Raw genomic sequence first — 72089 nt, forward strand, 5'->3', positions numbered from 1 at the left:
AATGAATTTTTCCAGTAGCTAATCATCATCTTCATCAAAAATTACTTCAAGAATCAAGCTATAATCATCTTAGGAAGAACACTTCAAGAACACTTCAAAAATCCTTTCAAGTTTACTAGTTTACATCCAAGCTTTCTAATCCATTCCAAGTAATCATCTAAGATCAAGAAACCTTTGTTATTTACAGTAGGTTATCTTTCTTATTCAAGGTAATATTCATATTCAAACTTTGATTCAATATCTATAACTACAAACTATCTTAATTCGAGTAAAAATCTTACTTGAACTTGTTTTTGTGTAATGATCCTACTTCAAGAACTTTCAAGCCATCCAAGATCCTTTGAAGCTAGATCATTTCTTGTCACTTCCAGTAGGTTTACCTACTAAACTTGAGGTAGTAATGATGTTCATAACATCATTCGATTCATATATATAAAACTATCTTATTCGAAGGTTTAAACTCGTAATCACTAGAACATAGTTTAGTTAATTCTAAACTTGTTCGCAAACAAAAGTTAATCCTTCTAACTTGACTTTTAAAATCAGCTAAACACATGTTCTATATCTATATGATATGCTAACTTAATGATTTAAAACCTGGAAACACGAAAAACACCGTAAAACCGGATAAAAGCCGTCGTAGTAACACCGCAGGCTGTTTTGGGTTTGATAATTAAAAACTATGATAAACTTTGATTTAAAAGTTGTTCTTCTGGAAAAATGATTTTTCTTATGAACATGAAACTATATCCAAAAATCATGGTTAAACTCAAAGTGGAAGTATGTTTTTCAAAATGGTCATCAAGACGTCGTTCTTTCGACTGAAATGACTACCTCTTACAAAAATGACTTGTAACTTATATTTCTGACTATAAACCTATACTTTTTCTATTTAGATTCATAAAATAGAGTTCAATATGAAACCATAGCAATTTGATTCACTCAAAACGGATTTAAAACGAAGAAGTTACGGGTAAAACAAGATTGGATATTTTTGATTGTTGTAGTTACGAGAAATATTGTAACAATTCTATATAAATCATATCCTAGCTAACTTATATTGAATTATTCATGTATTCTAATATATATTTTGTAACCTTGGGATACCATAGACACGTATACAATGTTTTGACATATCATATCGACCCATCTATATAATATATTTTGGAACAACCATAGACACTCTATATGCAGTAATATTGGAGTTAGCTGTATAGGGTTGAGGTTGATTCCAAAATAATATATATAGTTTAAGTTGTGGTCTAGCCTGAGGCTTGTATACACTGGGTCATGGATTGATCCCAGATAATTTATATTTATTTATTTCTGTACATCTAACTGTGGACAACTAGCTGTAGGTTACTAACGAGGACTGCTAACTTAACAAAATCAAATCATTAAAACGTAATAAAAAATGTTGTAAATATATTTTGATCATACTTTGATATATATGTACATATTTGTATAGGTTCGTGAATCGACCAGTGTCCAAGTCTTACTTCCCGACGAAGTAAAAATCTGTGAAAGTGAGTTATAGTCCCACTTTTAAAATCTAATATTTTGGGATGAGAATACATGCAGTTTTATAAATGTTTTATGAAATAGACACAAGTAAATGAAACTACATTATATGGGTGAATGATCGAAGCCGAATATGCCCCTTTTGCTTGCTAACTTAAGAATTAGTAAACCGATCTACTAATTGACGCGAATCCTAAAGATAGATCTATTGGGCCTAACGAACTCCATCCAAAGTACCGGATGCTTTAGTACTTCGATGTTGTTTTTATCATGTCCGAAGGATTTCCCGGAATGATAGGGGATATTCTTATATGCATCTTGTTAATGTCGGTTACCAGGTGTTCACCATATGAATGATTTTTATCTCTATGTATGGGATGTATATTGAAATATGAAATCTTGTGGTCTATTATTATGATTTGATAATATATAGGTTAAACCTATAACTCACCAACATTTTTGTTGACGTTTTAAGCATGTTTATTCTCAGGTGATTATTAAGAGCTTCAGCTGTTGCATACTAAAATAAGGACAAGATTTGGAGTCCATGCTTGTATGATATTATGTAAAAACTGCATTCAAGAAACTTATTTTTGATGTAATATATTCTTATTGTAAACCATTATGTAATGGTCGTGTGTAAACGGTATATTTTAGATTATCATTATTTGATAATCTACGTAATGCTTTTTAAAACTTTATAGATAAAATAAAGGTTATGGTTGTTTTAAAATGAATGCAATCTTTGAAAAACGTCTCATATAGAGGTCAAAACCTCACGACGAAATCAATTAATATGGAACGTTTATAATCAATATGAACGGGACATTTCAGTTGGTATCAGAGCGTTGGTCTTAGAGAACCAGAAAATTGCATTAGTGTGTCTTACCGAGTTTGTTAGGATGCATTAGTGAGTTTGGACTTCGACCGTGTTTTTCTTCAAAAACGATTGCTTAACATTTTTATTTTGTTGGAAACTATATATTATTAACATGTAAATATTATGTGATATATTATCCTCTTAATGTGTTTGATATTGTGTGATAGATGTCTACCTCTAGTACAAATCCCATTGATTCACCTAATAATAATGAAGAGTCGAATATATTTTGGAAAGATTCAAAAATTCCCGAAGAGGAACCAGAAGAGGAGGAACCGGAAGAAGAGGAACCAGAAGAGGATGAATCGGAAGAGGAGGAACCAGAAGAAGAAGAGGTTCCGGAGGATGAAATAGTGATACCTACATCAAATCGTTTAAATAAAAGAAAATCCTCAACCAACGGACCAAAGTTAAAACTGGTCAATGGTGTTTCTGCCGAGGAAGCAAAATATTGGGAAGATTACCAATTTTTCGATGAATCGGATCCCGATGAGGATTCCGATGATGTTATAGAAATCACCTCGACCCAATTTAATATAGCAAAAGAAAATAATAAGGGAAAAGGTATAAAAATAGAGAAACCTGATTCCAACCCCGATGAGCTTTATATGTATCGGCAACATCTGTATTTCTTAAAGTGTAACAATAACCCGGGAACCTCTAAACCACCAGGTTTTTCTAAACCATTGTGAAAAATGACGGCTCGTATTAGAGGAACACCATATATCCCTAGAAAATTAGGAAATCGAACCAAGTCCGAAGAAGAAGAAACCAGTGATTCAGATTAGGGAGTTGTAATCATGTTGTGTATTATATGTATTGTAGTGTGCTTGTACTTTTATGTTCTATGTAAAAATTACTTGTATTGTTTGTTAATTATCTTTTATGAATCTAATCCTTATCTATTTTACAGTATAAAAACAAAATGGACGTTAAGGGTAGACAACCGAATATTTTAGAAGACCTACCAGAGGATATGATTGAGAAAATCTTGTCTAGAGTCGGTCAGAATTCATCAGCACATTTAGTTATGGCGAAATTAACTTGTCAAACATTTGAAAGACTTTCCAGAAATGCCTTAGTTTATAAAAGGCTTTCCTTTGATAGGTGGGGTATATCACATTGGGGAGACCGTAAGTTACGCCGTGTTTTCTTTAAAGCATTAAATGCGGGGAACCCAAATGTAATTTTACGCTACGAGTTAAGAACCTATTTTGACTCAACATATCCTAACATAGGATTTCGCGAGTTAGAAAGAGCTTCTAACATGCAACATAAAGAAGCATGTTATACTTACGGGTTAGTGATGTTCGCTTCTTACCAAAGTGAGAAAAGGAATATCGGATTACAACTTTTAAATAAAACCTTTCCATAAGTGACGGATTCAGTAGTTGAGGTGAGAAACAAGGTTTTTAGATTATTACAGAGCTGTTGGACATTACGAAACCCTCATCCTTTTGACGACATTACAACATGTTGCCTAGCCAATGGTCATAACGGTTATTTTCCACAAGATCAAGGATGGGAAGTCGTCTTAGTAAAACCGGAATGCATGACTTTTTTCTGGACTTATGAATTACGTGTCTTTATTTCCTTTGCTGAACAACTTGCGTATTAACTAGATTTATCTTCAAAACTGTCCTGTATCAAAGTGTACTATATTTCATGTTATATGTAATATAGCGAAGTTGTAAGTTTGAAGAATATTTGTATGTGATATATTATTATAATCAGTTTTTCATATGGAATTATAGTAGTTGAATTGTATATTAGCTACTAAGTATGAACTTAACGGGTAGGTAGTACCCGAATTTAAACTTATAAAACGCTAATATGAAGAAAAATCTTTTATAAATGAGTTCATATTATGCTACGAAATACTATTGATTACTCTTAATATTCTGTATGATTAACTCGATTCTGTTAACTATTTTGAAGGAAATGGCACCGACTACGCGACAAACCATGAATATGAGCGAAGAGGAATTTCGTACTTTTCTTGCTGCAAACATAGTTGCAGTACAGGCTGCGCTACATACCAACAATAACTCTGAATCTAGCAATGCAGCTAACGGCTTAAGAAATCGTGTAGGATGCACCTACAAAGAATTCACTGCCTACAAACCTTTGGAATTTGATGGAACCGAAGGACTAATTGGATTGAAACGGTGGATCGAGAAAGTCGAATCGGTGTTTGCCATAAGTAAGTGTACTGAAGAGGACAAAGTTAAGTACGCTACGCATACCTTCACAGGTACTGCGTTAACGTGGTGGAACACCTATCTTGAACAGGTAGGACAAAATGCTGCTTACGCACTACCGTGGTCGGCGTTCAAGCAATTGATGAACGAGCAGTACCGTCCTAGAAACGAAGTCAATAAACTCAAAGCAGAACTTAGAGAGTTACGAACACAAGGGTTCGACGTTACCACATATGAACGACGATTCACAGAGTTGTGCCTATTGTGTCCGGGAGCATTTCAAAGATGAAGAAGAGAAGATCGACGCGTTTGTAAAAGGGTTACCAATAAGGATTCAAGAAGCTGTAAGTTCACACGAGCCCGCTTCTATACAGAAGGCAAGTCGAATGGCTCATAAACTCATAAATCAGATTGAGGGAAGAATTAAAGAGCAGGCGGCCGAAGAAGCCAACACGAAACAACTCAAGAGGAAGTGGGAGGAAAACGGTGACAAGAGTCACCAGTACAACAACAACAACAATTACAATAACAATCGCAACAACTATCCCAACAACCGCAACAATAATCGCAACAATAACCGCAATCCTAAAAATAACTACAACAAACATCCCAACAATAACAACAACAACTAAACAACCGTTTCAACAACAATAACAATCCCAACAACAACCACAATAACAACAACGGTAACAAAAACCAAAAACAGCCATGTCATAGGTGTGAAGAAAATCATCAGGGGTTTTGCATGACATTTTGCAACAGATGTAAAAGAAATGGTCATAGCGCGACAAAGTGTGAGGTCTACGGACCAAAGTTTAATAGAACTAAAGGAACAAATAATGTCGGAACAAGTAATGCCGAAATGAATAGTGTCGGAGCAAGTAATACCAACGCTGTTTGTTATAAATGTGGAAAACCAGGCCACATTATTAGAAATTGCCCGAATCAGGAGAATACTAATGGGAAGGACCGTGGAAGAGTTTTCAATATTAATGCAGCAGAAGCACAGGAAGACCCGGAGCTTGTTACGGGTACGTTTCTTATTGACGATAAATCTGCTTATGTTTTATTTGATTCGGGTGCGGATAGAAGCTATATGAGTAGAGAATTTTGTGCTAAATTAAGTTGCCCATTGATGAAATGTCCCGTTCTTATTGATTAAAAACGTTCCATATTAATTGATTTCGTTGCGAGGTTTTGACCTCTATATGAGACGTTTTTCAAAGACTGCATTCATTTTTAAACAAACCATAACCTTTATTTCATCAATAAAGGTTTAAAAAGCTTTACGTAGATTATCAAATAATGATAATCTAAAATATCCTGTTTACACACGACCATTACATAATGGTTTACAATACAAATATGTTACAACAAAATAAGTTTCTTGAATGCAGTTTTTACACAATATCATACAAGCATGGACTCCAAATCTTGTCCTTATTTAAGTATGCGATAGCGGAAGCTCTTAATAATCACCTGAGAATAAACATGCTTAAAACGTCAACAAAAATGTTGGTGAGTTATAGGTTTAACCTATATATATCAAATCGTAACAATAGACCACAAGATTTCATATTTCAATACACATCCCATACATAGAGATAAAAATCATTCATATGGTGAACACCTGGTAACCGACAATAACAAGATGCATATATAAGAATATCCCCATCATTCCGGGACACCCTTCGGATATGATATAAATTTCGAATTACTAAAGCATCCGGTACTTTGGATGGGGTTTGTTAGGCCCAATAGATCTATCTTTAGGATTCGCGTCAATTAGGGTGTCTGTTCCCTAATTCTTAGATTACCAGACTTAATAAAAAGGGGCATATTCGATTTCGATAATTCAACCATAGAATGTAGTTTCACGTACTTGTGTCTATTTTGTAAATCATTTATAAAACCTGCATGTATTCTCATCCCAAAAATATTAGATTTTAAAAGTGGGACTATAACTCACTTTCACAGATTTTTTTACTTCGTCGGGAAGTAAGACTTGGCCACTGGTTGATTCACGAACCTATAACAATATATACATATATATCAAAGTATGTTCAAAATATATTTACAACACTTTTAATATATTTTGATGTTTTAAGTTTATTAAGTCAGCTGTCCTCGTTAGTAACCTACAACTAGTTGTCCACAGTTAGATGTACAGAAATAAATCGATAAATATTATCTTGAATCAATCCACGACCCAGTGTATACGTATCTCAGTATTGATCACAACTCAAACTATATATATTTTGGAATCAACCTCAACCCTGTATAGCTAACTCCAACATTCACATATAGAGTGTCTATGGTTGTTCCGAAATATATATAGATGTGTCGACATGATAGGTCGAAACATTGTATACGTGTCTATGGTATCTCAAGATTACATAATATATAATACAAGTTGATTAAGTTATGGTTGGAATAGATTTGTTACCAATTTTCACGTAGCTAAAATGAGAAAAATTATCCAATCTTGTTTTACCCATAACTTCTTCATTTTAAATCCGTTTTGAGTGAATCAAATTGCTATGGTTTCATATTGAACTCTATTTTATGAATCTAAACAAAAAAAGTATAGGTTTCTAGTCGGAAAAATAAGTTACAAGTCGTTTTTGTAAAGGTAGTCATTTCAGTCGAAAGAACGACGTCTAGATGACCATTTTAGAAAACATACTTCCACTTTGAGTTTAACCATAATTTTTGGATATAGTTTCATGTTCATAATAAAAATCATTTTCTCAGAATAACAACTTTTAAATCAAAGTTTATCATAGTTTTTAATTAACTAACCCAAAACAGCCCGCGGTGTTACTACGACGGCGTAAATCCGGTTTTACGGTGTTTTTCGTGTTTCCAGGTTTTAAATCATTAAGTTAGCATATCATATAGATATAGAACATGTGTTTAGTTGATTTTAAAAGTCAAGTTAGAAGGATTAACTTTTGTTTGCGAACAAGTTTAGAATTAACTAAACTATGTTCTAGTGATTACAAGTTTAAACCTTCGAATAAGATAGCTTTATATGTATGAATCGAATGATGTTATGAACATCTTTACTACCTTAAGTTCCTTGGATGAACCTACTGGAAAAGAGAAAAATGGATCTAGCTTCAATGGATCCTTGGATGGCTCAAAGTTCTTGAAGCAAAATCATGACACGAAAACAAGTTCAAGTAAGATCATCACTTGAAATAAGATTGTTATAGTTATAGAAATTGAACCAAAGTTTGAATATGATTATTACCTTGTATTAGAATGATAACCTACTGTAAGAAACAAAGATTTCTTGAGGTTGGATGATCACCTTACAAGATTGGAAGTGAGCTAGCAAACTTGAAAGTATTCTTGATTTTATGAAACTAGAACTTTTGGAATTTATGAAGAACACTTAGAACTTGAAGATAGAACTTGAGAGAGTTCAATTAGATGAAGAAAATTGATGAATGAAAGTGTTTGTAGGTGTTTTTGGTCGTTGGTGTATGGATTAGATATAAAGGATATGTAATTTTGTTTTCATGTAAATAAGTCATGAATGATTACTCATATTTTTGTAATCTTATGAGATATTTCATGCTAGTTGCCAAATGATGGTTCCCACATGTGTTAGGTGACTCACATGGGCTGCTAAGAGCTGATCATTGGAGTGTATATACCAATAGTACATACATCTAAAAGCTGTGTATTGTACGAGTACGAATACGGGTGCATACGAGTAGAATTGTTGATGAAACTGAACGAGAATGTAATTGTAAGCATTTTTGTTAAGTAGAAGTATTTTGATAAGTGTATTGAAGTCTTTCAAAAGTGTATAAATACATATTAAAACACTACATGTATATACATTTTAACTGAGTCGTTAAGTCATCGTTAGTCGTTACATGTAAGTGTTGTTTTGAAACCTTTAGGTTAACGATCTTGTTAAATGTTGTTAACCCAATGTTTATAATATCAAAAGAGATTTTAAATTATTATATTATCATGATATTATGATGTACGAATATCTCTTAATATGATATATATACATTAAATGTCGTTACAACGATAAACGTTACATATATGTCTCGTTTCAAAATCATTAAGTTAGTAGTCTTGTTTTTACATATGTAGTTCATTGTTAATATAATTAATGATATATTTACTTATCATAATATCATGTTAACTATATATATAACCATATATATGTCATCATATAGTTTTTTTTTACAAGTTTTAACGTTCGTGAATCACCGGTCAACTTGGGTGGTCAATTGTCTATATGAAACCTATTTCAATTAATCAAGTCTTAACAAGTTTGATTGCTTAACATGTTGGAAACATTTAATCATGTAAACATCAATCTCAATTAATATATATAAACATGGAAAAGTTCGGGTCACTACAGTACCTACCCGTTAAATAAATTTCGTCCCGAAATTTTAAGCTGTTGAAGGTGTTGACGAATCTTCTGGAAATAGATGCGGGTATTTCTTCTTCATCTGATCTTCACGCTCCCAGGTGAACTCGGGTCCTCTACGAGCATTCCATCGAACCTTAACAATTGGTATCTTGTTTTGCTTAAGTCTTTTAACCTCACGATCCATTATTTCGACGGGTTCTTCGATGAATTGGAGTTTTTCGTTGATTTGGATTTCATCTAACGGAATAGTGAGATCTTCTTTAGCAAAACATTTCTTCAAATTCGAGACGTGGAAAGTGTTATGTACAGCCGCGAGTTGTTGAGGTAACTCAAGTCGGTAAGCTACTGGTCCGACACGATCAATAATCTTGAATGGTCCAATATACCTTGGATTTAATTTCCCTCGTTTACCAAATCGAACAACGCCTTTCCAAGGTGAAACTTTAAGCATGACCATCTCTCCAATTTCAAATTCTATATCTTTTCTTTTAATGTCAGCGTAACTCTTTTGTCGACTTTGGGCGGTTTTCAACCGTTGTTGAATTTGGATGATCTTCTCGGTAGTTTCTTGTATAATCTCCGGACCCGTAATCTGTCTATCCCCCACCTCACTTCAACAAATCGGAGACCTGCACTTTCTACCATAAAGTGCTTCAAACGGCGCCATCTCAATGCTTGAATGGTAGCTGTTGTTGTAGGAAAATTCTGCTAACGGTAGATGTCGATCCCAACTGTTTCCGAAATCAATAACACATGCTCGTAGCATGTCTTCAAGCGTTTGTATCGTCCTTTCGCTCTGCCCATCAGTTTGTGGATGATAGGCAGTACTCATGTCTAGACGAGTTCCTAATGCTTGCTGTAATGTCTGCCAGAATCTTGAAATAAATCTGCCATCCCTATCAGAGATAATAGAGATTGGTATTCCATGTCTGGAGACGACTTCCTTCAAATACAGTCGTGCTAACTTCTCCATCTTGTCATCTTCTCTTATTGGTAGGAAGTGTGCTGATTTGGTGAGACGATCAACTATTACCCAAATAGTATCAAAACCACTTGCAGTCCTTGGCAATTTAGTGATGAAATCCATGGTAATGTTTTCCCATTTCCATTCCGGGATTTCGGGTTGTTGAAGTAGACCTGATGGTTTCTGATGCTCAGCTTTGACCTTAGAACACGTCAAACATTCTCCTACGTATTTAGCAACATCGGCTTTCATACCCGGCCACCAAAAATGTTTCTTGAGATCCTTGTACATCTTCCCCGTTCCAGGATGTATTGAGTACCTGGTTTTATGAGCTTCTCTAAGTACCATTTCTCTCATATCTCCAAATTTTGGTACCCAAATCCTTTCAGCCCTATACCGGGTTCCGTCTTCCCGAGTATTAAGATGCTTCTCCGATCCTTTGGGTATTTCATCCTTTAAATTTCCCTCTTTTAAAACTCCTTGTTGCGCCTCCTTTATTTGAGTAGTAATGTTATTATGAATCATTATATTCATAGATTTTACTCGAATGGGTTCTCTATCCTTCCTGCTCAAGGCATCGGCTACCACATTTGTCTTCCCCGGGTGGTAACGAATCTCAAAATCGTAATCATTCAATAATTCAATCCACCTACGCTGCCTCATATTCAGTTGTTTCTGATTAAATATGTGTTGAAGACTTTTGTGGTCGGTATATATAATACTTTTGACCCCATATAAGTAGTGCCTCCAAGTCTTTAATGCAAAAACAACCGCGCCTAATTCCAAATCATGCGTCGTATAATTTTGTTCGTGAATCTTCAATTGTCTAGACGCATAAGCAATCACCTTCGTTCGTTGCATTAATACACAACCGAGACCTTGCTTTGATGCGTCACAATAAATCACAAAATCATCATTCCCTTCAGGCAATGACAATATAGGTGCCGTAGTTAGCTTTTTCTTCAATAACTGAAACGCTTTCTCTTGTTCATCATTCCATTCAAATTTCTTCCCTTTATGCGTTAATGCAGTCAAGGGTTTTGCTATTCTGGAAAAGTCTTGGATGAACCTTCTGTAGTAACCAGCTAGTCCTAAAAACTGGCGTATGTGTTTCGGAGTTTTCGGGGTTTCCCACTTTTCAACAGTTTCTATCTTTGCCGGATCCACCTTAATACCTTCTTTGTTCACTATGTGACCGAGGAATTGAACTTCTTCCAACCAAAATGCACACTTTGAAAACTTAGCGTACAATTCTTCCTTCCTCAATACTTCTAACACCTTTCTCAAATGTTCACCGTGTTCTTGGTCATTCTTTGAGTAAATAAGTATGTCATCAATGAAAACAATGACAAACTTGTCAAGGTATGGTCCACACACTCGGTTCATAAGGTCCATGAACACAGCTGGTGCATTAGTTAAACCAAACGGCATGACCATAAACTCGTAATGACCGTAACGTGTTCTGAAAGCAGTCTTTGGAATATCATCTTCTTTCACCCGCATTTGATGATACCCGGAACGTAAGTCAATCTTTGAATAAACAGACGAGCCTTGTATTTGATCAAATAAGTCGTCGATTCTCGGTAGTGGGTAGCGGTTCTTGATGGTAAGTTTGTTCAACTCTCGGTAGTCGATACACAACCTGAATGTACCATCTTTCTTCTTGACAAACAAAACAGGAGCTCCCCACGGTGATGTGCTTGGTCGAATGAAACCACGCTCTAAAAGTTCTTGTAATTGGCTTTGCAGTTCTTTCATCTCGCTGGGTGCGAGTCTGTAAGGAGCACGAGCTATTGGTGCAGCTCCTGGTACAAGATCTATTTGAAATTCAACGGATCGATGTGGGGGTAATCCCGGTAATTCTTTCGGAAATACATCGGGAAATTCTTTTGCAATGGGAACATCATTGATGCTCTTTTCTTCAGTTTGTACTTTCTCGACGTGTGCTAGAACAGCATAGCAACCTTTTCTTATTAGTTTTTGTGCCTTCAAATTACTAATAAGATGTAGCTTCGTGTTGCCCTTTTCTCCGTACACCATTAAGGGTTTTCCTTTTTCTCGTATAATGCGAATTGCATTTTTGTAACAAACGATCTCCGCTTTCACTTCTTTCAACCAGTCCATACCGATTATCACATCAAAACTCCCTAACTCTACTGGTATCAAATCAATCTTAAATGTTTCGCTAACCAGTTTAATTTCTCGATTCCGACATATATTATCTGCTGAAATTAATTTACCATTTGCTAATTCGAGTAAAAATTTACTATCCAAAGGCGTCAATGGACAACTTAATTTAGCACAAAAATCTCTACTCATATAGCTTCTATCCGCACCCGAATCAAATAAAACGTAAGCAGATTTATTGTCAATAAGAAACGTACCCGTAACAAGCTCCGGGTCTTCCTGTGCCTCTACCGCATTAATATTGAAAACTCTTCCACGGCCTTGTCCATTCGTGTTCTCCTGGTTCGGGCAATTTCTAATAATGTGGCCTGGTTTTCCACATTTATAACAAACTACATTGGCATAACTTGCTCCGACACTACTTGCTCCGCCATTACTCGTTCCGACACCATTTGTTCCTTTCGTTCTATTAACCCCTGGTCCGTAGACCTCACACTTCGCCGCGCTATGACCATTTCTTTTACACTTGTTGCAAAATTTGGTGCAGAACCCCGAGTGATTCTTTTCACACCTTTGGCATAGTTGCTTCTGATTGTTGTTGTTGTTGCGGTTATTATTGTTGTTGGGATGATTGTTGTAGTTGCTGTTGTTGTTGTTGTTGTTGTTGTTGTTGTTGGGCCGTTTGTTGTAGTTGCGATTGATGTTGCGATTGTTGGGATAATTGTTGCGATTATTGTTGTAATTGCTGTTGTTGTTGTATTGGTGATTCTTATCACCGTTTTCCTCCCACTTTCTTTTGACTTGCTTCACATTGGCCTCTTCAGCAGTCTGTTCTTTAATTCTTTCTTCAATCTGGTTCACTAGTTTGTGAGCCATTCTACATGCCTGTTGTATGGAGGCGGGCTCGTGTGAACTTATATCTTCTTGGATTCTTTCCGGTAATCCTTTCACAAACGCGTCGATCTTCTCTTCCTCATCTTCGAATGCTCCCGGACACAATAGGCACAATTCTGTGAATCGTCTTTCGTACGTGGTAATATCAAATCCTTGGGTTCGTAACCCTCTAAGTTCTGTCTTGAGCTTATTGACCTCGGTTCTGGGACGGTATTTCTCGTTCATCAAGTGCTTGAATGCTGACCACGGTAGTGCGTACGCATCATCTTGTCCCACTTGCTCTAGATAGGTATTCCACCATGTTAACGCAGAACCTGTGAAGGTATGCGTAGCGTACTTCACTTTGTCCTCTTCAGTACACTTACTTATGGCAAACACCGATTCAACCTTCTCGGTCCACCGTTTCAATCCGATCGGTCCTTCGGTTCCATCAAATTCCAAAGGTTTGCAGGCAGTGAATTCTTTGTAGGTGCATCCTACACGATTTCCTGTACTGCTAGATCCAAGGTTATTGTTGGTATGTAGCGCAGCCTGTACTGCGGCTATGTTTGAAGCTAGAAAAGTACGGAATTCCTCTTCATTCATATTCACGGTGTGTCGAGTAGTCGGTGCCATTTCCTTCAAAATAGTTAAATGGAACAAGTTAATCATACAGAATATTAAGAGTAGTTAATAGTATTTCGTAGCATAATATGAACTCATTTATAAAAGCTTTTTCTTCATATTAGCGTTTTATAAGTTTAAATTCGGGTAGTACCTACCCGTTAAGTTCATACTTAGTAGCTAATATACAATTCAACTACTACAATTCTATATGAAAAACTGATTATAATAATATTTCGCGTTCAAACTTTTATACAATATTTTACAAACTTACAATACCGCTTATTTTACATAAAGCATGAAATATAGCACACAATAACTTTGATACAAAATAGTTGTGAAGACAATTCTAGCTAGTACACAAGTCGTTCAGCAAAGGCAATAAAGACACGTAATTCATACGTCCAGAAACAAGTCATGCATTCTGGTTTTACTAGGACTACTTCCCATCCTTGGTCTTGTGCAACATAACCGTTATGGCCGTTGATAAGACAGCGTGTTGTAACGTCATCAAAGGGATGAGGGTTACGTAATGTCCAACAGTCCCGTAATAATCTAAAAACCTCATTTCTTACCCCAATTACCGACTCCGTCACTTGTGGAAATGTTTTGTTTAATAGTTGTAGCCCGATGTTCTTGTTCTCACTTTGGTGAGAAGCGAACATTACTAATCCGTAAGCATAACATGCTTCTTTATGTTGCATGTTAGCCACTTTTTCTAAATCACGAAGTCCAATATTCGGATATATTGAGTCAAAATAATTTCTTAACCCGTTGCGTAAAATAGCATTTGGGTTCCCCGCAATATATGCGTCAAAGTAAACACATCGTAACTTATGGGTTTCCTAATGTGATATCCCCCATCTTTCAAACGAAAGTCTCTTATAAACCAAGACATTCTTGGAACGTTCTTCGAATGTCTTACAAACTGATCTCGCCTTAAATAGTTGTGCAGAAGAATTCTGGCCGACTCTAGACAAGATTTCATCAATCATGTCTCCGGGTAGGTCTCTTAAAATATTGGGTTGTCTATCCATTTTGTGTTTTTAAACTGTAAAATAGACAAGAGTTAGATTCATAAAAAAATACTTATTAATACAAGCAATTTTTACATATATCATAAAGCATAAGAACACTATATTCCATATATTACACCATACGAATACAACTATCTTATTCCGACTCGCTCGTTTCTTCTTCTTCGGTTTTGGTTCGTTTTGCCAAGTTTCTAGGGATATATGATGTTCCCCTAATACGAGCAGTCGTTGTCCACATTGGTTTAGAAAAACCTGGTGGTTTAGAGGTTCCCGGGTCATTGTTACAACTTAAGGACTTCGGGGGTTGACGATACATATAAAGTTCATCGGGGTTGGAATTAGATTTCTCTATTTTTATGCCCTTTCCCTTATTATTTTCTTTTGCCTTTTTAAATTCAGTTGGGGTAATTTCTATAACATCATCGGAATTCTCGTCGGAATCCGATTCATCGGAGAATTGGTAATCCTCCCAATATTTTGCTTCCTTGGCGGAAACACCATTGACCATAATTAACTTTGGTCGGTTGGTTGAGGATTTTGTTTTACTTAACCGTTTTATTATTTCCCCCACCGGTTCTATTTCTTCATCCGGTTCCGATTCTTCTTCCGGTTCCGATTCTTCTTCCGGTTCCGACTCTTCTTCCGGTTCCTCTTCGGGAACTTGTGAATCAGTCCACAAATCATTCCAATTTACATTTGACTCTTCATTATTATTAGGTGAGTCAATGGGACTTGTTCTAGAGGTAGACATCTATCACATAATATCAAACACGTTAAGAGATTAATATATCACATAATATTCATATGTTAAAAATATATAGTTTCCAACAAAAATGTTAAGCAATCATTTTTAAAGAAAACACGGTCGAAGTCCAGACTCACTAATGCATCCTAACAAACTCGATAAGACACACTAACGCAAATTTTCTGGTTCTCTAAGACCAACGCTCTGATACCAACTGAAATGTCCCGTTCTTATTGATTAAAAACGTTCCATATTAATTGATTTCGTTGCGAGGTTTTGACCTCTATATGAGACGTTTTTCAAAGACTGCATTCATTTTTAAACAAACCATAACCTTTATTTCATCAATAAAGGTTTAAAAAGCTTTACGTAGATTATCAAATAATGATAATCTAAAATATCCTGTTTACACACGACCATTACATAATGGTTTACAATACAAATATGTTACAACAAAATAAGTTTCTTGAATGCAGTTTTTACACAATATCATACAAGCATGGACTCCAAATCTTGTCCTTATTTAAGTATGCGACAGCGGAAGCTCTTAATAATCACCTGAGAATAAACATGCTTAAAACGTCAACAAAAATGTTGGTGAGTTATAGGTTTAACCTATATATATCAAATCGTAACAATAGACCACAAGATTTCATATTTCAATACACATCCCATACATAGAGATAAAAATCATTCATATGGTGAACACCTGGTAACCGACAATAACAAGATGCATATATAAGAATATCCCCATCATTCCGGGACACCCTTCGGATATGATATAAATTTCGAAGTACTAAAGCATCCGGTACTTTGGATGGGGTTTGTTAGGCCCAATAGATCTATCTTTAGGATTCGCGTCAATTAGGGTGTCTGTTCCCTAATTCTTAGATTACCAGACTTAATAAAAAGGGGCATATTCGATTTCGATAATTCAACCATAGAATGTAGTTTCACGTACTTGTGTCTATTTTGTAAATCATTTATAAAACCTGCATGTATTCTCATCCCAAAAATATTAGATTTTAAAAGTGGGACTATAACTCACTTTCACAGATTTTTTTACTTCGTCGGGAAGTAAGACTTGGCCACTGGTTGATTCACGAACCTATAACAATATATACATATATATCAAAGTATGTTCAAAATATATTTACAACACTTTTAATATATTTTGATGTTTTAAGTTTATTAAGTCAGCTGTCCTCGTTAGTAACCTACAACTAGTTGTCCACAGTTAGATGTACAGAAATAAATCGATAAATATTATCTTGAATCAATCCACGACCCAGTGTATACGTATCTCAGTATTGATCACAACTCAAACTATATATATTTTGGAATCAACCTCAACCCTGTATAGCTAACTCCAACATTCACATATAGAGTGTCTATGGTTGTTCCGAAATATATATAGATGTGTCGACATGATAGGTCGAAACATTGTATACGTGTCTATGGTATCTCAAGATTACATAATATATAATACAAGTTGATTAAGTTATGGTTGGAATAGATTTGTTACCAATTTTCACGTAGCTAAAATGAGAAAAATTATCCAATCTTGTTTTACCCATAACTTCTTCATTTTAAATCCGTTTTGAGTGAATCAAATTGCTATGGTTTCATATTGAACTCTATTTTATGAATCTAAACAAAAAAAGTATAGGTTTCTAGTCGGAAAAATAAGTTACAAGTCGTTTTTGTAAAGGTAGTCATTTCAGTCGAAAGAACGACGTCTAGATGACCATTTTAGAAAACATACTTCCACTTTGAGTTTAACCATAATTTTTGGATATAGTTTCATGTTCATAATAAAAATCATTTTCTCAGAATAACAACTTTTAAATCAAAGTTTATCATAGTTTTTAATTAACTAACCCAAAACAGCCCGCGGTGTTACTACGACGGCGTAAATCCGGTTTTACGGTGTTTTTCGTGTTTCCAGGTTTTAAATCATTAAGTTAGCATATCATATAGATATAGAACATGTGTTTAGTTGATTTTAAAAGTCAAGTTAGAAGGATTAACTTTTGTTTGCGAACAAGTTTAGAATTAACTAAACTATGTTCTAGTGATTACAAGTTTAAACCTTCGAATAAGATAGCTTTATATGTATGAATCGAATGATGTTATGAACATCATTACTACCTTAAGTTCCTTGGATGAACCTACTGGAAAAGAGAAAAATGGATCTAGCTTCAATGGATCCTTGGATGGCTCAAAGTTCTTGAAGCAAAATCATGACACGAAAACAAGTTCAAGTAAGATCATCACTTGAAATAAGATTGTTATAGTTATAGAAATTGAACCAAAGTTTGAATATGATTATTACCTTGTATTAGAATGATAACCTACTGTAAGAAACAAAGATTTCTTGAGGTTGGATGATCACCTTACAAGATTGGAAGTGAGCTAGCAAACTTGAAAGTATTCTTGATTTTATGAAACTAGAACTTTTGGAATTTATGAAGAACACTTAGAACTTGAAGATAGAACTTGAGAGAGTTCAATTAGATGAAGAAAATTGATGAATGAAAGTGTTTGTAGGTGTTTTTGGTCGTTGGTGTATGGATTAGATATAAAGGATATGTAATTTTGTTTTCATGTAAATAAGTCATGAATGATTACTCATATTTTTGTAATCTTATGAGATATTTCATGCTAGTTGCCAAATGATGGTTCCCACATGTGTTAGGTGACTCACATGGGCTGCTAAGAGCTGATCATTGGAGTGTATATACCAATAGTACATACATCTAAAAGCTGTGTATTGTACGAGTACGAATACGGGTGCATACGAGTAGAATTGTTGATGAAACTGAACGAGAATGTAATTGTAAGCATTTTTGTTAAGTAGAAGTATTTTGATAAGTGTATTGAAGTCTTTCAAAAGCGTATAAATACATATTAAAACACTACATGTATATACATTTTAACTGAGTCGTTAAGTCATCGTTAGTCGTTACATGTAAGTGTTGTTTTGAAACCTTTAGGTTAACGATCTTGTTAAATGTTGTTAACCCAATGTTTATAATATCAAAAGAGATTTTAAATTATTATATTATCATGATATTATGATGTACGAATATCTCTTAATATGATATATATACATTAAATGTCGTTACAACGATAAACGTTACATATATGTCTCGTTTCAAAATCATTAAGTTAGTAGTCTTGTTTTTACATATGTAGTTCATTGTTAATATAATTAATGATATGTTTACTTATCATAATATCATGTTAACTATATATATAACCATATATATGTCATCATATAGTTTTTTTTTACAAGTTTTAACGTTCGTGAATCACCGGTCAACTTGGGTGGTCAATTGTCTATATGAAACCTATTTCAATTAATCAAGTCTTAACAAGTTTGATTGCTTAACATGTTGGAAACATTTAATCATGTAAACATCAATCTCAATTAATATATATAAACATGGAAAAGTTCGGGTCACTACAATTGACGCCTTTGGATAGTAAATTTTTTACTCGAATTAGCAAACGGTAAATTAATTTCAGCAGATAATATATGTCGGGAGAGAGAAACTAAACTGGGGGATGAAACGTTTAAAATTGATTTAATACCAGTCGAATTAGGAAGTTTTGATGTAATAATTGGCATGGACTGGTTGAAAAAGGTGAGAGCAGAGGTCGTTTGTTACAAAAATGCGATTCGCATTATGCGTGAAAAAGGAAAACCTTTAATGGTGTACGGAGAAAAGAACAACGAGAAATTAAATCTTATTAGTAGTTTGAAGGCTCAAAAACTAATAAGAAAAGGTTATTACGTCATTCTAGCACGCATCGAGGAAGTTAAACCTGAAGAAAAGAACATCAGTGATGTTCCCGTCGCAAAAGAATTTCCCGATGTATTTCCGAAATAATTACCAGGATTATCCCCACATCGATCCGTTGAATTTCAAATAGACCTTGTACCAGGAGCTGCACCAATAGCTCGTGCTCCATACAGACTCGCACCCAGCGAAATAAAAGAATTACAAAGTCAGCTACAGGAACTTTTAGAGCGTGGTTTCATTCGACCAAGTACATCACCATGGGGAGCTCCTGTTCTATTTGTCAAGAAGAAAGATGGTACATTCAGGTTTTGTATCGACTACTGTGACGACCCCGTCAAAACACTTAACGGATCCGTCAGTTGGTCCCATAGCTTGATCGGACTTAAATGAATTAAATAAACAAAGTTGCATTCTTTTATTTCAAAATGTTACCCAAAAAGGAAACAAACCAAATTAAGTAGTTTGAAAACCAACCAACCATAATATTAAACCAAAAGTTGACACAAAACATTGCCAACAACCCACAATTTAAATTATCCAAAATAGAATGCAAACTTAAGTTTCATAAATAGTTTCATAAAATCTGCCCAAATGCATGCAGACTCTTCTAACGACAGCGGAAGCATCAAATAACTCAAGTACCTGTGAAAACATGCAAGTAAACTGTCAACACAAAGGTTGAGTGAATTATAGGTTTAAATAAATAAGTAAACTTTAGACCACAAGATTTAAAAATGTTAGAAAACATTAAACATTATTCCATTATCAATGAGCCACCTGGTAACCACTTAACCCTTTATTTACCCTTGCCAAACACAATAAAAAAATATACACTTGGACAGTGTATCTACAACAAATTACGAAGTACTAAACATTCCGATTATAAATTGCTAGCGCGACTAGCTCGAAATGGGGTTGTCAAACCCGATAGATCTATCCATAGGATTCGCGTTCACCGGTAGAAACCAATGATTATAGTTACCAGACTAGGGAATATTTTTGTCCAACTCACAATGAATAATTAAATTTAACTGTTACTTGTGTCTAAACGTAAATAAAAATCTGCATGTAATCACATCCCAAAAATATACTTTGAAAAGTATGTAAAAACGGGACTATAACTCACCTTAAATAGCAACTGAAGAAATCTCACAAACAAGCGAACAGCAAGTAAAGTAATGTGATCAAGAAAGATCACAACGCCGACCTATAAATAAAGCAGGTCGAAATAAATAACTAACTTAGGCCAAGTCTTAGTATGATAGCTATTGTACATGTTGCAAGTAGGCATAGAACATTACTCAGCAAGCATCGGTTTGATTGGAACAGCATAAGGACACACACTTTCTATTTTTAGAAAGTTTCTATTTTTAGCAGGTTTCCATTTTTGGAAAGTTTCTATTTTTAGAAAGTTTCTATTTTTGGAAAGTTTCTATTTTTGGAAAGTTTCTATTTTTGGAAAGTTTCCAAATTTAGAAAGTTCTATTTTTAGAAAGTTTTGAAGTTAGGAAAGTTTCCTTATTTAGAAAGTCAACTGAAGTCAACTGGAAGTCAAAGTCAACCGAAAGTCAACTTAAAAGTCAACCTTGGTCAAACATAATCAATATTAATTTTAAAAGTGTAAGTTATAATAATAACATAGGTTATAATGTTATTTAAAGTCAAATGTGTATAATAAAGTCTTAACATAAGTTTAATTAAATAAAAATGAATTATTAAAGTCAATATAAGTTGAAATGTTATAATTAGTATAACATAAGTATTTAATTAATTAATTAAATATCAATCATAATATAAATATTATTAATTTATAATGAATTTTAAATCATATCATAGGTATTATTAATTAATAATGAATTATTAATCATATCATAAGTTTCTAATTAAAATTATTAAATCATAAGTATTTAATAATTAAGTCATAATTAAATAATAATTAAGTCATAATTAAATAATAATTAAGTCTTATAATAATTAAATAATTATTTAATATTTATTATAAGTCTTTTAATAATTTCTCAAAAACAAATTTAATACTTATCATAAGTATTTTCCTTTAATAATAAAAGTATTACTAATCATAAGTTTAATTAAAATGTTAATTAAATTATAATTAATAATTGAATGATATAATAAATATTTATATCATATGTTTTAAATAATAATAATTACTTCTTTTATCATAAGTAATTAATTAATAATGAATTCCATAAATTTTATCATAAGTTTAATCATTAACCATAAGTTTTAAGTTTAAAAGTTCGTCGGGTCGTATCTTGAGCCCCGGGTGTCGGTTTCGGGCAAGCCACATATGCAACTTCACCTACTCAAACCACCCGACACAATTATGAACTCAAAAACACTCCAAGAACAGTCCCTAGGTCGTGGATATCAGCCATGACAACATTTGGGAAAATCAATTTACTCAAAACGGTAATTCGGGCACAACGGGTGAACCGTGGCTCGGATTTAGGTGACCCGAACATAAAAATTCGTCTCACCATCAGTCCTAACCAAATGACACACCCTAAAGACACCAAGGATGGTCACAAAGTCGGACCCAACCTTGTTCATGCCAAGAACACCTTTCAATCTTTAACAAAAACCAAATTAAGCATATCTAGGGCTCCGGGAATCGAAACGACATGAATCCGGAGTCTAAAATTAATGTCTTGACGAGAGGAACTCATTTATGTACTTTATTTTAACATTCATATCAGTTATATAGTCAGAATATACGAATCAAACTGCTGTCCAAAATTTACAAACCGAAATCATACGCAAACGAGTAATTCTACGCATCCAAACAACATTACAACAACTAATATACATCATACTAATAATATAAACTCAAAATACAGAAATATAAATAAATATGAAAAGTTCTAGGGTTAGGGTTTATACCCTAATCGAGAATCAAAGAATATAGATGTGTAGAGAAAGACGAGAGGAATCCGATTATGCAAGCCAATTGATGATCCAAGCAATAAAAAGTGGTGAAGATGGTGATGTATGGTGGTGGTGGCGACGGCCTAGAGGGGAGAGGGAGAGAGGAGAGCTCAAAATAGAATTAGGTTTTGTGTTTTTGTAAAATGAAGTGGAAAAAGAAAAATCAAGGGAGTATACTCCCTCCCTTGGTGAACTTCGGCCGAATGGGGGTCATGGGGGTGGGCCCCATGGCCCAATTTTGCTAAATGGTGAAATCCTTGTGGCCCGAGATCCCGTACGAAGCCCGAAACGCGAAAACACGCTTACGCGATTAAAAATCCGGAAAGATAACAAACGCGCGACGAAAAATAAATATAAATACACCTAATAATAATATGACCTTAAAATATCATATTTAAAATATTTAGGATTTAAAAATCCCGAAAGCTCGACCGTTGGTTTAAAAACCGAAAAGATTCGCCGGATGGAAATCCGCGGAACGTAGGAACGTATAATTTAAAATATGAATACATATATCCACATAACACATAATAATTATTATATATATATTATTACAAAAATAATAATATAGGTCATGGAAATGACGTGGCACACTAACAGTTAACGGTCGTTAAATAATTAACGGAAAAAGATAACGGAAAAAGTAGGGTCGTGACAGTACCTCCCCGTTACGGAAATTTCGTCCCGAAATTTAAGCAGGCGCAGGGGTTGACTCGGCATCTGAGAACAAATGCGGATACTTCTGCTTCATTTGGTCTTCACGCTCCCAAGTGAACTCGGGACCGCGTCTAGCGTTCCATCGGACCCGAACAATAGGAATTCTGCTCTGTTTAAGAGTCTTAACCTCTCGGTCCATGATCTCAACTGGCTCCTCAATAAAATGCAATTGCTTGTCAACTTGAAGTTCCTCCAAAGGAATAGTCTGATCAAATTCAGCCAAACACTTCTTTAAGTTCGAAATATGGAAAACATCGTGAACAGCACTGAGTTCTTGTGGCAACTTCAAACGATAAGCCACCGGTCCAACTCTTTCAATGATCTTAAACGGTCCCACAAAACGAGGACTTAACTTCCCTCTTTTACCAAAACGAATAACACCCTTCCAAGGCGAAACTTTTAACATAACACGATCACCAACTTGAAATTCAACATCTTTCCTTCCTTTGTCGGCATAACTCTTTTGCCGACTTCTAGCAGTTCTCAACCTTTCTTTAATTTGAACAATCTTCTCAGTAGTCTCGTGAATAATCTCTGGACCTGTAAGTTGAGCATCCCCAACCTCATTCCAACAAATAGGAGATCTACATTTCCTACCGTACAAAGCTTCAAACGGTGCGGCTTTAATACTTGCGTGGTAGCTGTTGTTATAAGAAAACTCAGCTAACCGCAAATACCTATCCCACCCATTTCCAAAATCAATCACACAAGCTCGCAACATATCTTCTAATGTCTGAATGGTCCTCTCACTTTGACCATCCGTTTGAGGATGATAAGCGGTGCTCATATCCAATCTAGTGCCCAAGGCTTCTTGCAACGATTGCCAAAATCTCGATACAAATCGACTATCTCTGTCGGAAATTATAGAAACGGGAACACCATGCCTCGAAACAATCTCTTTCAAATACAAACGGGTGAGTTTCTCCATGGAATCGGTTTCCCTAATCGGCAAAAAGTGAGCCGACTTAGTGAGTCGATCCACAATCACCCAAATCGCATCGTAGCCACCCGAAACTCTTGGTAACTTAGTGATAAAATCCATGGTGATACCTTCCCACTTCCACTCGGGAATTTCTGGTTGTACCAACAATCCGGACGGTTTTTGATGTTCAGCTTTGACCTTAGAACAGGTCAAACACTTAGCCACATACGTAGCCACATCACCTTTCAAATTTGGCCACCAATACAGCTCCTTAAGATCATGGTACATCTTCCCTGAACCAGGATGAATAGAGTACCTAGACTTATGAGCCTCATCCAAAACAAGTTGTCGCAGTTCACCAAACTTCGGAACCCAAAGACGTCCTACAAAGTACCTAGTACCATCTGCTCGAATCTCAAATTTCTTAGCCATACCTCTTACGTTCTCTTTCACAAAATTCTCTTCCTTTAAGGCTTCTTGTTGTGCCTCAAGAATCTGCCTTGCGAGGTTTGATCTACCTGTCATATTCAAGGCCCTAACCCTGCGAGGTTCAGTCCTTTCTTTATGACTCAATGCATCAGCCACAACATTGGCCTTACCCGGGTGATACAAAAGGTCACAATCGTAATCATTCAACGTCTCAATCCATCTTCGTTGTCTCATGTTCAACTGTTTCTGATCGAGGATATGTTGAAGACTTTTGTGATCTGTGTACACAGTACTCTTGACCCCATACAAATAATGTCTCCAAATCTTAAGTGCAAAAACAACGGCCCCCAACTCTAAATCATGAGTTGTATAGTTCTGCTCGTGAATCTTCAACTGACGTGATGCGTACGCAATAACCTTCTTTCGTTGCATCAAAACGCAACCATAGCCTTGTCGTGATGCGTCACAATAAACAACAAAATCATCATTACCCTCCGGTAGAGACAATATCGGAGCGGTAGTCAGTTTCTTCTTCAAAATCTGAAAAGCATTCTCCTGTTCATCCTTCCACTCATACTTTTTCCCTTTATGCGTTAAAGCAGTCAGAGGTTTCGCTATACGAGAGAAATCCTGGATGAACCTTCGATAGTAACCTGCCAATCCTAAGAACTGACGAATTTGAGTAGGAGTTTTCGGGGTTTCCCACTTTTCAATCGCCTCAATTTTAGCAGGATCAACTTGTATTCCTTGTTTGCTAACAATGTGACCAAGGAACTGAACTTCTCTTAACCAAAAAGCACACTTAGAGAACTTAGCGTACAACTCTTCTTTCTTTAACAAATCAAGTACTAACCTCAAGTGTTCTTCGTGCTCTTCATCACTCTTAGAATAGATAAGAATGTCGTCGATGAAAACAATAACGAACTTGTCCAGATAGGGTCTACACACACGATTCATGAGGTCCATGAACACAGCAGGTGCATTTGTCAATCCGAACGGCATAACAAGAAATTCAAAGTGACCGTAACGGGTGCGAAAAGCAGTTTTTGAAACATCAGATTCTTTAACACGCAACTGATGATAGCCAGAACGAAGATCAATTTTTGAATAAACAGAAGAACCCTGAAGCTGATCGAACAGATCATCAATTCTCGGAAGAGGATAACGATTTTTAATAGTGAGCTTATTCAGTTCACGATAATCAATGCATAAACGAAAAGAACCATCCTTCTTCTTAACAAACAGAACAGGAGCTCCCCAAGGGGACGAACTAGGACGAATAAAACCTTTGTCTATCAACTCACGGAGTTGACTTGACAATTCTTGAAGTTCAGAAGGCGCAAGACGATAAGGAGCACGTGCTACAGGAGCAGCGCCAGGAACAAGATCAATTTGGAATTCTACCGCGCGTTGCGGCGGAAGGCCAGGTAAGTCATCGGGAAACACCTCGGGAAAATCCCTAACAATATGAACGTCATCAACGTTCTTTACTTCCTTACTAGGATCAACAACATGAGCAAGGATAGCATGACAGCCCTTGCGGAGATGTTTACGAACTTTCACACAGCGAATAAGGTTTAACTGTGTGCATTTCTTATCTCCAAAGACCATCAGTGGCTCTCCAATCACATCAGTAATACGAACAGCCTTATCATAACAGACGATCTCGGCACGGTTCGCGGACAACCAATCCATACCAATAACAATATCAAAACTACCAAGTTCAATCGGTATCAAATCTATCTCGAAATCCCTACCACCCAGATTAATGTTACACTTACGATGTACAGTCTTAGCAGTAAGTTCCTTACCATTAGCTACTTCAATAACATAAGTATTGTCTAAGAGAGCTAACGGCGTTTTGATTCTCGGACTTAATTTACTCGACACGAAACTTAAATCAGCCCCTGAATCAAATAACACATAAACTGATAAATCGTTGACTGAGAACGTACCAGTAACAAGCTTAGGATCTTCCTCCGCATCCTTAGCATTAATGTTGAACGCTCGGCCGCGTGCAGTCTCTGCAGTCTTCTTGTTGGGACAAGCATCTCGGAAATGCCCCGGCTTCCCACACTCATAACAAACCCTCGGATTACCTCCATTATTCGATTTCCCATTACCGTTACCGTTACCACCTCTATTACCAACATTATTATTATTACCACCAGTCGCGGGAGTAGCAGACCCCGGCAAAAGCACTGTACAATCTTTAGCAATGTGCCCTTGCTTAGAGCACCTCTTACAAGTAACTGTGCAGTAACCATCATGAACTTTATAGCAACGAGGACACACACGCTGATTCCTGTTGTTAGCACCTGAGGTATCCTGTTTCTTCTGCTGATTTTGGTTTTGATTGCGGTTGTTATCCCACTTTCGTTTCCCATTATCAGCCTTCTTGACAACCTCCTCACTACTTTCGACAACTGTAGTCTTGCTTCTTCTCAACACCTTGTCATTAAGTTTGTGGGCCATAGACATAGCTGCCTCAATAGTCTGGGGTTCACTGGACTCAACCCCGTGTTCAATCTTCTCGGACAAACCATCAATGTAAGCCTCAATTTTGCGGTCCTCATCCGCATAAACCCTAGGACACAGCAAAGTTAACTCGAAAAACCTTCGTTCATAGGCATCTAACTCGGTGCCATGCATTTTCAAATTCTTGAGCTCAACCTCTAGCTTCTTAAGCTCACCCCGAGGTCTATAGCGGGTGATCAATCTTTCCTTAAAATCATTCCAGGCCAAACCATAAGCTACATCGCTTCCCAAACTACTAACCAGATTGTTCCACCATGTCAAGGCACTATCCTTGAGAGTGCAACTAGCGAAACTAACTTTGTCCTCTTCACGGACTCGACTGACCCTGAAAATAGATTCGATTTTCTCGAACCAACGAGTAAGCCCTATTGGTCCTTCCGTACCACTGAATTCTTGGGGTCGACCAGCCATAAAAGTTTTGTGGGAGCATCCCACGTTGTTGTTCACATTGGCGTTAACATTAGCATTTGCTGCCATAGCAGCAGCAATTCCTTCATTGATCAGGCGTTGCATACGCGCTTCAGTGGACTCTCTTGGAGGCATGATCTTCAAAATAGAATAACACATCCGTTAGTACCAAGAATAATACTAGTGTCATAAAGGAATAGATCAAAACACGAAAAGACTAACCATTAAGATATTAGTCAACTAACACTATGAGTAATAACATGACAGTTATGATTGTTATAGAAATAACCATCACATGCATACATATTTTATGATAACATCATACAACATACATAGCACCTACATACATGAACATATATTACGCATAATATAACATGCCAAGAGCCACAACATCAGAAATAAAACATGATAATGATAATAGATGTCATAAAAATAACCATCCATACATAATGAAAAATATCCCATAACAAAATCTTAATAAAATCCTCGGCAAAACGCCGTACATAACCCAAAATGTATGTATAAAAAGGACATTAAGTCTGATGAAATAGATAATCAATATGAATAATCACATCACATTCGCTTAGAGCGGGTGTGATAAGCTGGTCCAGCATGAGTCTCAGCAGGATCCTCATACTTACGCAACTTCCCTTTCACATCATCCAACTCTTCCTTCAACACACGAACAGTGCTCTCGAGAGCCTCGAACTTAGCATTAACTTCTCGATCACGCTTGCGGTTCGCATCCTCAACCCTATGCTTGAAAGTGATAAAGTTACCCATGTCGGCACGGATCTCGTCCATAACTTCATTATGTGGCAAGGTGCGCAAACAATCACTAAGGGCGTTAATACGTGTCACCTCATTATAAGCCCGGTTCATATGAGTAATGGTAGAAAAATAGTAATGAACAGGATCATCGATCTCCGGTTGATTAGCACGACGTCTAGCAGGAGACGGAGGAGCAGGAGCAGCAACAGAGTTATCGCTCGAGGTCGACATCTGCAAACAGCAAAACCGCAAACCATATACCAAAAGATATGAAAGCTAATAATATAACTTATACGAAATGAAATGCATAATAATGCTATAGCAAAAAGGTCGGGCTGTAGACTAGACTCTAATGCACCCTAATAACCACGGGTTGACCACATTAAGACCGCCTAGTTCCCTACAACCTGGCTCTGATACCACATGTGACGACCCCGTCAAAACACTTAACGGATCCGTCAGTTGGTCCCATAGCTTGATCGGACTTAAATGAATTAAATAAACAAAGTTGCATTCTTTTATTTCAAAATGTTACCCAAAAAGGAAACAAACCAAATTAAGTAGTTTGAAAACCAACCAACCATAATATTAAACCAAAAGTTGACACAAAACATTGCCAACAACCCACAATTTAAATTATCCAAAATAGAATGCAAACTTAAGTTTCATAAATAGTTTCATAAAATCTGCCCAAATGCATGCAGACTCTTCTAACGACAGCGGAAGCATCAAATAACTCAAGTACCTGTGAAAACATGCAAGTAAACTGTCAACACAAAGGTTGAGTGAATTATAGGTTTAAATAAATAAGTAAACTTTAGACCACAAGATTTAAAAATGTTAGAAAACATTAAACATTATTCCATTATCAATGAGCCACCTGGTAACCACTTAACCCTTTATTTACCCTTGCCAAACACAATAAAAAAATATACACTTGGACAGTGTATCTACAACAAATTACGAAGTACTAAACATTCCGATTATAAATTGCTAGCGCGACTAGCTCGAAATGGGGTTGTCAAACCCGATAGATCTATCCATAGGATTCGCGTTCACCGGTAGAAACCAATGATTACAGTTACCAGACTAGGGAATATTTTTGTCCAACTCACAATGAATAATTAAATTTAACTGTTACTTGTGTCTAAACGTAAATAAAAATCTGCATGTAATCACATCCCAAAAATATACTTTGAAAAGTATGTAAAAACGGGACTATAACTCACCTTAAATAGCAACTGAAGAAATCTCACAAACAAGCGAACAGCAAGTAAAGTAATGTGATCAAGAAAGATCACAACGCCGACCTATAAATAAAGCAGGTCGAAATAAATAACTAACTTAGGCCAAGTCTTAGTATGATAGCTATTGTACATGTTGCAAGTAGGCATAGAACATTACTCAGCAAGCATCGGTTTGATTGGAACAGCATAAGGACACACACTTTCTATTTTTAGAAAGTTTCTATTTTTAGCAGGTTTCCATTTTTGGAAAGTTTCTATTTTTAGAAAGTTTCTATTTTTGGAAAGTTTCTATTTTTGGAAAGTTTCTATTTTTGGAAAGTTTCCAAATTTAGAAAGTTCTATTTTTAGAAAGTTTTGAAGTTAGGAAAGTTTCCTTATTTAGAAAGTCAACTGAAGTCAACTGGAAGTCAAAGTCAACCGAAAGTCAACTTAAAAGTCAACCTTGGTCAAACATAATCAATATTAATTTTAAAAGTGTAAGTTATAATAATAACATAGGTTATAATGTTATTTAAAGTCAAATGTGTATAATAAAGTCTTAACATAAGTTTAATTAAATAAAAATGAATTATTAAAGTCAATATAAGTTGAAATGTTATAATTAGTATAACATAAGTATTTAATTAATTAATTAAATATCAATCATAATATAAATATTATTAATTTATAATGAATTTTAAATCATATCATAGGTATTATTAATTAATAATGAATTATTAATCATATCATAAGTTTCTAATTAAAATTATTAAATCATAAGTATTTAATAATTAAGTCATAATTAAATAATAATTAAGTCATAATTAAATAATAATTAAGTCTTATAATAATTAAATAATTATTTAATATTTATTATAAGTCTTTTAATAATTTCTCAAAAACAAATTTAATACTTATCATAAGTATTTTCCTTTAATAATAAAAGTATTACTAATCATAAGTTTAATTAAAATGTTAATTAAATTATAATTAATAATTAAATGATATAATAAATATTTATATCATATGTTTTAAATAATAATAATTACTTCTTTTATCATAAGTAATTAATTAATAATGAATTCCATAAATTTTATCATAAGTTTAATCATTAACCATAAGTTTTAAGTTTAAAAGTTCGTCGGGTCGTATCTTGAGCCCCGGGTGTCGGTTTCGGGCAAGCCACATATGCAACTTCACCTACTCAAACCACCCGACACAATTATGAACTCAAAAACACTCCAAGAACAGTCCCTAGGTCGTGGATATCAGCCATGACAACATTTGGGAAAATCAATTTACTCAAAACGGTAATTCGGGCACAACGGGTGAACCGTGGCTCGGATTTAGGTGACCCGAACATAAAAATTCGTCTCACCATCAGTCCTAACCAAATGACACACCCTAAAGACACCAAGGATGGTCACAAAGTCGGACCCAACCTTGTTCATGCCAAGAACACCTTTCAATCTTTAACAAAAACCAAATTAAGCATATCTAGGGCTCCGGGAATCGAAACGACATGAATCCGGAGTCTAAAATTAATGTCTTGACGAGAGGAACTCATTTATGTACTTTATTTTAACATTCATATCAGTTATATAGTCAGAATATACGAATCAAACTGCTGTCCAAAATTTACAAACCGAAATCATACGCAAACGAGTAATTCTACGCATCCAAACAACATTACAACAACTAATATACATCATACTAATAATATAAACTCAAAATACAGAAATATAAATAAATATGAAAAGTTCTAGGGTTAGGGTTTATACCCTAATCGAGAATCAAAGAATATAGATGTGTAGAGAAAGACGAGAGGAATCCGATTATGCAAGCCAATTGATGATCCAAGCAATAAAAAGTGGTGAAGATGGTGATGTATGGTGGTGGTGGCGACGGCCTAGAGGGGAGAGGGAGAGAGGAGAGCTCAAAATAGAATTAGGTTTTGTGTTTTTGTAAAATGAAGTGGAAAAAGAAAAATCAAGGGAGTATACTCCCTCCCTTGGTGAACTTCGGCCGAATGGGGGTCATGGGGGTGGGCCCCATGGCCCAATTTTGCTAAATGGTGAAATCCTTGTGGCCCGAGATCCCGTACGAAGCCCGAAACGCGAAAACACGCTTACGCGATTAAAAATCCGGAAAGATAACAAACGCGCGACGAAAAATAAATATAAATACACCTAATAATAATATGACCTTAAAATATCATATTTAAAATATTTAGGATTTAAAAATCCCGAAAGCTCGACCGTTGGTTTAAAAACCGAAAAGATTCGCCGGATGGAAATCCGCGGAACGTAGGAACGTATAATTTAAAATATGAATACATATATCCACATAACACATAATAATTATTATATATATATTATTACAAAAATAATAATATAGGTCATGGAAATGACGTGGCACACTAACAGTTAACGGTCGTTAAATAATTAATGGAAAAAGATAACGGAAAAAGTAGGGTCGTGACAACTACCGAGAGTTGAACAAACTTACCATCAAGAACTGTTACCCATTACCGAGAATCAACAACTTATTTGATCAACTACAAGGCTTGTCGGTTTATTCGAAGATCGATTTACGTTCTGGATATCATCAAATGCGGGTGAAGGAGGATGATATTCCAAAGACTACTTTTAGGACGCGTTACGGTCATTACGAGTTTATGGTTATGCCATTTAGATTGACTAACGCACCAGCTGTGTTCATGGACCTCATAAACCGGGTGTGTGGGTCATATCTTGACAAGTTTGTCATTGTTTTCATCGATGACATACTTATTTACTCGAAGAATGATCAAGAGCACGAAGAACATTTAAGAAAAGTGCTAGAGTTACCGAGAAAAGAAAAACTATACGCTAAGTTTTCAAAGTGTGCATTTTGGTTGGAAGAAGTTCAATTCCTCGGTCACATAGTGAACAAAGAAAGTATTCAGGTGGATCCAGCAAAGATTGAAACCGTTGAAAAGTGGGAAACCCCGAAAACTCCGTAACACATACGCCAGTTTTTAGGACTAGCTGGTTACTACAGAAGGTTCATCCAAGACTTTTCCAGAATAGCAAAACCCTTAACTGCATTAATGCATAAAGGGAGGAAATTTGAATGGAAGGATGAACAAGAGAAAGTGTTTCAATTGTTAAAGAAAAAGTTAACTACGGCACCTATATTGTCATTACTTGAAGGGAATGATGATTTTGTGATATATTGTGACGCCTCAAAGCAAGGTCTCGATTGTGTATTAATGCAATGAACGAAAGTAATTGCTTATGCGTCTAGACAATTGAAGATTCACGAGCAGAATTATACGACGCATGATTTAGAATTAGGCGCGGTTGTTTTTGCATTAAAGACTTGGAGGCACTACTTATATGGGGTCAAAAGTATTATATATACCGACCACAAAAGCCTTCAACACATATTTAATCAGAAATAACTGAACATGAGGCAGTGCAGGTGGATTGAATTGTTGAATGATTACGACTTTGAGATTCGTTACCACCCAGGGAAGGCAAATGTGGTAGCCGACGCCTTGAGCAGAAAGGACAGAGAACCCATTCGTGTAAAATCTATGAATATAATGATTCACACTAACCTTACTACTCAAATAAAGGGGGCAAAACAAGGAGTTTTAAAAGAGAGAAACTTAAAGGATGAAATACCCAAAGGATCGGAGAAACATCTTAATATTTGGGAAGACAGAACCCGGTATAGGGCAGAAAGAATTTGGGTACCAAAATTTGGAGATATGAGAGAAATGGTACTTAGAGAAGCTCATAAAACCAGATACTCAATACATCCTGGAATGGGGAAGATGTACAAGGATCTCAAGAAACATTTTTGGTGGCCGGGTATGAAAGCCGACGTTGATAAATACGTAGGAGAATGTTTGACGTATTCTAAGGTCAAAGCTGAGCATCAGAAACCATCAGGTCTACTTCAACAACCCAAAATCCCGGAATAGAAATGGGAAAACATTACCATGGATTTCATCACTAAATTGCCAAGGACTGCAAGTGGTTTTGATACTATTTGGGTAATAGTTGATCGTCTCACCAAATCAGCACACTTCCTGCCAATAAGAGAAGATGACAAGATGGAGAAGTTAGCACGACTGTATTTGAAGGAAGTCGTCTCCAGACATGGAATACCAATCTCTATTATCTCTGATAGGGATGGCAGATTTATTTCAAGATTCTGGCAGACATTACAGCAAGCATTAGGAACTCGTCTAGACATGAGTACTGCCTATCATCCACAAACTGATGGGCAGAGCGAAAGGACGATACTAATGCTTGAAGACATGCTACGAGCATGTGTTATTGATTTCGGAAACAGTTGGGGTCGACATCTACCGTTAGCAGAATTTTCCTACAACAACAGCTACCATTCAAGCATTGAGATAGCGCCGTTTGAAGCACTTTATGGTAGAAAGTGCAGGTCTTCGATTTGTTGGAGTGAAGTGGGGGATAGACAGATTACGGGTCCAGAGATAATACAAGAAACTACCGAGAAGATTATCCAAATTCAACAACGGTTGAAACCCGCCCAAAGTCGACAAAAGAGCTACGCCGACATTAAAAGAAAAGATATAGAATTTGAAATTGGAGAGATGGTCATGATTAAGGTTGCACCTTGGAATGGCCTTGTTCGATTTGGTAAACGAGGGAAATTAAATCCAAGGTATATTGGACCATTCAAGATTATTGAACATGTCGGACCAGTAGCTTACCGACTTGAGTTACCTCAACAACTTGCGGCTGTACTGTAGTGACCCGAACTTTTCCATGTTTATATATATTAAATGAAATTGATATTTACATGATTAAGTGTTTCCAACATGTTAAGCAATCAAACTTATTAAGACTTGATTAATTGGAATAGGTTTCATATAGACAAATGATCACCTAAGTTGACCGGTGATTCACGAACGTTAAAACTTGTAAAAACTATACGATGACATATATATGGTTATATATATAGTTAACATGATTTTATTATAAGTATGTATCTCATTAGGTATTTTAACAATGAGTTATATACATAAAAATGAGACTATTAAATTAAGAAACTCGAAAACGATATATATAACGATTATCGTTATAACGTCTTACTAGGTACATGTAACGACTAACGATAACTTAACGACTCAGTTAAAATGTAAATACATGTAGTGTTTTAATATGTATTCATACACTTTTGAAAGACTTCAAGACACTTATCAAAATACTTCTACTTAACAAAAATGCTTACAATTACATCCTCGTTCAGTTTCATCAACAAATCTACTCGTATACACCCGTATTCGTACTCGTACAATACACAGCTTTTAGATGTATGTACTATTGGTATATAAACTCCAATGATCAGCTCTTAGCAGCCCATGTGAGTCATCTAACACATGTGGGAACCATCATTTGGCAACTAGCATGAAATATCTCATAAAATTACAAAAATATGAGTAATCATTCATGACTTATTTACATGAAAACAAAATTACATATCCTTTATATCTAATCCATACACCAACGACCAAAAACACCTACAAACACTTTCATTCTTTAATTTTCTTCATCTAATTGATCTCTCTCAAGTTCTATCTTCAAGTTCTAAGTGTTCTTCATAAATTCCAAAAGTTCTAGTTTCATAAAATCAAGAATACTTCCAAGATTGCAAGTTTACTTCCAAGTTTTCTAAATCCATTCCAAGTAATCATCCAAGATCAAGAAACCTTTGTTACTTACAGTAGGTTATCTTTCTAATACAAGGTAATAATAATATTCAAACTTTAATTCAATTTCTATAACTATAACAATCTTATTTCGAGTGGAAATCTTACTTGAAATTGTTTTCGTGTCATGATTCTGCTTCAAGAACTTTCATGCCATCCAAGGATCCTTTGAAGCTAGATCCATTTTTCTCATTTCCATTAGGTTTATCCAAGGAACTTGAGGTAGTAATGATGTTCATAACATCATTTGATTCATACATAAAAAGCTGTCTTATTCAACGTTATAAACTTGTAATCACTAGAACATAGTTTAGTTAATTCTAAACTTGTTCGCAAATAAAGTTAATCCTTCTAACTAGACTTTTAAAATCAACTAAACACATGTTCTATATCTATATGATATGCTAACTTAATGATTTAAAACCCGGAAACACGATAAACACCATAAAACTGGATATACGCCGTCGTAGTAAAACCGGGGGCTGTTTTGGTTGGGATAATTAAAAGCTAAGAAGAACTTTGATTTAAAATCTATACTTCTGGAAAAATTATTTTTCTTATGAACATGAAACTATATCCAAAAATCATGGTTAAACTCAAAGTGAAAGTATGTTTTTCAAAATGGTCATCAAGATGTCGTTCTTTCGACAGAAATGACTACCTCTTTCAAAAATGACTTGTAACTTGTATTTCTGACTATAAACTTATAATTTTTCTATTTATATTCATAAATTTAAGTTCAATACGAAACCGTGGCCACTGGAATCACTCAAAACGGATTAGAAACGAAGAAATGGCGAGTAAAACAAGATTGATAAAAACTACTCACTTTACCTACGTGAAAGTTAGTAATAAATCTATTCCAACCATAACCTAATCAACTTATATTGTATATTATGTAATCTTGAGATACCATAGACACGTATACAATGTTTCGACCTATCATGTCGACCCATCTATATATATATTGTGGAACAACCACAGACACTCTATATGTGAATGTTGGAGTTAGCTATACAGGGTTGAGGTTGATTCCAAAATATATATATAGTTTGAGTTGTGATCAATACTGAGATACATATACACTGGGTCATGGATTGATTCAAGATAATATTTATCGATTTATTTCTGTACATCTAACTGTGGACAACTAGTTGTAGGTTACTAACGAGGACAGCTGACTTAATAAACTTAAAACATCAAAATGTATTAAAAGTATTGTAAATATATTTTGAACATACTTTGATATATATGTATATATTGTTATAGGTTCGTGAATCAACCAGTGGCTAAGTCTTACTTCCCGACGAAGTAAAAATCTGTGAAAGTGAGTTATAATCCCACTTTTAAAATCTAATATTTTTGGGATGAGAATACATGCAGGTTTTATAAATGATTTACAAAATAGACACAAGTACGTGAAACTACATTCTATGGTTGAATTATCGAAATCGAATATGCCCCTTTTTATTAAGTCTGGTAATCTAAGAATTAGGGAACAGACACCCTAATTGACGCGAATCCTAAAGATAGATCTATTGGGCCTAACAAACCCCATCCAAAGTACCGGATGCTTTAGTACTTCGAAATTTATATCATATCCGAAGGGTATCCCGGAATGATGGGGATATTCTTATATATGCATCTTGTTAATGTCGGTTACCAGGTGTTCACCATATGAATGATTTTTATCTCTATGTATGGGATGTGTATTGAAATATGAAATCTTGTGGTCTATTGTTACGATTTGATATATATAGGTTAAACCTATAACTCACCAACATTTTTGTTGACGTTTAAAGCATGTTTATTCTCAGGTGAATACTAAGAGCTTCCGCTGTTGCATACTAAAATAAGGACAAGATTTGGAGTCCATGTTTGTATGATATTGTGTAAAAACTGCATTCAAGAAACTGATTTCGATGTAACATATTTGTATTGTAAACCATTATGTAATGGTCGTGTGTAAACAGGATATTTTAGATTATCATTATTTGATAATCTACGTAAAGTTTTTTTTAAACCTTTATTTATGAAATAAAGGTTATGGTTTGTTTTAAAAATGAATGCAGTCTTTGAAAAAACGTCTCATATAGAGGTCAAAACCTCGCAACGAAATCAATTAATATGGAACGTTTTTAATCAATAAGAACTGGACATTTCAGTTGGTATCCGAGCGTTGGTCTTAGAGAACCAGAATTTTGTATTAGTGTGTCTTATCGAGTTTGTTAGGATGCATTAGTGAGTCTGGACTTCGGCCGTGTTTACTTGAAAAATGATTGCTTAACAAATTTTGTTGGAAACTATATATTTTTAACATGTGAATATTATGTGATATATTAATCTCTTAACGTGTTTGATATTATGTGATAGATGTCTACCTCTAATACAAGTCCCATTGACTCACCTAATAATAATGAAGAGTCAAATGTAATTTGGAATGATTCGTGGACTGATTCACAAGTTCCCGAAGAGGAACCGGAAGAAGAATCGGAACCGGAAGAAGAATCGGAACCGGAGGAGGAGGAACCGGAAGAAGAAATAGAACTGGTGGGGGAAATAATAAAACAGTTAAGTAAAAGAAAATCCTCAACCAACCGACCAAGGTTAATTATGGTCAACGGTGTTTCCCCAAGGAAGCAAAATATTGGGAGGATTACCAATTCTCCGATGAATCGGATCCTGACGAGGATTCCGATGATGTTATAGAAATTACCCCAACTGAATTTAAAAAGGCAAAAGAGAACAATAAGGGAAAGGGCATAAAAATAGAGAAATCTAATTCCAACCCCGATGAACTTTATATGTATCGTCAACACCCGTATTTCTTAAGTTGTAACAATAACCCGGGAACCTCTAAACCACCAGGTTTTTCTAGACCAATGTGGAAAACGACAGCTCGTATTAGGGGAACATCATATATCCCTAAAAACTTAGCAAAAAGAACCAAGTTTGAAAAAGAAGAAACGAGTGAGTCAGAATAAGATAGTTGTATTTGTGCAGTGTAATATATGTAATATAGTGTGCTTATGCTTTACGATATATGTAAAAATTGCTTGTATTAATAAGTATCTTTTATGAATCTAAATCTTGTCTATTTTACAGTATAAAAACACAAAATGGATAGACAACCCAATATTTTAAGAGACCTACCCGGAGACATGATTGATGAAATCTTGTCTAGAGTCGGTCAGAATTCCTCGGCACAACTATTTAAGGCGAGATCAGTTTGTAAGACATTCGAAGAACGTTCCAAGAATGCCTTGATTTATAAAAGGCTTTCGTTCGAAAGATGGGGGATATCACATTAGGAAATCCATAAGTTACGATGTGTTTACTTTGACGCATATATTGCGGGGAACCCAAATGCTATTTTACGCAACGGGTTAAGAAATTATTTTGACTCAATATATCCGAATATAGGACTTCGTGATTTAGAAAAAGCGGCTAACATGCAACATAAAGAAGCATGTTATGCTTACGGGTTAGTAATGTTCGCTTCTCACCAAAGTGAGAACAAGAACATCGGGCTACAACTATTAAACAAAACGTTCCCACAAGTGACGGAGTCGGTAATTGGGGTAAGAAATGAGGTTTTTAGGTTATTACGAGACTGTTGGTCATTACGTAACCTTCATCCTTTTGACGACGTTACACCACATTGTCTTACTATCGGTCACAACGGTTATGTTCCACAAAACCAAGGATAGGAAGTGGTATTAGTAAAACCAGAATGCATGACGTGTTTCTGGACGTATGAATTACTTGTCTTTATTGCCTTTGCTGAACGCCTTATTTATTAACTAGAATTATCTTCGCAACTACTTTGTATCAAAGTTTTATGTGCTATATTTCATGCTATATGTAAAAAAAAAAAAGCGGTATTGTAAGTTTGCAAGTTATTGTATAATGGTTTGAATATGATATATTTTTTTTTTGTGATTAGTTTTTCATATAGAATTGTGGTAGTTGAAATGGTATGTTAGCTACTAAGTATGAACTTAACGGGTAGGTACTACCCGAATTAAAGAGTATAAAACGCTAATATGAAGAAAGAGCTTTTATAAATAAGTTCATATTACGCTACGAAATACTATTGACTACTCTTGATATTCTATATGATTAACTCGTTTCATTTGACTATTTTGAAGAAAATGGCACCGACTACTCGACACACCTTGAATATGAGCGAAGAGGAATTTCGTGCCTTTCTTGCTTCAAACATAGCCGCAGTACAGGCTGCGCTACATACCAACAATAACCTTGGATCTAGCAGTACAGGAAATCGTGTAGGATGCACCTACAAAGAATTCACTGCCTGCAAACCTTTGGAATTGGATGGAATCGAAGGACCGATCGTATTGAAACGGTGGACCGAAAAGGTCGAATCGGTGTTTGCCATAAGTAAGTGTACTGAAGAGGACAAAGTGAAGTACGCTACGCATACCTTCACAGGTTCTGCGTTAACATGGTGGAATACCTATCTAGAGCAAGTGGGACAAGATGATGCTTACGCACTACCGTGGTCAGCATTCAAGCACTTGATGAACGAGAAGTACCGTCCCAGAACCGAGGTCAATAAGCTCAAGACAGAACTTAGAGGGTTACGAACCCAAGGATTTGATATTACCACTTACGAAAGACGATTCACAGAATTATGCCTATTGTGTCCGGGAGCGTTCGAAGATGAGGAAGAGAAGATCGACGCGTTTGTGAAAGGATTACCGGAAAGAATCCAAGAAGATATAAGTTCACACGAGCCCGCCTCCATACAACAGGCATGTAGAATGGCTCACAAACTAGTGAACCAGATTGAAGAAAGAATTAAAGAACAGACTGCTGAAGAGGCCAATGTGAAGCAAGTCAAAAGAAAGTGGGAGGAAAACGGTGATAAGAATCACCAATACAACAACAACAGCAATTACAACAATAATCGCAACAACTATCCCAACAATCGCAACATCAATCGCAACTACAACAAACATCCCAACAACAACAACAATAACAACAACAACAGCAACTACAACAATCATCCCAACAACAATAATAATCGCAACAACAACAACAATCAGAAGCAGCTATGCCAAAGGTGTGAAAAGTATCACTCGGGGTTCTGCACCAAATTTTGCAACAAGTGTAAAAGAAATGGTCATAGCGCGGTGAAGTGTGAGGTTTACGGACCAGGGGTTAACAGAACGAAAGGAACAAATGGTGTCGGAATGAGTAATGGCGGAGCAAGTAGTGTCGGAGGAAGTTATGCCAATGTAGTTTGTTATAAATGTGGAAAACCGGGCCACATTATTAGAAATTGCCAGAACCAGGAGAACACGAATGGACAAGGCCGCGGAAGAGTTTTCAATATTAATGCGACAGAGGCACAGGAAGACCCGGAGCTTGTTACGGGTACGTTTCTTATTGACAATAAATCTGCTTACGTTTTATTTGATTCGGGTGCGGATAGAAGCTATATGAGTAGAGATTTTTGTGCTAAATTAAGTTGTCCATTGACGCCTTTGGATAGTAAATTTTTACTCAAATTAGCAAATGGTAAATTAATTTCAGCAGATAATATATGTCGGAATCGAGAAATTAAACTGGTTAGCGAAACATTTAAGATTGACTTGATACCAGTAGAGTTAGGGAGTTTTGATGTGATAATCAGTATGGACTGGTTGAAAGAAGTGAAAGCAGAGATCGTTTGTTACAAAAATGCAATTCGCATTATACGAGAAAAAGGAAAACCCTTAATGGTGTACGGAGAAAAGGGCAACACGAAGCTACATCTTATTAGTAATTTGAAGGCACAAAAACTAATAAGAAAAGGTTGCTATGCTGTTCTAGCACACGTCAAGAAAGTACAAACTGAAGAAAAGAGCATCAATGATGTTCTCATCGCAAAAGAATTTCCCGATGTATTTCCGAAAGAATTACTGGGATTACCCCCACATCGATCCGTTGAATTTCAAATAGATCTTGTACCAGGAGCTGCACCAATAGCTCGTGCTCCTTACAGACTCGCACCCAGTGAGATGAAAGAACTGCAAAGCCAATTACAAGAACTTTTAGAGCGTGGTTTCATTCGACCAAGCACATCACCGTGGGGAGCTCTTGTTTTGTTTATCAAGAAGAAAGATGGTACATTCAGGTTGTGTATCGACTACCGAGAGTTAAACAAACTTACCATCAAGAACCGCTACCCACTACCGAGAATCGACGACTTATTTGATCAACTACAAGGCTCGTCTGTTTATTCAAAGATTGACTTACGTTTCGGGTATCATCAAATGCGGGTGAAAGAAGATGATATTCCAAAGACTGCTTTCAGAATACGTTACGGTCATTACGAGTTTATGGTCATGCCGTTTGGTTTAACTAATGCACCAGCTGTGTTCATGGACCTTATGAACCGAGTGTGTGGACCATACCTTGACAAGTTTGTCATTGTTTTCATTGATGACATACTGATTTACTCAAACAATGACCAAGAACACGGTGAACATTTGAGAAAGGTGTTAGAAGTATTGAGGAAGGAAGAATTGTACGCCAAGTTTTCAAAGTGTGCATTTTGGTTGGAAGAAGTTCAATTCCTCGGTCACATAGTGAACAAAGAAGGTATTAAGGTGGATCCGGCAAAGATAGAAACTGTTGAAAAGTGGGAAACCCCGAAAACTCCGAAACACATACGCCAGTTTTTAGGACTAGCTGGTTACTACAGAAGGTTCATCCAAGACTTTTCCAGAATAGCAAAACCCTTGACTGCATTAACGCATAAAGGGAAGAAATTTGAATGGAAGAATGAACAAGAGAAAGCGTTTCAGTTATTGAAGAAAAAGCTAACTACGGCACCTATATTGTCATTGCCTGAAGGGAATGATGATTTTGTGATTTATTGTGACGCATCAAAGCAAGGTCTCGGTTGTGTATTAATGCAACGAACGAAGGTGATTGCTTATGCGTCTAGACAATTGAAGATTCACGAACAAAATTATCCGACGCATGATTTGGAATTAGGCGCGGTTGTTTTTGCATTAAAGACTTGGAGGCACTACTTATATGGGGTCAAAAGTATTATATATACCGACCACAAAAGTCTTCAACACATATTTAATCAGAAACAACTGAATATGAGGCAGCGTAGGTGGATTGAATTGTTGAATGATTACGACTTTGAGATTCGTTACCACCCGGGGAAGGCAAATGTGGTTGCCGACGCCTTGAGCAGGAAGGACAGAGAACCCATTCGAGTAAAATCTATGAATATAATGATTCACAATAACCTTACTACTCAAATAAAGGAGGCGCAACAAGGAGTTTTAAAAGAGGGAAATTTAAAGGATGAAATACCCAAAGGATCGGAGAAGCATCTAAATATTCGGGAAGACGGAACCCGGTATAGGACTGAAAGGATTTGGGTACCAAAATTTGGAGATATGAGAGAAATGGTACTTAGAGAAGCTCATAAAACCAGATACTCAATACATCCTGGAACGAGGAAGATGTACAAAGATCTCAAGAAACATTTTTGGTGGCCGGGTATGAAAGCCGATGTTGCTAAATATGTAGGAGAATGTTTGACGTGTTCTAAGGTCAAAGCTGAGCATCAGAAACCATCAGGTCTACTTCAACAACCCGAAATCCCGGAATGGAAATGGGAAAACATTACCATGGATTTCATCACTAAATTGCCAAGGACTGCAAGTGGTTTTGATACTATTTGGGTAATAGTTGATTGTCTCACCAAATCAGCACACTTCCTGCCAATAAGAGAAGATGACAAGATGGAGAAGTTAGCACGACTGTATTTGAAGGAAGTCGTCTCCAGACATGGAATACCAATCTCTATTATCTCTGATAGGGATGGCAGATTTATTTCAAGATTCTGGCAGACATTACAGCAAGCATTAGGAACTCGTCTAGACATGAGTACTGCCTATCATCCACAAACTGATGGGCAGAGCGAAAGGACGATACAAACGCTTGAAGACATGCTACGAGCATGTGTTATTGATTTCGGAAACAGTTGGGATCGACACCTACCGTTAGCAGAATTTTCCTACAACAACAGTTATCATTCTAGTATTGAGATGGCGCCGTTTGAGGCACTTTATGGTAGAAAGTGCAGGTCTCCGATTTGTTGGAATGAAGTGGGGGATAGACAGATTACGGGTCCGGAGATAATACAAGAAACTACCGAGAAAATCATCCAAATTCAACAAAGATTGAAAACCACCCAGAGTCGACAAAAGAGCTACGCGGACAGTAAAAGAAAAGATATAGAGTTTGAAATTGGAGAAATGGTCATGCTTAAGGTTTCACCTTGGAAAGGCGTTGTTCGATTTGGTAAACGGGGGAAACTAAATCCAAGGTACATTGGACCATTCAAGATTATAGATCGTGTCGGACCAGTAGCTTACCAACTGGAGCTACCTCAACAACTCGCGGCTGTACATAACACTTTCCACATCTCAAATTTGAAGAAATGTTTTACTAAAGAAAATCTCACTATTCCGTTGGACGAAATCCAAATCAATGAAAAAATTCAATTCATTGAAGAACCCGTCGAAATAATAGATCGTGAGGTTAAGAGACTTAAACAAAACAAGATACCGATTGTTAAGGTTCGATGGAATGCTCGTAGAGGACCCGAGTTCACCTGGGAGCGTGAAGATCAGATGAAGAAGAAATACCCGTATCTATTTCTAGAAGATTCGTCAACACTTTCAACAGCTTAAAATTTCGGGACGAAATTTATTTAACGGGTAGGTACTGTAGTGACCCGAACTTTTCCATGTTTATATATATTAAATGAAATTGATATTTACATGATTAAGTGTTTCCAAAATGTTAAGCAATCAAGCTTATTAAGACTTGATTAATTGGAATAGGTTTCATATAGACAAATGACCACCCAAGTTGACCGGTGATTCACGAACGTTAAAACTTGTAAAAACTATACGATGACATATATATGGTTATATATATAGTTAACATGATTTTATTATAAGTATGTATCTCATTAGGTATTTTAACAATGAGTTATATACATAAAAATGAGACTATTAAATTAAGAAACTCGAAAACGATATATATAACGATTATCGTTATAACGTCTTACTAGGTACATATGAATCATATTAAGATATTGATACACTTGGTTAATTATGTTAAATGATAAGTAAATGTATCATTAAGTGTATTAGCAATGAACTACATATGTAAAAATAAGACTACTAGCTTAATGATTTCGAAACGAGACATATATGTAACGATTATCGTTGTAACGACATTTAACTGTATATATATCATACTAAGATATATTATATATCATAATATCATGATAATATAACAATTTAACATCTCATTTGATATAATAAACAATGGGTTAACAACATTTAACAAGATCGTTAACCTAAAGGTTTCAAAACAACATTTACATGTAACGACTAACGATGACTTAACGACTCAGTTAAAATGTATATACATGTAGTGTTTTAATATGTATTCATACACTTTTGAAAGACTTCAAGACACTTATCAAAATACTTCTACTTAACAAAAATGCTTACAATTACATCCTCGTTCAGTTTCATCAACAAATCTACTTGTATGCACCCGTATTCGTACTCGTACAATACACAGCTTTTTGATGTATGTACTATTTGTATATAGACTCCAATGATCAGCTCTTAGCAGCCCATGTGAGTCACCTAACACATGTGGGAACCATCATTTGGCAACTAGCATGAAATATCTCATAAAATTACAAAAATATGAGTAATCATTCATGACTTATTTACATGAAAACAAAATTACATATCCTTTATATCTAATCCATACACCAACGACCAAAAACACCTACAAACACTTTCATTCTTCAATTTTCTTCATCTAATTGATCTCTCTCAAGTTCTATCTTCAAGTTCTAAGTGTTCTTCGTAAATTCCAAAAGTTCTAGTTTCATAAAATCAAGAATACTTCCAAGATTGCAAGTTTACTTCCAAGTTTTCTAAATCCATTCCAAGTAATCATCCAAGATCAAGAAACCTTTGTTACTTACAGTAGGTTATCTTTCTAATACAAGGTAATAATCATATTCAAACTTTAATTCAATTTCTATAACTATAACAATCTTATTTCGAGTGGAAATCTTACTTGAAATTGTTTTCGTGTCATGATTCTGCTTCAAGAACTTTCAAGCCATCCAAGGATCCTTTAAAGCTAGATCCATTTTTCTCATTTCCAGTAGGTTTATCCAAGGAACTTTAGGTAGTAATGATGTTCATAACATCATTCGATTCATACATAAAAAGCTGTCTTATTCAACGTTATAAACTAGTAATCACTAGAACATAGTTTAGTTAATTCTAAACTTGTTCGCAAATAAAGTTAATCCTTCTAACTAGACTTTTTAAATCAACTAAACACATTTTCTATATCTATATGATATGCTAACTTAATGATTTAAAACCCGGAAACACGATAAACACCATAAAACTGGATATACGCCGTCATAGTAAAACCGGGGGCTGTTTTGGTTGGGATAATTAAAAGCTAAGAAGAACTTTGATTTAAAATCTATACTTCTGGAAAAATTATTTTTCTTATGAACATGAAACTATATCCAAAAATCATGGTTAAACTCAAAGTGAAAGTATGTTTTTCAAAATGGTCATCAAGATGTCGTTCTTTCGACAGAAATGACTACCTCTTTCAAAAACGACTTGTAACTTGTATTTCTGACTATAAACTTATATGTTTTCTATTTAGATTCATAAATTTAAGTTCAATACGAAACCGTGGCCACTGGAATCACTCAAAACGGATTAGAAACGAAGAAATGGCGAGTAAAACAAGATTGATAAAAACTACTCATTTTACCTACGTGAAAGTTAGTAATAAATCTATTCCAACCATAACCTAATCAACTTATATTATATATTATGTAATATTGAGATACCATAGACACGTATACAATGTTTCGACCTATCATGTCGACCCATCTATATATATATATATATATATTGCGGAACAACCATAGACACTCTATATGTGAATGTTGGAGTTAGCTATACAGGGTTGAGGTTGATTCCAAAATATATATATATAGTTTGAGTTGTGATCAATACTGAGATACATATACACTGGGTCATGGATTGATTCAAGATAATATTTATCGATTTATTTCTGTACATCTAACTGTGGACAACTAGTTGTAGGTTACTAACGAGGACAGCTGACTTAATAAACTTAAAACATCAAAATGTATTAAAAGTATTGTAAATATATTTTGAACATACTTTGATATATATGTATATATTGTTATAGGTTTGTGAATCAACCAGTGGCCAAGTCTTACTTCCCGACGAAGTAAAAATCTGTGAAAGTGAGTTATAGTCCCACTTTTAAAATCTAATATTTTTGGGATGAGAATACATGCAGGTTTTATAAATGATTTACAAAATAGACACAAGTACGTGAAACTACATTCTATGGTTGAATTATCGAAATCGAATATGCCCCTTTTTATTAAGTCTGGTAATCTAAGAATTAGGGAACAGACACCCTAATTGACGCGAATCCTAAAGATAGATCTATTGGGCCTAACAAACCCCATCCAAAGTACCGGATGCTTTAGTACTTCGAAATTTATATCATATCCGAAGGGTGTCCCGGAATGATGGGGATATCCTTATATATGCATCTTGTTAATGTCGGTTACCAGGTGTTCACCATATGAATGCTTTTTATCTCTATGTATGGGATGTGTATTGAAATATGAAATCTTGTGGTCTATTGTTACGATTTGATATATATAGGTTAAACCTATAACTCACCAACATTTTTGTTGACGTTTAAAGCATGTTTATTCTCAGGTGAATACTAAGAGCTTTCGCTGTTGCATACTAAAATAAGGACAAGATTTGGAGTCCATGTTTGTATGATATTGTGTAAAAACTGCATTCAAGAAACTGATTTCGATGTAACATATTTGTATTGTAAACCATTATGTAATGGTCGTGTGTAAACAGGATATTTTAGATTATCATTATTTGATAATCTACGTAAAGTTTTTTTTAAACCTTTATTTATGAAATAAAGGTTATGGTTTGTTTTAAAAATGAATGCAGTCTTTGAAAAAACGTCTCATATAGAGGTCAAAACCTCGCAACGAAATCAATTAATATGGAACGTTTTTAATCAATAAGAACGGGACATTTCATGTACATAATACTTTCCACGTCTCGAATTTGAAGAAATGTTTTGCTAAAGAAGATCTCACTATTCCGTTAGACGAAATCCAAATTAACGAAAAACTTCAATTCATCGAAGAACCCGTCGAAATAATAGATCGTGAGGTTAAAAGACTTAAGCAAAATAAAATACCAATTGTTAAGGTTCGATGGAATGCTCATAGAGGACCCGAGTTCACCTGGGAACGAGAAGATCAGATGAAGAAGAAATACTCGCACTTATTTCCAGAAGATACGACAACACCTCCAACTGCTTAAAATTTCGGGACGAAATTTATTTAACGGGTAGGTACTGTAGTGACCCGAACTTTTCCATGTTTATTTATATTAAATGAAATTGATTTTTACATGATTAAGTGTTTTCAACATGTTAAGCAATCAAATTGTTAAGACTTGATTATTTGAAATGGAGTTTCATGTAGACAATTGACCACCCAAGTTGACCGGCGATTCACGAACGTTAAAACTTGTAAAAACGACATGACGATATATATATGAATATACATATAGTTAACATGAGATTATGATAAGTAAGTATCTCCATAAGTATATTAAAAATGAGTTATATACATAAAAACAAGACTACTAACTTAAGGATTTCGAAACGAGACATATATGTAACGATTATCGTTGTAACGACATTTAAATGTATATATATCATATTAAGATATATTAATATATCATAATATCATGATAAGATAATAATTTAACATCTCATTAGATATAATAAACAATGGGTTAACAACATTAAATGAGATCGTTAACTTAAAGGTTTCAAAACAACACTCACATGTAACGACTAACGATGACTTAACGACTCAGTTAAAATGTATATACATGTAGTGTATTTAGATGTATTAATATACTTTTGGAAGACTTCAATACATATATCAAAACACTCATACTTAACGAAAATGGGTACAGTTACATTCCCATTCTTTTTCCATCAAGAATTCTAGTCGTATTCATACCCGTATTATACACAGCTTCTAGACGTACTTACTGTGGGTATATACCAACAGGAACTAGCATGGGATTCCACTATTGATTATGTCATGTATGACTAATCAATTTTAACTTCTACCATGAACTAGTCAACTAACTAGAACTCCTTTTAACCCCACTCACTACTCACCACTTACCACTCATCATTCACTTCATTTCACTTCCAATTCTCTTTCTAATTCTCTCTCAACACACACACACACACACACTTATGAATGAATTTTTCCAGTAGCTAATCATCATCTTCATCAAATATTACTTCAAGAATCAAGCTATAATCATCTTAGGAAGAACACTTCAAGAACACTTCGAAAATCCTTTCAAGTTTACTAGTTTACATCCAAGCTTTCTAATCCATTCTAAGTAATCATCTAAGATCAAGAAACCTTTGTTATTTACATTAGGTTATCTTTCTTATTCAAGGTAATATTCATATTCAAACTTTGATTCAATATCTATAACTATAAGCTATCTTAATTCGAGTAAAAATCTTACTTGAACTTGTTTTTGTGTCATGGTCCTACTTCAAGAACTTTCAAGCCATCCAAGATCCTTGGAAGCTAGATCATTTCTTGTCACTTCCAGTAGGTTTACCTACTAAACTTGAGGTAGTAATGATGTTCATAACATCATTCAATTCAACTAAACACATGTTCTATATCTATATGATATGCTAACTTAATGAAAAACACCGTAAAACCGGATATACGCCGTCGTAGTAACACCGCGGGCTGTTTTGGGTTTGATAATTAAAAACTATGATAAACTTTGATTTAAAAGTTGTTCTTCTGGAAAAATGATTTTTCTTATGAACATGAAACTATATCCAAAAATCATGGTTAAACTCAGAGTGGAAGTATGTTTTTCAAAATGGTCATCAAGACGTCGTTCTTTCGACTGAAATGACTACCTCTTACAAAAACGACTTGTAACTTATATTTTCCACTATAAACCTATAATTTTTCTATTTAGATTCATAAAATAGAGTTCAATATGAAACCATAGCAATTTGATTCACTCAAAACGGATTTAAAACGAAGAAGTTATGGGTAAAACAAGATTGGATATTTTTTATTGTGTAGCTACGGGAAATATTGTAACAATTCTATACAAATCATATCCTAGCTAACTTATATTGTATTACTCATGTATTCTAATATATATTATGTAATCTCGGGATACCATAGACACGTATACAATGTTTTGACATATCATATCGACCCATCTATATAATATATTTTGGAACAACCATTGACACTCTATATACAGTAATGTTGGAGTTAGCTATACAGGGTTGAGGTTGATTCCAAAATAATATATATAGTTTGAGTTGTGGTCTAGCCTGAGGCTTGTATACACTGGGTCGTGGATTGATCCAAGATAATTTATATTTATTTATTTCTGTACATCTAATTGTGGATAACTAGCTGTAGGTTACTAACGAGGACTGCTGACTTAACAAACTCAAATCATTAAAACGTAATAAAAAATGTTGTAAATACATTTTGATCATACTTTGATATATATATACATATTTGTATAGGTTCGTGAATTGACCAGTGGCCAAGTTTTACTTCTCGACGAAGTAAAAATCTGTGAAAGTGAGTTATAGTCCCACTTTTAAAATCTAATATTTTGGGATGAGAATACATGCAGTTTTATAAATGTTTTACGAAATAGACACAAGTAAATGAAACTACATTATATGGGTGAATGATCGAAGCCGAATATGCCCCTTTTGCTTGGTAACCTAAGAATTAGTAAACCGATCTACTAATTGACGCGAATCCTAAAGATAGATCTATTGGGCCTAACGAACCCCATCCAAAGTACCGGATGCTTTAGTACTTCGATGTTGTTTTTATCATGTCCGAAGGATTTCCCGGAATGATAGGGGATATTCTTATATGCATCTTGTTAATGTCGGTTACCAGGTATTCACCATATGAATGATTTTTATCTCTATGTATGGGATGTATATTGAAATATGAAATCTTGTGGTCTATTATTATGACTTGATACTATATAGGTTAAACCTATAACTCACCAACATTTTTGTTGACGTTTTAAGCATGTTTATTCTCAGGTGATTATTAAGAGCTTCCGCTGTTGCATACTAAAATAAGGACAAGATTTGGAGTCCATGCTTGTATGATATTATGTAAAAACTGCATTCAAGAAACTTATTTTTGATGTAATATATTCTTATTGTAAACCATTATGTAATGGTCGTGTGTAAACGGTATATTTTAGATTATCATTATTTGATAATCTACGTAATGCTTTTTAAAACTTTATAGATAAAATAAAGGTTATGGTTGTTTTAAAAATGAATGCAGTCTTTGAAAAATGTCTCATATAGAGGTCAAAACCTCGCGACGAAATCAATTAATATGGAACGTTTATAATCAATATGAACGGGACATTTCAGAGGTAGTCCCGGTAATTCTTTCGGAAATACATCGAGAAATTCGTTTGCGATGGGAACATCATTGATGCTCTTTTCTTCAGTTTGTACTTTCTAGACGTGTGCTAGAACAGCATAGCAACACTTTCTTATTAGCTTTTGCGCCTTCAAATTACTAATAAGATGTAGCTTCGCGTTGCTCTTTTCTCCGTACACCATTAAGGATTTTTCTTCTTCTCGTACAATGCAAATTGCATTTTTGTAACATACGATCTCTGGTCTCTCCTTTTTCAACCAGTCCATGCCAATTATCACATCAAAACTGAAAGGACCCGTTCATATACATTATAAACGATTCACAATAGTTGATTACATCGCGAGGTATATGACCTCTTTATGATACATTTTACAAACATTGCATTCGTTTTTAAAAGACAAACTTTCTTTACAACGAAAGTTGACGGCATGCATACCATTTTATAATACATCCAACTATAATTGACTTAATAATGATCTTGGTGAACTCAACGACTCGAATGCAATGTCTTTCGAAATATGTCATGAATGACTCCAAGTAATATCTCTAAAATGAGCACATGCACAGCGGAAGATTTCTTTAACACCTGAGAATAAACATGCTTTAAAGTGTCAACCAAAAGGTTGGTGAGTTCATTTCGGGAAATCCTTCGGACATGATAAAAACAACATCGAAGTACTAAAGCATCCAGTACTTTGGATGGGGTTCGTTAGGCCCAATAGATCTATCTTTAGGATTCGCGTCAATTAGTAGATCGATTTACTAATTCTTAGGTTACCAAGCAAAAGTGGCATATTCGACTTCGATCATTCACCCATATGATGTAGTTTCAATTACTTGTGTCTATTTCGTAAAACATTTATAAAAATTGCGCATGTATTCTCAGCCCAAAAATATAAAGGGTAAAAAGGCAAATGAAACTCACCATACTGTATTCCGTAGTAAAAATACATATAACTTCATTGAACAAGTGCAAGGTTGGCCTCGGATTCACGAACCTAAATTAATTATATATATTTATATGTTGGTCAATATTTATCTAACAAATTAGGTCAAGTCATAGTGTACCGCAATCCTAATGCTCGAGTCTAGTATGCAAAAGTCGACAAAAGTCAATTTGACTTAAAATGATTTCCAAAATTTATACATGATTATTATATAGTTTAAATATCGTCATTTTATATTTTTAAATATTTTTAAAAGATTTAATAAAGTAAATAATATAATTCATTTATTAATAAATAAAACTTTATATAAAAATATACTTTTATATATATTAAGTAATAAAATTTATAAAGTTTATAAAAATATTATGATAAATCTTATTAAGGTAATTATATTATTTGTATTACATATTTATTTGATAAAATAATATCTATAATAATAGTAAGTAAAAGTTGTATTATTTTGTAATAATAATTATTATCATAAAAAAATCAATATTTATAATTACTAAGATGACATTATGGTAAAACGATAATTCTAATTATGATAACTTTAATATTTAAGATACTTTTTAATATTATTTTTAAAATAATAATAATTCTATTTAAAATGATAATAATAATGATATTTTATAGTAACAATGACATTTCTATTAAAATGATAATTTTTGTTAAAATGATAGTTTTAATACTAACGATACTTTTAATAATAATAGTAAAAATAATAAGAACGATAATTTTATCTAAATCAATATCTTATAATATTTTAATTTCATCATGATACTCATACTCATTATTTCCTAATCAATTTGTAAAATATCTTTTAGTCGTCTTTATATCGCATTCATAATAATGATGATAATATTAGTCATAATAGTTAGATGATACTAATATCAATTTTTAATGATAATCATACTAATAATAATAATTATTATAATAACATTAATGATAATACTAATAACTATTTTAATGATAATATTAATAAAAATATTAATTATGATGATATTATTAATAATGATAATAATAATAATAATAATAACAATAACAATTCTTTTAATAATTATACTTATATTAAAAATGATAATGTTATTAATCATAATAATAATAATAATTAATAGATAAAATAAAGTAACGAAGATAATAACGACGATAGTAATAATAATCATTTTAACAATAATACTAAAATTTAATTGACTATAATTTCTAATCCGTTCATCGAAATCATTCGAGTTCTAAATGAAAAGTTCTTAATTTTTCGCTATCTTTCCAACGACATGCATATCTTATATCTTATCTCAACCGCATATATAACTAATTCAAGATTTAACATATCCTATCTAATGGCAATATCAAAAGTACAAGCATGCATAATTCTATATACTCGAGCACTAGTCAGGGATACACTATTAGTATATAAAAGTTAAGTTATGAGTGCTCATGTATCAATATTGAGATTCAATATTGCAGGAAAGTACGTAGACGCAACGGAGATGATAAATACTAGATTGACCTCACGAGCATACCCCTGATCCATACACATAACCTCCTTAGCTATAACCCATAATTTCCTTATCTCTATCCCGCTCATAAAAATCCATTTTTTTTAATAACCCGCTCATGACCTCGTCGTAATATTTTATGTAAAATACTAATAATAATAATAATACTCCTAATAATATAATTATTAATAATAATAATAATAATAATAAATAAAAATATAGAGAAAGAGATCAAGTGAGAATGATGAATGAGAGTGTGTGTGCAACTCAGAAAAATGAATTCGATATATAGTGAAGTTTGGTGACCGACACTCCAGGGATCATACATGCGATAGTACGTATGAATGATATAATTCATTTCACTCGTTTTTTACATTCCAACACATTATTTATATTATTTAATATATAATATATTTAATCTTTAGAATTAATTAAATATTATATTATATTTACGTTAATGATAAAAATATAATTTTTACAAAAATGACTCGTACGCTGTCACTCGACTCATGTACCACTTTCGGTTTTTCGAGCGCACTTTCGTATGATTAGAAAACTAACCTTTTACGTTACGCAACGTGTACCCTTATAAATAAATTAACTTACTCATCAATAAATTACCTTATAAAAAAGTAACTTTATAAAATTGAGCGTTGTGGTCATTTGCTTCTATAAATCAGTGGCTCGTTGTTTGTCAAAATATTTTATTTTAAATCAGGATGTTTTATGACTAAGTTAATATATATATATATATATATATATATATATATATATATATATATATATATATATATATATATATATATATATATTTATATATATATATATATATATATATATATATATATATTTATATATATATATATATATATATATATATATTTATTTATTTAAAATTGTAAATTTGTACATAATATATATGTTCGAAATATTTATCTAATGATATAATATTTAGTCTTTCAAAACCAATTATATTTCAAAGTTCGTTTTATATAAATTAACTCCTTTTAAATATTAGTAGTTATTCTACCAAACAATGTTTTGAATATGAAAACTAAATGGTTGATTTATCAAGGGACACTAGATAATCAAAGTAAAGTACACTTTTGAAATTTAGACGAAAATGATTACTAACTTTTGACTAACTCTCGTTAATGAAACTTTTGTAAATCACTTTTACCAAATATTCCGGATACCGTTAAAAATAAAAGGTTTTCTAATTCAAAGTGGACCTCTTAAAAGAGACTCGTAATCGTAATTCAATGTACCTCATAATTCAATCATTTAATATCATCTTTTAATTCCATTGATAACTATTAGAATATATTTTGAAACAAATACGTTTATATAAAGTATTATACGTCTAATACTTGTTAATGTTTTCAAGTTATAATATATACACATATACATATATAATCAGATTTGCTCATATAATGGTTCGTGAATCATAGAAACTTGGTCGAGGTTTAAATGAGTGTATTAACACAGTTTAAAAAAAAAAATCTTTGAGATTCAACTTACAACTTTGCTTATCGTGTCGGGAATATATAAAGATCAAAGTTTAAATTTGGTCGGAAATTCCGGGTTGTCACAAAAACTCCCTAACTCTACTGGTATCAAGTCAATCTTAAACGTTTCGCTAACCAGTTTAATTTCTCGATTCCGACATATTTTATCTGCTGAAATTAATTTACCGTTTGCTAATTCGAGTAAAAATTTATTATTCATTGGCGTCAATAGACCACTTAATTTAGCACAATAATATCTACTCATATAGCTTCTATCCGCACCCGAATCAAATAAAACATAAGCAGGTTTTTCATCGATAAGAAACGTACCTGTAACAAGCTCCGGGTGTTCCTACGCTTCTTTTGTATTAATGTTAAAAACTCTCCTACTGCTTTGCCCATTATTATTTCCCTGGTTTGAGCACGTAGTTTTGTAGTGGCCCTTCTTCCTGCATTCGAAACAAATAATGTGGGCAGTATTTGTTCTTTTAGTCACTGGTCCGAAAGCTTCACACTTCATTGCAGCATGACCCTTCCTATTACATTTGGTACATACTACTTCACAAAATTTACCCGGATGATATCCTTCACACCTATAGCATGGAATTTTCTGATTGTTGTTGTCATTGTTGTTATTGAGATTGTTATTGGGATTGATGTGGTTGTTATTGTTGTTGGGACGGTTGTTGTAGTTGTTGTTGTTGGGACGTTTGTTGTAATTATTATTGGGATTTCAATTGTTGTTGTTGCGATTGATGTTGCGGTTGTAGGGATAGTTGTTGCGATTGTGGTTGTGATTGTTGTTATTGTTGTATTGGTGACCCTTGTCACTGGTTTCTTCCCACTTTCTCTTGACTTGTTTCATGTTGGCTTCTTCGGCCGCTTGCTCTTTAATTCTTCCCTCAATTTGGTTTATGAGTTTATGAGCCATTCGACTTGCCTTTTGTATGGAGGCGGGCTCGTTTGAACTCAAATCTTCTTGAATCCTTTCTGGTAACCCTTTTACAAATGCGTCAATCTTCTCCTCTTCATCTTCGAACGCTTTTGGACACAATAGGCACAACTCTGTGATCGTCGTTCGTACGTGGTGATGTTGAAACCTTGCGTTCGTAATCCACTAAGCTCTACTTTGAGCTTATTGACCTCGTTTCTGGGACGGTACTGCTCGTTCATCAAGTGCTTGAATGTTGACCACGGTAGTGCGTAAGCAGCATCTTGTCCCACTTATTCTAGATAGGTATTCCACCATGTTAACGCAGTACCTGTGAAGGTATGCGTGGCGTACTTCACCTTATCTTCTTCAGTACATTTACTTATGGCAAACACCGATTCGACCTTCTCGGTCCACCGTTTCAATCCAACTGGTCCTTCGATTCCATCAAATTCCAAAGGTTTGCAGGCAGTAAATTCTTTGTAGGAGCATCCTACACGATTTCTTGTGGCGTTAGTTGCATTGCTAGATTCAGAGTTATTATTGTTGTTTTGCATTGCAGCCTGTACTGCGGCTATGTTGGCAGTAAGAAAAACACGGAAGTCTTCCTCTCTCATGTTCAAGTTCTGACGACTAGTCGGTGCCATTTTCTTCAAAAATAGCCAAAAGAATTAAGTTAATCATATAGAATATTAAGAGTAGTCAATAGTATTTCGTAGCATAATATGAACTTATTTATAAAATCTTTTTCTTCATATTAGCGTTTTATAAGTTTTAATTCGGGTAGTACCTACCTGTTAAGTTCATACTTAGTAGCTAACATACAATTCAACTACTATAATTCTATATGAAAAACTGATTACAATAATATTTCACGTTCAAACTATTATACAATATTTTTCAAACATACAATACCGCTATATTACATATAGCATAAGATATAGCACACAATAACTTTGATACAAAGCAATTGCGAAGACAATTCTAGTTAATATGCAAGTCGTTCAGCAAAGGCAATAAAGACACGTAATTCATAAGTCCAGAAGCAAGTCATGCATTCGGGTTTTACTAGTATTATTTCCCATCCTTGGTCTTGTGGAACCGTTGTGACCGTTGGCTAGGCAGCATGTTGTAACATTTTCAAAAGGACGGGGGTTACGTAATGCCCAACAGCCCCGTAATAATCTAAAATCTTATTTCTCACCCCAACTACTAAATCCGTCACTTGTGGGAATGTTTTATTTAGTAGTTGCAATCCTATGTTCTTTTTCTCGATTTGGTGAGAAGCGAACATTACTAACCCGTAGACATAACATGCTTCTTTATGTTGCATGTTTGAAGCTCTTTCTAAAGAACGAAGTCCTATATTGGGATAGGTAGAGTCAAAATAGGCTCTCAACCCGTAGCGTAAAATTGCATCTGGGTTCCCCGCATTCAATGCTTTAAAGAAAACACGTCGTAACTTATGGTCTCCCCAATGTGATATACCCCATCTATTAAAAGAAAGCCTTTTATAAACTAAGGCATGCCTGGAACGTCTTTCAAAAGTTTGACAAACTAATTTCGCCATAAATAATTGTGCCGATGAACTCTGACCAACTCTAGACAAGATTTCATCAATCATGTCCCCGGGTAGGTCTTCTAAAATATTCGGTTGTCTATCCTTAACGTCCATTGTGTGTTTTTATACTGTAAAATAGACGAGGATTAGATTCGTAAAAGATAATTAACAAACAAACAAGCAATTTTTACATATAACATGAAAATACAAGCACATTACAATACATATATTACACAACATGATTACAACTCTTTATTCCGACTCACTCGTTTCTTCCTCTTCGAACTTGGTTCGTTTCGCTAGTTTCCTAGGGATATATGGTGCTCCCCTAATACGAGCCGTTCTTTTCTCAAATGGTCTAGAAAAACCCGGTGGCTTAGATGTTCCCGGGTTATAGTGAAAGTTTAAGAAATACGGGTATTTACGGTACACCCCATCGGGGTACTTCATGTTAACATAAAGTTCATCGGTTTTGGGCTCGGGTTTTTCTATTTTAATGCCTTTTCCCTTATTGTTTCCTTTTTATTTTTCAAATTGGGTCGAGGTAATTTCTATAACATCATCGGATTCCTCATCGGGATCCGATTCATCAGAAAACTGGTAATTTTCCCAATATTTTTCTTCCTTGGCGGAAACACCATTGACCATTTTTAACTTTGGTCCATTGGTTGAGGATTTTCTTTTATTTAACCGTTTTTCTGTAGTTATTAATATTTCTTCCTCCGGAACCTCTTCTTCTTCCGGTTCCTCTTCCTCTGATTCCTCCTCTTCCGGTTCCTCCTCTTTCGGTTCTTCCTCTTTCGGTTCCTCCTCTTCCGGTTCTTCCTCGGGAATTTGTGAATCTTCCCAAATTATATTCGACTCTTCATTATTATTAAGTGAATCGATGAGATTTGTACTAGAGATAGACATATATCACACAATATCAAACACGTTAAGAGATTAATATATCACATAATATTTACATGTTAATAATATATAGTTTCCAACAAAAAGTGTTAAGCAATCGTTTTTAAAGAAAACACGGTCGAAGTCCAGACTCACTAATGCGTCCTAACAAACTCGGTAAGACACATTAATTCAAATTTCTGGTTCTCTAAGACCAACGCTCGGATACCAACTAAAATGTCCCGTTCATATCGATTATAAACGTTTCATATTAATTGATTTCCTTGCGAGGTATTGACCTCTATATGAGACGTTTTTCAAAGACTGCATTCGATTTTTAAAACAAAAGATAACCTTTATTTTAGCGATAAAGGTTTAAAATATTATGTCGTTTATCAAACAATGATAATCTAAAATATAGTGTTTTCACATGACCATTACATAATGGTTTACAATAATATTACACAACAATATAAGTCTTCGAATGCAGTTTTTAAACAATATTATACACCTGGTAACTGACCTTAACAGGATGCATATAGAATATCCCCATCATTCCGGGACTCTCATCGGACATGATAAATCGAAGTACTAAAGCATCCGTAACTCGGATGAGGCTTGTTGGGCCAAATAGATCGATCTTTAGGATTCGCGTCAATTGATGGCAATTATAATAAACACCAATTCTTAGGCTACCAAGCTAAAAAGGGGCATATTCGGTTCGATAATTCAACATAGAATGTAAATTTTTTTTTGATCACTTGTGTCTATTTCGTAAAACATTTATAAAACTACATGTATTCTCATCTCAAAAATAATAGATTTTAAAAGTGGAACTATAACTCACTTTCACAGATTTTTACTTCGTCGGGAAGTAAGACTTGGCTACGGGTTGATTCATGAACCTATAACAAATGTATACATATACATCAAGGTATGATTGAAATATATTCACAATATTTTTATTACGTTTTAACGATTTAAGTTTGTTAAGTTAGCAGTCCAACGTTAGTAATCTACAACTAGTTGTCCACAGTTAGATGTACAGAAATAAATCAATATATATTATCTCGAATCAATCCACGGCCCAGTGTATACAAGTCTCAGGCTAGATCACAACTCAAGGTATATATATATTTTGGAATCAACCTCAACCCTGTATAGCTAACTCTAGCATTACAGCATATAGAGTGTCTATGGTTGTTCCAAATAATATATATAGATGACGTCGATATGATATGTCAAAACATTGTATACGTGTCTATGGTCTATCAAGATTATATAATATGTTAGAGTACATGTATAATACAATATAAGTTAATTAAGTTATGGTTAGAATAGATTTGTTACAAATTTCACGTAGTTACAACAAGCAAAAATATCCAATTTTGTTTTACCCATAACTTCTTCGTTTTAAATCCATTTTAAGCGATTCAAGTTGCTATGGTTTCATAATGAACTGAAATTTATGAAACTGAACAGAAAAAGTATAAGTTTATAGTCAGAAATACAGGTTAAAAGTCATTTTTGTAAGAGGTAGTCATTTCAGTCGAAAGAACGACGTCTGGATGACTATTTTGAAAAACATACTTCCACTTTGAGTTTAGTCATGATTTTTGGATATAGTTTTATGTTCATAAGAAAAATCATTTTCCCAGAAGGACAACTTTTAATTCAAAGTTTATCATAGTTTTTAATTATCTAATCCAAAACAGCCCCCGGTTTCACTACAACGGCGTATGTCCAGTTTTACGGTGTTTTTCGTGTTTCCAGGTTTTAAATCATTAAGTTAGCATATCATAAAGATATAGAACATGTATTTAGTTGATTTTAAAAGTTAAGTTAGAAGGATTAACTTTGTTTGCGAACAAATTTAGAATTAACTAAACTATGTTCTAGTGATTACATGTTCAAATCTTCGAATAAGATAGTTATATATGTATGAATCGAATGATGTTATGAACATCATTACTACCTCAAATATAGTAGGTAAACCTACTGGAAATGACAAAAATAATCTTGAGCTTGAATGGATCTTTGATGGCTTGGAAGTTCTTGAAGCATAATCATGACACGAAAACAATTTCAAGTAAGATTATTACTCGAATTAAGATAGTTTATAGTTATAGAAATCGAATCAAAGTTTGAATATGAGTATTACCTTGATTTAGAAAGATAACCTACTGTAAATAACAAAGATTTCTTGAGATTGGAAGTAAACTAGCAAACTTGAAAGGATTTTCGAAGTGTTCTTGAAGTGTTCTTCCTATGATGATTATAGCTTGATTCTTAAAGTAATTTTTGATGAAGATGATGATTATTTTACTGGAAATTTCATTCTTGAGAGTGTATGTGTGTGTGTTTAGAGAGAATTAGAAAGGGAATTGGAAGTGAAATGGAGTGGGTGGTGAGTGGTGAAGGGTGAGTGGGGTTAAAAGGAGTTCTTGTTTTTGTTTCCTTGTTCATAAGTCATGCTAGTTGTCTAATTGTTGGTTCCACATGTTTGTTGACTATATAAGGCTTCTAAGAGCTGAATTATTATGTGTATATACCAATAGTATATACGTCTAGGAGTTGGGTATTGTACGAGTACGAATACGGGTGCATACGAGTAGAATTATTGATGAAAATGAATGAGAATGCAATTGTAAGCATTTTTGTTAAGTAGAAGTACTTTGATATGTGTCTTGAAGTCTTTCAAAAGTGTACTAATATATCTTAATATACTACATGTATATACATTTTAACTGAGTCGTTAAGTCATCTTAGTCGTTACATGTAAGTGTTGTTTTGAAACCTTTAAGTTAACGATCTCATTTAATGTTGTTAACCCATTGTTATTATATCTAATGAGATGTTAAATTATTACATTATCATGATATTATGATTTATGAATATATCTTAATATGATATATATACATTAAAAATGTCGTTACAACGATAATCGTTACATATATGCCTCGTTTCGAAATTCTTAAGTTAGTAGTCTTGTTTTACATATGTAGTTCATTGTTAACATACATAATGATATATATAATTATCATTTCATCATGTTAAATATATATATATATATATATATATATATATATATATATATATATCAATATCTTAATATGATTCATATGTATTTAGTAAGACGTTGTTATAACGAAAATCGTTATGTATATCGTTTTGAGTTTCTTAATTCAATAGTCTCATTTTTATGTGTATAACTCATTGTTAATATACTTAGTGAGATACTTACTTATCAAAATCTCATGTTAACTATATATACATGCATATATATATCATCATGTAGTTTTTACAAGCTTTTAACGTTCGTGAATTGCCGGTCAACTTGGGTGGTCAATTGTCTACATGAAACTCATTTCAAATAATCAAGTCTTAACAAGTTTGATTGCTTAACGTGTTGGAAACATTTAATCATGCAAATATAGTTTTCAATTAATATATAAACATAGAAAAGTTCGGGTCACTACAGGCCTCTCATTTTAGGTTGTTGATTTTGTGCAATTGCTATGGTCTTTGTGATTCACTTATGACTACACCCAAGTATCAATCATAATCGAGCCAAGGTAATGCAATCAAGACCCAGGACATGGTGATTGATCACTTGAATCTAAGTGAAAGACGATCATAAGGTCTCAAAACATTATCAACACCACCATCCACCCCTCATTGCACTCAATTCCTAAATTAGATCTAAACATCTAATGTAGGATTGATCAACGACATTATCCAACATGTATGAAAATCCATTCGCTTTGAACAAAGTTTTCTTGATTCGAAAATTGGTAAATGCTAGGATGATGGAGGGTTCCTCGGGGGCGGATCATGTTAACGAATTTAATTCGATTTTTACTTGGTTGAAATTGGTGAATATTAAATTCGATGATGAGATTAAGACGTTATTTTTGTTATCTTCATTGCCCGATAGTTGAGACGGTACGGTTACGGCGGTTAGTGGTTCATCCGTAACTACTAAGTTAACTTTTGAAGGAATCCGGGATTTGATTCTTAGCGAAGGTATTCGTAGGAAAGATTCGAATGGAAGTTTGGGTTCGGTTCTCAGTGTTAGTCGGGGAAGAGCTAGGCCAAGAAGTCCATCAAGGAGAAAGAACGTGGTGTGTTGGAATCATCAACAAGTTGGTCACTATAAGTCAAAGTGCCCGAGTCATAAGTCGGGTGGGAGCATGGTAACTACGGTGATCGAAGATGCGTTGATGTGTCAAAAAGAGTATCTTGACAAATCTTGGGTTTTAGATTATGGTGCCTCGTATCATGTTACCCCATACATGAACGAGATGGTGAACTTCAAGGAATACTTCGATAAGGTTTGAGTTACGAATGGGAGTACACTTGATATTGCGGGTACTAGTGATCTCGTGGTTAGACACTTGAATTATGTTCGGATTTTGAGGAATGTGCGGTTCGTTCCAAAGCTCAAGAGTCGGTTGATCTCAGTTGGGTAATTGGATGACGATAATTGTCATGTCCTATTTGGAGATCAAAAATGGGTAGTGTTTAAGGGAGATTATGTGTTTGCTCGCGGATTTAAAAGGGGAACCATGTATATGGTTGAAGTTCCTAAAGAGGAATGACTAGGTGATTTTGTGGATGTCAAAAGTCCCAGCTTACTAATGCTTTTCGGTATTGTTGAGAGGTCTTGTTTGAGTGGGAGCTCAAAGAAAGTTGAAGCTAGTGGAAATTCGGGTCGAATCGGGTACACTAGAGTCTTCAGTACTTCAGGTAGATCTTCTCCAATGGCAACTTTGTTGTGGTCGACCGAGGAAGATGAACAAGAGATTTTCTTAAGAGTCATGGTTAATGATACATCCGTATAATGGGAAGTTGGCTCGGTGGTGGAAAATCGGGTTTTCAAAAGACGTGCACACATATGTTTTCGGTGTTCCAATGGTGAAAGCAAAGATGTTAAGGTGGATGATCAAGTGTGCGAAAGTGCTCTCGTGCAAGGTCTTAATCGATAATGTCCATGTGTTCGTTATACCGGCGAGTTTATTCTTTATTGAAAAGTTAAATCGGGTGGACGATATTGTGTACGGGTGGATCGCATGGGCGATGTGGTTAGTTGGGTCGGATCAGACTCAAAAGACCCATTATCTCCAAAACTAATGAGGTGTAAGACCCGTTTATTCATACGATATACATATGTAGAGCACATGCGACGTATAACGGATATATATGTAGATGTATGTACGTGTTATATATACATAAATAGCGTACGATGGGTTTAACGAGATATTATTTGAATTGTGACGTGAAGTTATGAAGTACGTGAATGCATGCAAGAGAATATATATACGTATGCATGTACATGAGAATATATATATGTGTATATGTACGTGCATAAGAGTGCATGAGAATATGTACGTATATATGCATGGAGAGTTAATGAAAGCGTACAAGAATATATATATATATATATATATATATATATATATATATATATATATATATATATATATATATATATTATATATATACATATATATATAGGTGTATAGAGTAAGTATATATGTTGCATGTATGTATATAGAGTACGAGAGTGATCGAAGGGTTGTTATACGTGTTCTAGAGAGTATGTACGTCTAGTGTATGAAGGGTACGAGACGTGTTCGTGTGTTGGGGTTCAAGTACGCGAAAAATGGATAAACCCACACTAGGTCACGGCGCGGCCTTATGGGATCGCGACGCGGTATTGAACTCGAATCAAGATCAGACGGCATGCAACCAAGACCACCAGACCACGTAGTTAGTGGCGGTGCGATGGTTCAGGTGAGCTGTTTCCGGAATTCGCAATTTTAAACGGTAAGTGATGGCATTTTGGTCTTTTTGCATATGGGACAGATTATATCCCCAAATCTGGTCCATTCATTTCATTTTCTTATTTTCTTTTTCTTTTCCTTCTCCATTTTCTCTCATTTCCTTCAAAACCCCAATTGATTCAAAGTGTGATTTTGAAGGGAAGAAGCGGGATTCAATCTTTGGAGCAAGAAGAAACGTTGTTCTCCTCGTTCTTAGCTACGTATTGATACTAGCGGTAAGCTCTAACTCCGAATTTCGTTTTCGTGTTCATCATCTAAATTTAGGGCTTTTGATTGTATGTTCATAAATGGAACCCCACTAGTTGTTAATGGAAGATGATAACTAGGATTCGGGTTTAAAGGTGTTGAAGGTGGGTTTTGGTTTGGTAAACTAATTAACCACGTTTAATGCTTACAAACGAGTGTAATCACTAGTATTTAGTGATTATTGAAGTATTGGAAGCCATTAATGTTCATGTGGTTGACTAATTTTGATTAGAGTTAAAATTAGGGTTTGATGATGATTGTGACCCGATTGTCGATTTAGTTGAGTTTGTAAACTTAAAATGAGTTAAGTTAAAGTACAAAATTGAGTTAATGGCGTTTTGGAGTCAAAACTAACAAATGTGAGAATTTGACATTGTTAAGGGTCAAAATGGGTTTTTGGGCGAATATGCGGGCTAGTGGGTGTTTAACGGCTATATGTGGTGTCTTTAGGTATTTCGGGAACGCGGGAACTAGTCTCGTTATTTTTGGATCTTCGAATAGCGTTAAAAGTGCAAAAGGGTGTATTTTGCACTTGTTCAATTGGGCGGGTCGAGAGTCCAAATGAGTTTGTATTGATGATTATGTGATAAACGGAATAGGTATGTTCCATTGGCGAGTTGCGGGATTTGGATTGCACTTCATCACGGCGTTAAGGTGAGTGGGATATTTTGTAACGACCCAACCCGTTAAACATCGCAAAACATTTTTTTTTAAAGTGGACAGGCCAAGCCTGTCAGGCAATTACCGCGGCACGGTTTATCTGGCCGCGGCGCGAACCACAATGGAAACTGAAGGTCAGAGACCATCAAAAAGCTGATACCAAAGTACGTTCAAGCTCGCGGCGCGGCACAACCCTGGACCTGATTCTGACTTGTACAAAAATTATACAACACCAAATTTCGAAGTAATCAACATTTATCAACATAATGGCTTCCCGCTGCATTAGTAAATAAAATTTATATGTTTTAACAACCACAAATCTAGTATTTGACCACTGAGCTCCATACGCTCACTTACACATCAAATATAAGCTTCGACCGACAAGTTTAATTACCAAACAAAACCCGAGCATGGCGTTTGGGGTTAAACTACCCAAACCTAGGTCAAACTTCAAAAGCAATACACTAGCATAAACATTAAGGAGCCCGCTAGTCCAAGCAAATACCCTTGCCTCTATCCACGCCAGAGCCTAAAAATGTAAACAACGAGAGAGGTAAGCAAAACGCTTAGTGAGTGCAATAAGTATACACATGCATATATAATATACCTACTTGCAACCACCTACTCACATACCACAAATATGCTAGCAATACAATATTAGCATACGAACTCCAAGTATAAAGCTAATAACCTCCATTACCGCAACTAGCATAAACGATAGCATATACTCCAAAATATAATATGCTACACTACAATACATGCACAATCTATATGGTTAACCATACGCGCATAATGGTGCTACCGGCTCCGTGGTTCACACCATACGAAATGCTATGACACTACCGGCTCCTTGGTTCATGCCACTACACATTTGAGTCATACTCTTTTATAGTGCTACCGGCTCCATGGTTCACACTTCGGTGTTACCGGCTCCGTGGTTCACACCTCATTTTATAGTGCTACCGGCTCCATGGTTCACACTTTGATGTCACCGGCTCCGTGGTTCACATTACAACTCGAGTCATACTCTTATCGAGGTGATACCGACTCCGTGGTTCATACCTCAACACTCGTGCTATAGTGCTACCAGCTCCGTGGTTCGCACTACAACACACGCACTGTGATGACCCGAAAAATTTCGACTAATTTAAACCAATTCTCTTTATGATTTAATATTATGTAAATATACATATATGTATGTATATATATATATATATATATATATATATATATATATTATAAGATGTACAAGTAAAAACGACTTTCCTACAGTAAAACATTAATTGCTACAGTAAAAATGACTTTGCTACAGTAAAACACTATTTGCTACAGTGAAACCGTATTTTGCTACAATGCTACAGTAAAACACTATTTGATACAGTAAACACTATTTGCTACAGTAAAACACTATTTGCTACAGTAAAACACTATTTGCTACAGTAAAATACTATTTGATGTCGACGAACTAGCAAACAAAAACAGAAAAGGCGGCCATGCGATCGCATGGCAAAAACACTGAAAACTCATGCGATCGCATGAGCTACAGTAAATCGAAAAGTACTATAAAAAGGCCAGTTTGTTCGACGAAATACTTCACAATATATTTTCTTATGTAATATAAATTTTAATTTATAATTATAATTATAATTTTAATTTAAGTTAATAATAATAAAGTATATTCGAGGGTGTTTTAATTCGGGTTTCAAACCGCTTTAAGCTAAGGAAATATTGGGTTTTGTTTGGGGTATTGTTCTTGAATCCAAGGCCAACCATACAGTCATCTACCGTCATTACGTCTACGCAATTTGCCTACAATATTGAGTCTCAATATTGAACTGTGAGTTTATAGTCTCCCTTTTTAAATACTTTAAATATTTTTGGGCTGAGAATGCATGCAATTTATTTTAAACGCGATAAGACACAAGTACATACTAAATTCTACACTGAGTTAAACCGGAAATCCCTTAGCTTTGGTAACTAGTAGCTGCCAGTACATAGGATATGGACTGGTGGGCGCGAATAATTGTATATGGATCCATAGGGCTTGACATCCCCGTCCGAGCTAGAGCGCTAGCCTTTTAACGGACGTATGTTATTTGAGTTTAAGACACGTTGGTTTGCGTGTATTAAAACGAATGGGGTAATTATCACTATAGCGTTAAGTTTAGTTACCAGGGTGCTCTGTTACGTAGAATCTATTGATAAACTTTTGATGAAATCTTGTGGTCTATCTTTATACATGTTTATGACTCGAGCAATTAAACCTATAACTCACCAACATTCGTGTTGACTTTTTTTAGCATGTTTTATTCTCAGGTCCTTAGAATGCTTCCACTGTGATGTGCTTGTTGCCTGCATGGAGTCTCTCATGCTTTGTACAAAGTTTATTGCATTCAAAATAAAACTGCGTTGTGTAATAAATAATTGGACTGTGATGTCAACCTGTAAATTAAAGACTTATGTATTTCGGGGTTTTGCTTATACCTAAGCACTCGCCCACATGTTTATAACTTTCTATGTTTAGAAAGTCACTTATTTTAATGAATGCAATATTTTATCAAAACATATCATATAGAGGTCAAAACCTCACTGTGGAATCAATGATTAACGTGCCGCATCAATAGCGATTTTGACGGGTCGTTACAGTTGGTATCCGAGCTTGAGGTCATAGGGAACCAGAAATTACATTAGTGTGTTTAACTGGTAATTGTTAGGATGCATTAGTGAGTCTGGACTATGACCATATTTGTTTTTACTGATTTTTGCTTATCATTTGGTCAAAAACATTATATGTAATATATTTATATGCTAACGTAATTGTTGTTTCAATTATGTGATAGATGACTTCTTCTAATCCTATCATTTTGTACGACTCGGAATCGGACACTGAATCTATTCTATCCACAACTGAAAAGGGCGTTCAAATACCTATTAAAGAAGAAATTGTGTTAGCAGGGGAATCTCAACTCCCGGTAAACCCAGAGGAGGTTTCAGCTCCACCCAGCTTTAGTTTTCCGGAGCCACAGTATCGTTGGCATGGACCCATGATCCCTGGAGTAAAAGAGGATCGTCCATTTTTAAACAAATATGGACATTGGTCTAGATATACCGCCGACGGGCGGGTTGTGCCGATTACGCCTGGCAGATTTCGGTTCATGACCACCGGTACATATTCTTGCAGTTCGTCGTCATATTCTCCTACACATGACTCAGACAGTTCGTCATCAGACGATATCAGTAAGGAGGAGGATTTCGCTAATGAAATAAAAGAGATCACTAAGGAGAAATTCCAACTTGCAATAGATAATAAAAACAACCACAATAATAAAATGTCCTTAATTATTAAAAAAGAACAGGACCATTCGATCCGTAACCACCCTTATTGTATTAAACCCACTGAGGCAACGGGTACCTCAAAACCCCAACTAAAAATAAAATACACTGCCAGAATGTCTGTCGGACCATGTGCACACAAACAATTGGCAGAGAGAACCAAATGGGAAGAAGTTTCTGATAGTTCTGAATAAACGACCTCGCAACCATAAATCTTCCATGCGCTATTTTATTGCTTATGTGTGCTACTCTATCTTGTTATGTAAAATAAGCATATGTAAAATATCAGTATTGTATGGTATTGTATTATTTTGGTTTATTAATAATAAATGCATGGAATGATTATTTGTATTATTACTACTTCTTATTATTATTATTACATAATAATGTAGTAACTCGCTATAATTTTTCATAGTGGAATATTATTAGGATTTTAGTAGTTAATTCCTTGTACTAGCTATTATGTATGAACTTAACGGGTAGGTAATACCCTAGAAATAATTATAAAATGCTAATTAGAAGAAAAGGCTTTTATAATAATCGGTTCATATTATTAATATGCTACGATTAACTATTGACAACTCATTTTACCTATAATATTCTATATGATTAAATTATATCTGTTGTGTTTATTGAAGAAACATGTCTCAAATGTCGGATGCTGAGTTTGAGCAACTAGTCGAGAAACGTGTGAATGAAAGAATTGCTGCAGCCGAGGCAGCAAAAGCAACAGCCGAAGCAGCAGCCAAAGCAGCAGCCGTAAACACAAACTCACGAAACGGATGCTCATACAAAACTTTTCAAGGATGCAAACCACAGACGTTTAGTGGAACCGAGGGACCAGTCGGTCTAACCCGATGGTTTGAAAAGATGGAGTCCGTTTTCAAAATCAGTAATTGTGCGAACGGAGACAAGTCAAAGTATGCTTCGTGCACGTTGCAAGATGGTGCACTTACTTGGTGGAACAATTATGCTAAAGCAGAAGAAATAGATACGGCATATGATATCTCTTGGGAAGAACTGAAAAAGATGCTAATCGAGGAGTACTGTCCTCGAAACGAGATCAGAAAAATGGAATCTGAGTTACGTAATCTGAAGGTTATCGGCGCGAATCTCAATAACTATGAAAAGCGTTTCATGGAACTAGCCTTGTTGTGTCCCGAATTGGTGCCAAACGAGAAGCGAAAGATAGAAATGTATATTGACGGTTTATCGATCAATATCAAAGGAAATGTTACATCGTCCAAACCAAATACGATGCAGGAAGCCATGACAATGGCACACCAACTCATGGACCAGATCACAGAGAGTTCGATTAAGGCACCAATTACCGAAGTCAAGACAACTGAAGGAAAGAGGAAATAGGAAGACTATAAGGGCAAAAGTACTCATCTGAAGAAACAAGAAACTTTTAAAGGTAAACAAGATGGGGCAACTGCAAGTCCAAACTATAAGGGACCTCATCCGTTCTGCAAAAGAAGTTACACACATCATGCAGGCTATTGCCAAGTGGTCTGTGATAAGTGCAACAAGAAAGGACATGTGGCGAAAGATTGTTATGCCACCGTTTCTGAAGTAAAGACAAAATCGACCGATGTCAAGAAATGTTATGGATGCGGGAAGTCTGGTCACTTTATAAATCAATGCCCTGATAAGGAGAAGAACAAAGAACCCGCACGTGGGAGGGCATTTAATGTTAGTGCCAGTAAAGCACGTGAGGATCCAAATCTTGTCACGGGTACGTTTACCGTTAATAATCAACTAGCTTCTATTATGTTTGATACGGGTGCTGATAGAAGTTATATGTGTAAAGACTTTAGTTTTAAACTAAAATGTGCATCATTACCTCTAGACGATAAATATACTATTGAATTAGCTAATGGTAAACTGATAAAAGCCGATAAAATTTGCCATGGTTGCGAAATGAATCTCGCTGGTGAAACCTTCAAAATTGATTTGATACCCGTAGAATTAGGAAGTTTTGATGTAATCGTTGGCATGGACTGGATGTCCAAAACAAGAGCGGAAGTTGTTTGCGCTGAGAAAGAAATCCGCATCCCTCGTAAGGATGAAACGTCATTAATGATTTATGGGGAGAAGAACAACTCAAAACTGAACTTTATCAGCTGCATGAAGGCCCAGAAACTTATAAGAAAAGGTTGTTATGCTATTCTGGCACACGTAAAGAAGATCGATACTGAAGAAAGAAGCATTGATGACATGCCGGTTGTAAGAGAATATCCCGGAGTATTTCCAAAAGAATTACCGGGGCTACCTCCACTCAGATGTGTAGAATTCCAGATTGATCTCATACCAGGAGCTGCACCTGTAGCCCGATCTCCATATAGACTTGCACCTTCAGAAATGCAAGAATTACAAGACCAGTTGCAAGAATTATCGGACCGTGGATTTATTCGTCCTAGTTTTTCACCTTGGGGTGCTCCTATTCTGTTCGTCAAGAAGAAGGATGGATCTATGAGAATGTGCATAGATTACAGAGAATTAAACAAATTAACGATCAAGAATCGGTACCCATTACCTAGGATTGATGATTTGTTTGATCAATTGCAAGGATCAAGTGTTTATTCTAAGATTGATCTACGCTCCGGATATCATCAACTGAGAGTGAAGGAAGAAGATGTTCCTAAAACCGCGTTCAGAACCCGTTACGGTCACTATGAGTTTCTAGTCATGCCTTTTGGATTAACTAATGCTCCAGCAGTATTCATGGATCTAATGAATCGCATCTGTAGACTGTATTTAGACAAATTTGTCATTGTTTTTATCGACGACATATTGATTTACTCGAAGAACAAGGAAGAACATGAGCAACACTTAATACGGGTACTAGAGATACTCAAGAAAGAAGAATTGTACGCAAAATTTTCGAAGTGTGATTTCTGGTTACAAGAAGTACAATTTTTGGGCCATGTTGTCAGTAAACATGGAATTAAAGTTGACCCCGCCAAGATCGAAGCCATTAGTAAATGGGAAACCCCGAAGACTCCAACACAAATTCGCCAATTCTTAGGTCTTGCTGGTTACTACCGAAGATTCATTCAAGATTTCTCTAGAATCGCCAAACCCTTAACTGCATTGACTCAAAAGGGAAAGAAGTATGATTGGTCCACGGAACAGGAATCCTCATTCCAGTTATTAAAGAAGAAGTTAACGTCTGCACCCATTTTGTCATTACCAGAAGGAAATGATGATTTCGTGATCTATTGTGACGCTTCGCGCCAAGGTTTAGGATGTGTATTAATGCAACGCACAAAAGTTATCGCATATGCCTCACGACAACTAAAAATTCATGAAAAGAACTATACGACACACGATTTGAAACTTGGAGCTGTAGTTTTTGCACTCAAAATATGGAGACACTATCTATATGGCACCAAGTGTACAGTGTACACCGACCATAAGAGTCTTCAGCATATTTTTGATCAAAAACAACTCAATATGAGACAACGTCGCTGGGTAGAGTTGTTAAACGATTACGATTGTGAAATCCGTTACCACCCCGGAAAGGCTAATGTTGTAGCTGATGCCCTAAGTCGAAAAGAAAGAGTAAAACCTCTTAGGGTCCGAGCTTTGAATATTACAATTCGTACTGATCTCACAAAGCAAATTCAAGCAGCACAGTTAGAGGCTTTAAAAGAAGAAAACGAAAAAGGCGAAATAAGCAAAGGGTTAGAAAAACAACTTGAAGAAAAAGCCGATGGAACCCTGTATTTTGCTGGTAGGATATGGGTACCAAAACATGGTAACCTAAGGCAACTAGTACTGGATGAAGCACACAAAACGAGGTACTCAATTCACCCAGGAAACGAAAAAATGTACCACGATCTCAAGAAGTTTTATTGGTGGCCTAATATGAAAACAGAAATTGCTACTTATGTAAGCAAATGTTTAACGTGTGCAAAGGTCAAAGCTGAGCACCAAAAGCCGTCAGGATTACTGCAACAACCAGAAATTCCGCAGTGGAAATGGGAAAGAATAACCATGGATTTCATTACGAAATTGCCAAGGACTGCAAGTAGTCATGATACTATTTGGGTGATAGTTGATCGTCTAACTAAATCAG

This window comes from Rutidosis leptorrhynchoides, chromosome 9, assembly GCF_046630445.1.
Source record: "Rutidosis leptorrhynchoides isolate AG116_Rl617_1_P2 chromosome 9, CSIRO_AGI_Rlap_v1, whole genome shotgun sequence".
Lineage (NCBI taxonomy): Eukaryota > Viridiplantae > Streptophyta > Magnoliopsida > Asterales > Asteraceae > Rutidosis > Rutidosis leptorrhynchoides.